The sequence below is a fragment of the Nicotiana tabacum genome, unplaced genomic scaffold (assembly GCF_000715075.1).
Source record: "Nicotiana tabacum cultivar K326 unplaced genomic scaffold, ASM71507v2 Un00159, whole genome shotgun sequence".
Taxonomy (NCBI): Eukaryota; Viridiplantae; Streptophyta; class Magnoliopsida; order Solanales; family Solanaceae; genus Nicotiana; species Nicotiana tabacum.
Window position 1 is genome coordinate 62,023 of NW_027438397.1, and position 72,089 is coordinate 134,111.

Below are 72,089 nucleotides of genomic sequence, written 5' to 3' on the forward strand. Positions count from 1 at the left end.
TTTTGAAAGAAGAATCAAAATATTTTCGGATTTTTCATTATATAGATGGCAAGGCAAAAACAATATATTTAAAACAATTAGAAAGACTTTCTAAAGAAGTGAATAATGGAAAATATTTTTGGATTATTTTAATTTTGGCATTTGCATAAACAAATAAATAAACCTATTTTAAAACAAGACCCCTTTTTTTTTACTTTCATTTTTATGGCAAGGCAAAAACAATGATGATTTTTCTACTTTTCCTTTGCTTTTAATAAAACAAACTAACAAGACATATATTTTTTTTATTTTTTCAAAATTTCGTCAGAGTTTTGATACCTACTCGGACATTGGTTTTTTCCTTCTAAAAATAAGTAGTTATATCTCTACACTGTCACTTTCTCATTTGTTTTTCACTATTTTCTAATTCGTTGAAAATGATGACAACATACAAACTCTTTTTTGAATTTTCATATATATATATATATACATATTTAATTTATTATTATTTTCAAAAATGTGGCATGGGAGACATAAGGACTTCCAAGACATCTTGGACTCCGCGAATGTTCCTTATGCGCTTTTTCCAACATATGAAGCGTGGGGGACATATGGGAATTCCAAGACTTCTTGGATTCCACAAATGTTCCCCATGTGCATTCCCAAAAGCAAGCGTGGGGGACATAGGGAATTCCAAGGCTTCTTGGATTCCACAAATGTTCCCCATGCTTTGATTAAAATAACATCATGCTGGAAATGACCAAATGACTCATTCGCCCTTGACTGAATACAACATGTAGCACATAGGATGCCATAAGATGGTCTATTATTTCAGGTTGCTTGTCCTAGACGGACCCAACCCCTGTGTTGAGTCCCCTAAGTCAAATGCACATGATGCAAATAAACGTTCCTACTAGGGATCCGGCATGTGGCTTCGTTATACTAAGTTCATAACCTGTGTATTTGTTCTAGACCTGGCTTACCCGAGCGGACAGCTCGAGCCGAGGGGGCAGCGTACCGGGAATACAGAAGCTTCACCGGCTTAGCAACTTGTCCGAACCTCGTTCTAAATTGGGATTTGACACTATACAGAAAAGAAGTCGTACGAAGTACACCCTTCTTCATGATTCAGAAGACTCAGAGAGGAGATGGGTTTCAGCACAATTTATATACAGTTCACATAATATCAAAGCGGTAAAAGCAACATTTAGCACATTAAGCTCAAAACATGTAAAAATAAAATAAAGCCAAATATAACAATTTATCTAAGCTCGAATTTCTAACCCTGAACCAGTGGTTCTGGGTTATAGATCCCCAGCAGAGTCGCCAGAGCTGTCACACCTCCTTTTTCCGCACCCGCTAGGGCGCAGGGGTTTTTTTTCCAATTAAAGGACAATCGAAACGGGATTTATTTATTTATTTCAGAGTCGCCACTTGGGAGATTTAGGGTGTCCCAAGTCACCAATTTTAATCCCGAATCGAGGAAATGAATGACTCCATATTACAGTCTGCGTACCAAAAATCCGGATAAGGAATTCTGTTAACCCGGGAGAAGGTGTTAGGCATTCCCGAGTTCCGTGGTTCTAGCACGGTCGCTCAACTGGTATACTCGGCTTATTTATCTGATTTTAAATACAATTATGAGCCATGTGCAAATTTTATCTTTTACCGCTTTATTATCATTATTTTTTAGGAATGTGAACATCGCTTAAAACATATCTTTGGACTGTGTCACATGAAATGCACCCACAATCCGAAACATATTTTATTTGATGTTTTAGGATTTGGACTTGGGTTGCATGAAATACACACCCGAGTTTAAGAAAGTAGATTATTAAACGCGCGCCTAAAGAGACTAGCATGTTATTATTTTGGGAAGGCCGTGAAATTTGCTAAACGGACCTCCTGAATTCTAAGTAATTTTAAAACAAGTATTTACTGAGGGCCCCGCAGTTTGTGTTTTTATTCGGCGAGGCTCATCTCATTCTTATTTTTTTAAAAGGAATTTGCAACGTCATGGACATGCATCTCGGGCCACGTCACAATCAATGTGCCCGTGACTAGAGACATATTTCGACTCCGTTGAGATTTGGATTTGGGTCACATAAATGTGCACCCGAGTTTAGGGAGATAACATTATTAAAGGCGCGCCTAAAGCAACTAGCGCATTATTATTTTGGGTAGGGCCGTGAGATTTGCTAAACGACCCATCCCGGAATCTAAGTATTTAATACATATATTTTGTGAGGGCCCCACAATTTGTCCCTTTTATTTGGCGAGGCTCGTCTCATTTTTTATTTGTTATTATATTTTTTTTTATTTTTTTTATTTTAAAGGGATGCCATTTTTACGCCTTTAACCATACTAAACCTTACAGCTTCTTTACAACTAAAATCTCATAACTTGTTAGAAGTTTAATAAGAAGAGTTTTAGCGAATGAGTATTTCGGGAGTAGTAATAACATGTACTAATAATTTTGTCCGAATGAACTAAGCAAAGGACCCCGAACAAATTAACGTCAACTTGTGTCATAGAACAACCAGTCAAACTTAATTAAATGATATCAAATAAACAAGAATCATATACGCAAAATGAGCAAAAATGCATACAATGAAAACATAAGGAGAAAATTATCATACCAATTTCTATATTGCATTTTCGAACATTTGACGTAACATTTTCTTATCTAATACTTGAGGTTTACTAACCTTTGAACCTCGGCAAACTCAGGGCGACAAACACGATCCCGACGGGACTCAAGCGGGACTTCACTGAACAAGGAACAACAACGAAAACCCCAGAACAAACTCGACGAACCGGACCTCGACTCAACTTTTGGACTTTGGACTGGAACTCGACTTCAAATCGACCTCACTGACGGACTGTTTGGTCGACGACTGTGGGATCAACGGGCAGTGTTTAATGGCCGGAGGCGTCACTGGACATGGGGACGACGAACAGTAGTGGTCGTCGGGGCAGTGGTCGAGGGCTGGATTATGGTGGTTTGGACAGTAGGGTGATGGTGTTTCGACGCGAGGGAGTCGATGGGGGAGCTGGTCGCGACTGGTTTTTTTTGGGTAGGGTTGTTGCTGGTGGTTTGTTGGTTTGGGACGTGAGGTCGAGGAGCTGGGTAGTGATGATGGTGGAGCTGGGAGGATGAGGGTGGTCTGTTGGAGCAGGTGGTCGACGAGCATGTGGGTTTGGACGTGAGGTTGTTGACGGAGTGAGTAGGGCTTGTTTATGGTGGTTTCACGGTGGGAACGAGGGTGATGGTGGTGATGGGAGCTGAAGGTTTGACGACGATGGTTATGGAGGATGAAGAGAGGGTGGTTGTTTGGGGCAGTGGTCGACTGGGCAGTGACGATGCAGCAAGAGCTGGGCGTCGTTTGTGGTGGCGTTCGGACGTAGGCTGAGGGACAGTGGCAACATGGGGGGAAGCTGGACGTGAGGGAGTCGGACGCAGGTGGTTTGTTGGTAGTTTTGGACGTGAGGCTGGTGGTTTTCGACAGTGGGGGTGCCGGCGTTAATGGAGGTGGGCGTTTGGTGATGTTCCGGCGATGGGGATGGTGCGTGGGGGTGCCGGAAGGGATGGAGGGAGATGAGGTTTAGGTGATGTACGCCGGTGGTCGACGAGGGGAAGGTGATGGTGGGTCGTTGATGATGGTGGAGCTGGGAGGAGGAGGGTGGTTCTTTTGCTGGTTTTTTTACCTAGGGTTTTTGTTGCTTCTTCTTTCAAAGAGGAAGAAGATGAACAGTGGTCCCTCCAAAAAATTCCAAAGTCCTCCCTTTTCCAGGTTTGTCCGTGTATTTGACATGGGTTTGTCAAGAAAAATGAGCCCCACGCGTGGTGGGGTTCGAGACTTATGTTCCCCACGCGCGGTGGGGTTCCCCATGTGTCCTGGGCTCGGTTTATTATGGGCTAGGTCCAAAAATTAGGCCTAAAACCGGGTAGTTTGAACCCGAGTATTATTCTTTCGCCCGGACCCGAGAAATAGAAACACTTTGCTTAACTAGTCCTATGTAAGCAAAATAACTACCAAAAATAAGACTAGTATTTAACAAAACTATATCTTTTTAAATATTTTTAAGGATTTAAAATAGCTACAAAATATTAATAAAACTATTTTTGTAATTTTCGTAAATATTAAGATAAAATATGAAGTAATATTTTTGTATTTTTTCAAAGTTAAAATGACTATAAAATATTAATAAAACTATTTTTGTAATTTTCGTAAATATTAAGATAAAATATGAAGTAATATTTTTTTTTGTATTTTTTCAAAGTTAAAATGACTATAAAATATTAATAAAACTATTTTTTGTAATTTTCATTTTTTTTAATAAAGACAAAATATAAAATAATATTTTTTGTATTAAAACGACTACAAAACATTAATAGAACTATATTTTTTGTAATTTTCTAAATTATATAAAGTACAAAAATAAAGTACAATTTTTGATTTTTTCAAGTTTATGAGGGATACATAAACTAAAATTTATATATATATTTTGTAATTTTTCTTTTGCGAGAAAAATAAAGTAAAATTAGTCAAAACAGCTATATTAGTCCTAAATTAAATATTTAAGCTAAGAACGTAAAAATTCCCGGGGAGGGTCAAAAATCACGTGCTTACAGCAAGTCTGAGTAGTCCAAAGGGTTTCGCATGTAAATCTAATCAATGGCAGAGTTTCTCAACAAGAATTAGGCTAAGACAAAGCAATTGGAACGGTCAAGGCCCCAAAACCAACCGCCATTTTCAAACTGACAATGTTTTCTTTGTGTAGGAAATTGAGACATGTGCGACCCAAAGCAGCCATGCATGAAGCTAGTGTAGCCCAAAAGAAATGGAGCACACAAGCATTGAAACAGCCTTGCAGCGGGAAAACGACCAATGGTAAGTTTCCCCATAATTCTTTCGTGCATTTCTGATAAATAAAAGGAAATAAAAAAAAAAGAAAAAAAAAAGAGAGAAAGGGGAGAACCAAAGGAAGGAAAGAAGACAAGGAATAAAAATTGAACATCTCAAAAGAAAAACAAATCATGGTAGCATAGGACCTCGTTCCTCAACTATCCCGGTATAAACCCCGGATCTCTCTAGCATAACCCAAGGAGCTTTTTCTATCCAAATTCCCGGCATAACCCGAGGACTCTTTTCCTTTTCGGCATAACCCGATGACTTCCCCGACATAACTCGAGGACTCTTACCTTTTTCCGGCATAACCCGATGAATCTTCTCGGCATAACCCGATGAATTTTTCGGCATAACCCGATAAACCTTCCCGGTATAACCCGATGAATCCTCCCGGCATAACCCGAAGAATCCCCCCGGCATAACCCGATGAATCTTTTCGGCATAATCCGATAAATCTTCCTGGCATAACCCGATGAATCTTTTCGGCATAACCCGATGAATCTTCCCAGCATAACCCGATGAATCCTCCCGGCATAACCCGATGAATCCCCTCGGCATAGCCCGATGAATCTTTTCGGCATAATCCGATAAATCTTCCTTGCATAACCCGATGAATCTTTTCGGCATAACCCGATGAATCTTCCCGGCATAACCCGATGAATCCCCTCGGCATAACCCGATGAATCTTTTCGGCATAACCCGATGAATCTTCCCGGCATAACCCGATGAATCCCCTCGGCATAACCAGATGAATCTTTTCGGCATAATCCGATAAATCTTCCCGGCATAACCCGATGATTCCTCCCGGCACAACTCGATGAATCTTTTCGGCATAACCCGAGAACTTTTTCCATTCAGCCAGCATTAGGGTTTTAAACCCTAAATTGAGCTTTTCCATGCAATCAGCATTAGGGTTTTAAACCCTAAACTGAACTTTTTCCTTCAGCCAGCATTAGGGAATCACCCAGGAGACCATTCCTTCCGTCCAAAGCGGGTCTGGAGGAATGGCAAGAGGGAAGAAAAAAGAGGAAACATCCATGGCGGTATCAGAGGCGGGAGAATATCATAATCCCGGGCTTTGTTATTCGGAAAGTACCTCGCAACATTATTTCCCCCACCAAAATGCGACCTACGCTCCTCAGCCCTACATGGTCATGAGCACCCAGCCTTATATCCAGCGGTCACAACCAGTCAATCGGGGGCAGGCCCCACATCCTAGGAATCAGCCTTCTCACCAAAATCACTACAATCCTCGACCTCCTCAAAATAATTTCTGTCCTCGGGAATCACCCAGGAGACCCAACTACACACCAATCGGTGAACCCTATTCCACCCTATTCCCTAAGCTTGTCCAAATGAATTTGTTGCAGCCCATACCACCAAACGGGCAGAACCCGGGAACACCATCATATCAGCTAGGTATCAGATGTGCATACCATTCAGGTGTAGAAGGGCACGACACCAACGACTGTTGGACATTGAAACAAGCTGTAGAGAATCTGTTAGACCAAGGGAAGATTGTGTTGAGAGACGAGGATATCCCAAATGTGACCAATAATTCGCTGCCAGCCCACAACAACGGGCCGATAGTTGGGATGATTTGTGAAGATGAGGAAGTTGATCCGGCACTGAAAGCCATAATTGCTATTGCTGATACAGAAAAGGGACCCAGGGTAACTCCGGAGCAATAAAAAGAAATAAGTGATGTATTCAAGCAGGCCTCCATGGTATAGGGGACGATCAGACCACCTCGGCCGAACGAGCCAGTGTTTATCGGACGCATACCACAGAAGCCAAAATACAACAAAGAGGAAGATGATAAGGTATCCCCGCTCGAAGAGAGTGAGGAAATATGTGAGGCTGCAAGGGAAAAGCCATACGAAATACACATGGTCCAGCCAGGAGAGGGCACTAGCACCGCTGAAGTATCGTACATGGGACCAAGCACCAAGCTTCAAAAAAAGAAGGCTACGCCATTCTTGATCAAACGGAAGTCCTAATGAACCTGTCTTGCCACTTTCTCTGCATCACGAGTTACCCCAGGGTGTGACTCAGATGTTTTTCTTTAGTTTCATGTTTTTAATTTCCTGAATGTCAACCTTTTTCCTTATCTTCCCCAAAATGCCAAGAAATGAAATCATGTTTCATTACTCACTTTCTTCTTCTATGTTTTCTTTTGTGTTCTCTTCAATTCTGATAAATGCAGCTTTAAATAACATGACATGTTTGCGGACTTCATGCCCGGATCACGAGAACTCCGATCAGATTTCAAATAATGAGTCAAAATTTGAGATATAAAGAATTTGAAACGTAGGAACAACTAAAGAAAATTGGTTCATGGTTTGGAAAATGTCCGTCACTAAAGCAGAGTTTGAGAGCAGTAAATGGGCTTAGACCCGTACAGAATGATAACCTTAATAACTGCGGTTTGTCTCGAGCAATTATACCAAGAAAGAAGGGTCCATACGTCATCGAAAAACGTTACCAAATGGAGCATTTGTATCTGGGCGACGTCGAAAGAAACGACGTCAGCCTTGCTTGGAAAACAGGTGCAGTGATATGTCTAAATCACTCTGGCGATATCTTTGCACAGTTTGAGATGACGAAGGCTTTCATTCTCGCTACCCAAACACTATTAACCCTTTGCAAACCCATTCGAGCAGGTTACTCTTCTTTGATTACCCTCTTTGGAACCTGAAAATATTATTGAAAAAAAAAATGAAAAAAAAAAGAAGAAGAAAGAATTGGAAGAATGAGGAAATATATATACAAAAAAGGTAAAAAAAAAAAAACAAAAAAAAATCCAAAAACAAAAGAATTTCTCGAACTACATTTGACTTGATTTCGAAAGTATACGTAGGCCACCTCTCCTTGGGGTTCAGTCACACCAACAATAAAATCCAAAGTCCCCCAAAAGTGAAACTGGGGCAGAAGTTATAACGAATCAGCAATAATCCCGCCCAAAAGGTTCCAAAGTTGTAGTTCAATCCAAATTCTTTTCACCCCAAACCCTTTTCAAGTCCTTCTGATCAATCAGCAAAGCATTTCAAAATGGGAAGATGGAATTATTTGGGTCCGATACAACAAAATGAGGAGAATAAAGATGAGAGAGTCTTGTCGGTGAAAACCTTTGGGCACCGTTGAGGCGACGCGAGAAGAGAAATTGAAAATGAGAGAGCTTGTTAAGTAAAAACTCGCAAAGGGTGCTATCAGGCGACGGTAAGAAGAGAAATGAGAGAGGTCGACTAGCGAAAACCCGCAAAGGGCGTTGTCGGCCAAAAAGATGATTCCACCTCAGAAAGTCCTGGCAAGGTTCCCGGGTGTTGAAAACACAGATCTGTTTTGATTCAAGAGGAAATGCAAGTTCTTGGAGGTCGGGCATCCAGTTCAAAAGGCATGTCATGTCAGTTTGAAGCTGGCATACACTCCAGATAAGTCCTTCTTTTCTCCCCGAAAGGGGCGCTTCTCTTTAAACTCATATGTTCTCCTTTACATAGTTTTCTTTGAGTTCTTTTTGATCTAACTCTTAATTCCGTAATAATCTCAAAGAAAGGTGGCAGGACCGGTTTTACAGGGCCCCGTTTGGCAAAAGTCAAAAATGAACGGCCTCAGTGGCGCGTCAGTCCCATCCCGACTGGCCATGGAAGTTGATTTGCTTCCAAAGTAAAGACGTTCGAAGAACCTACGAAGGCAAAATAAAGTTGGAGAGTCCCACGCGATTAGCCACTACGGTTCAGGTTTAAAATCCCCGACACAAAACCGATAAATCCCCATAGGGTCTCCCTTTGTTACAAATCCCCACGGAGTCTCCCCACGTACAATTCCCCAAAGAGGTCCGCCCCAGCACATCCCCAGCAAGTCTGGTTTTTTTTTAAAAAAAAAAAAACAAATCCTCATAGAGTTCGCATTGGACAAATCCCCACGGAGGTTCTCTTGTACAAATCCCCACAGAGTCTCCCTGATAAAATCCCCACCAAAAATCCCAAAGCAGAACGGGACGGAAAAACCAAAGCCTTATAAGGCAAATCATCACAAAATCTGGAAACGCAAGTCTGAGTAGTCCAAAGGGTTTCGCATGTAAATCTAATCAATGGCAGAGTTTCTCAACAAGAATTAGGCTAAGACAAAGCAATTGGAACGGTCAAGGCCCCAAAACCAACCGCCATTTTCAAACTGACAATGTTTTCTTTGTGTAGGAAATTGAGACAGGTGCGACCCAAAGCAGCCATGCATGAAGCTGGTGTAGCCCAAAAGAAATGGAGCACACAAGCATTGAAACAGCCTTGCAGCGGGAAAACGACCAATGGTAAGTTTCCCCATAATTCTTTCGTGCATTTCTGATAAATAAAAGGAAATAAAAAAAAAAAGAGAAAGGGGAGAACCAAAGGAAGGAAAGAAGACAAGGAATAAAAAATAAACATCTCAAAAGAAAAACAAATCATGGTAGCATAGGACCTCGTTCCTCAACTATCCCGGTATAAACCCCGGATCTCCCTGGCATAACCCAAGGAGCTTTTTCTATCCAAATTCCCGGCATAACCCGAGGACTCTTTTCCTTTTCGGCATAACCCGATGACTTCCCCGACATAACTCGAGGACTCTTACCTTTTTCCGGCATAACCCGATGAATCTTCCCGGTATAACCCGATGAATTTTTCGGCATAACCCGATAAACCTTCCCGGTATAACCCGATGAATCCTCCCGGCATAACCCGAAGAATCCCCCCGGCATAACCCGATGAATCTTTTCGGCATAATCCGATAAATCTTCCTGGCATAACCCGATGAATCTTTTCGGCATAACCCGATGAATCTTCCCGGCATAACCCGATGAATCCTCCCGGCATAACCCGATGAATCCCCTCGGCATAGCCCGATGAATCTTTTCGGCATAATCCGATAAATCTTCCTCGCATAACCCGATGAATCTTTTCGGCATAACCCGATGAATCTTCCCGGCATAACCCGATAAATCCCCTCGGCATAACCCGATGAATCTTTTCGGCATAACCCGATGAATCTTCCCGGCATAACCCGATGAATCCCCTCGGCATAACCAGATGAATCTTTTCGGCATAATCCGATAAATCTTCCCGGCATAACCCGATGAATCCTCCCGGCATAACTCGATGAATCTTTTCGGCATAACCCGAGAACTTTTTCCATTCAGCCAACATTAGGGTTTTAAACCCTAAACTGAGCTTTTCCATGCAATCAACATTAGGGTTTTAAACCCTAAACTGAACTTTTTCCTTCAGCCAGCATTAGGGTTTTAAACCCTAAACTGAACTTTTCCTTCAGCCAACATTAGGGTTTTAAACCCTAAACTGAACTTTTCCTTTAGTCAGCATTAGGGCCCCAACCCTAAACTGAACTTTTCCCCAGTTGGTCAGTATTAGAGTTTCAACTCTAGGAACTGAACTTCTCCCCAGCTATTCGTTATTAGGGCTCCAACCCTGAACTGAGCATTTTTATCTTCCTTCATCAATTTTATGAACTTTCTGGCGAATAATTCACGAAATTTTCCTAGTGAAACTGGGGCAGAAAATTTCGCTCGTTTGTTTGTTTTCTCCCGCAGGTCTAACCTCGAACCACACGGATCGAAATGACCCACGAGATGAGTCTCAACTCAGAATCTAAAGAAGAAAAAGACAAAAAGAAGATGTCCCAAGATATCGGAGTAAATGGAAGGCAAATCGACTCCAACATTTGATTAAGGTCCTGAACTCTGCCAGTCACGTCTCACTGAGTATCCCAGAGTGAGTAAGCACCTACAACTCGCAAGCATCAAGATTCAGATCGAAGTCTCCAAGCAAAATCAGCTAAGACCCATGATCAAGTCGCAAAAGAATCATAGATAGGGATCTTGTAACTAGCAGTTGACATGCATATAAGTATTTAGTTCAGTTTCAATTTTTCTTTGGTTGTAATAAGGCGGTCGGTAAAGCAGGTGACAATAGCAACAACAGTAACAACAAGCATCGCAGTCCCATGGTAGTCCCAGCTACTAAAACTTCCCGAACTACATTGACCTGATTCCTATTTAGCCCAGGATATGTAGGAAACCTTTGGAGCAAAGGTTCGGTCAAATCTTTCAAAAAATGCTTCACACGGAGTAGTCCATAGGCAAAAGTCGCTCATATCCGCTCACTTTATCTTTGCACGAAAACCCTTCGTGTTTCCGAACAAAGAGGGGCAGCTGTGAGCACGTGATTTTTGTTTTACGCGACAATCGCTCCAAAAAGAAATAAAAATAATAACAAATGGTCCTATTGTACAATTTTTTTTACATGGCACTTTGTTAATTATTTATAATTTTTGCCCATTTTATTTTTATTAAAGCAAAATACAAAAATACATGTGTCATGCGTAATTTGAACCGGGATCCGGTCGTTAAATAGAAAATCATAAATAGGCATCTTTGTCCGTGATTTTGTTTTTGTTTGATTTTACCTGCTTCAAATATTTTAATATGTGTGTGCAAATAATTGTATTAAATGTCTATTTAATTTTAATTTGATTTACTTGGTTTTTGTTTTAAAAAAATTAAATAAAAATATATATAAAAAATAATAATAATAAAAGATAATGTAGAATTGGGTTAAAAATCAGTTTGGGCTCATTTTTATTTTAAATTCAAGGCCCAAATCAAGCCCAGACCGTGAGCCTGCCCCGGTCCAGACCAGCTGATACCCAGAGCTTCCAAACGACACCGTTTTAGCCTGGTCTGATCTGGGCCGTTGATCTCAGATTGATCAACGGCCTAGATCACATTCCCATACCCATGAACTAACCCGACCCATCTTACCCAAACCAACCCCCAAACCCTGAATGAGAAACGACACCGTTTCCTCATCAGAGGAAAGATCTGAGCCTTCCATTTCGCCTCATCCAACGGCTGAGATCAACCCCACCCATCTCATATATAAGTTCCCAACCATACCCTGTCCCCCTATCCAATACCCCAGCCTTCGTCCTCATCCCTTTCCCCACGAAACTCTAGCCGCCCCCTTATTCCTCGCCATTAATCCCTGCGGCATGAACGCCGGTGACCCCACCCTTAACACCATAGATGCTCCTCACCGTCCTGAACCCAAATCCACCAACCACACACCTCGAATCCCATCCCACCTTCTCGAATCTTCATTTGAAGATTCGAGTCAAAACTCGATCTACACCGATCTGCCCTAAATTCATACCAGACAGTCCCCGGACCCCCCTCGTGACCAAACCATGCTTGGTTTGGTCCGAATCTGACCAGGGAAGCATGAATCCCGGATCTAATTTTTGGAACCTTAGGGTTCCTCGTCACTGGTCCGTATCTTGTTCAAGACGAAGAGATTAAGGTCTAATGGACCTTAATCGAAGTGTTTCTCATCTGAGAAACACTTCGATTAAAGTCCGTTCAGCCTTAAGAAAGGTCTGTTCGAGTCCAAGTTAAGGCTTTTGATTTTTCGGGATTTAAGGTGAGTTTTGCTTTCTTTTCTTTATTCTGTTAGTCCATGTTTGTTTAAAAGGCTGTTCATGTTGTTTTGAAATTTGTGTTTCGAATTTTACCAGCTGTGTCCTGTCCACCTTGCCTGAACCTCTGTTGTTTGATTGAGTCTTTCTATTTGTTCTGATAATGTGTATGTATGTATGTGTTGTGCAATTAGCTGATTTTCAAATTTGAACTGACTAACTGATTCCTCGAGTACAATTTTCGCTTAGTCAGCACAATTCGAATCATGTGTCCTACACTGTTAAATGTCTGATTTTGGTTTCGATTGTATGTGTTATAACTAGTATAGTCGAGTCGACATATGTCGTCAATTAGTTTCAGTTGTCCGAACAATAACAAATCGACTTACTTCTGCTAAGCATTTGCTTGAATCAATTAGGAACTGAGTTTGTTTACTTATAGTTGTTAATTTGAATCAGAAATGCCAAAGGAATGTTTTGTTTAGTTACAGTTCTGAATTGGAGGGCATGTGCACTTGTGCACAACATGTGCATTTGTGCACCACAGGTGCATTTGTGCACAGCCTGGTTCCTGCATAAAGGGCTTTTTGATTTAAAAATAGTTTGACAGCATATGCTGTCAGATATATTCTGCTGCCCATTACCCTGCTTTAGTTTAAGAAGTATTAAACCTCATTTAAAAGAGTAAGTCTGCCAGGGAATGTGATGGGGGGGTTAATACTTAAATAGCTAAGTGGAAACTGAAAAGAGATAGCACATGGGAGGGGTGTGCTTTTTGTCTAACAGGCTGTTAAAGGACTAATGTTAAGGCTTATAAAAGGGAAGGACTTCCATCAGTTTTTTTTAAAAAAAAGAACCAGAGATTAGGGAGAACTCAGACTGAATTTTGAGAACTGGAAGTTCTGGAAAAAACACCAAAAATTGGAAAAGGTTTCTTTCTGAGAACTCAAGTATAATCTCAGAATTGAAGACTGATATTGGATTTTGAAAAGAAAGGAGACAGGGAGAGGGATATACAGAAAGCAGAAACTGCTATCTTCTTCCTGCTGTTTGTTCGATTCCCAGTTTTTTCAACCTGTTCAGTCAGTTCTATTTTCTTTTAAATGTCAGCTGAGTTTATTGGTTGGTTGGCATTGTTTTGATTCTCTTGGAGTTGGTTTGTCTAAATCTTGACCCTGAATCTTGACCCTACTCCCCTACTGGCTGTTGTCATTTCGCTGCCTCTTTCCCTCGTCTATAATTGCATCTTGCATTGGAATTTATCCTGTTGTTGTTCATCTATTACTGCTGCTGTTTCGCTTGCACTGTTGCTCAACTGACTCTCTTGCCTTCTTCATTGTAAGCATCTCCTCAGGTACACACTTCGAATCTGTCTGATGTAATTGATGCCGCAATGAAAAATTGAATCGAAAGATCTGAAGATTTTTTTTTATCTGTTGCCTTACTTACAACTTTGGCGAATGTTGTTAAAGTTGTATAAATCCTTTAATTTGTAGCCTAATAGAGAATACATTAGTAAGTTTGTACTTAATTAATGTTTATGTTGATCTAAAACTGTGGTACTTAATTCGTTTAGAAGCATACAGGATGTAAGTACAGTTCATGGGATGTGAAACTATTTAATATGATTGTTAAAATTGAACTCATTCCTTCAAGCATGCTTTGAATAGGTAGGGGGCAAATAGCTTTTAAATCTAGCCAAACATGATACAGTTTTGAGTCACCCAGTTTCGATTTCTTTAGGCAGTTTGTAGGACTAGTTTTAAACATCATCGGTAACATCCTCTAATAAGGAATTCAATTAATCCTGTTTAAGCAAGTTAATTCAAATCCGACTTAAAGATGTTGTTCGGATTAAGTGTTGTATTTCGTCAATCTCGCATGTAACTTCTTCATCTAATTAAAGCATGTTCCACAAGGTATGACGCCTCTCCATTTTGTAAATAATTAATCAGAAGTTGATAAGAATCCAGATTAGGCCAAAGCATATAATTAAATTAGCATGTACCTTTTCCTTCTAGTTTTTAGAGACAAACACATTAGAAATGTAGCCACTTTAGGATATCCTTTCTAAAATGGAGACGAGCCTCGCCAAATAAAAAAAATGCAAAATTGCGGGGCCCTCAATAAGTAACCATAATAATTATTTAGAATTCAGGATAGGCCGTTTTAGTGAATTTCATGGCCTCCTACAAAAATGAAAACGCGCTAGACTCTTTAGGCGCGGCTTAATTAAATTACATTCTTAAACTCGGGTGCACATTGATGTGACCCGAATCCAAATCTCAATGGAGTCGAAATGGTCAACAACTACGGGTGCATTGATTGTGACGTGGTTCGAGATGCATTTTCACGACGTTGCAATTCTATAAAAAATAAATGATAATAATAAAAGCGGTTTAAACTTAATAAAATCACGTAAGTCACAACATGTATTTAAATCAGATAATTAGCCATTATAACAATTTAAGCGACCGTGCTAGAACCACGGGATTCGAGGGTTCCTAACACCTTCCCTCGGGTCAACAGAATTCCTTACTTAGAATTTCTGGTTCGCAGACTTCATTTGGAAAAGTCGAAAATTTCCTCGATTTGGGATTCAAGATAAACCGGTGACTTGGGACACCAAAATCCAAACCTTTCCCAAGTGGCGACTCTGAATTAAATAAATAATCCCATTTCGAATATTGTCACTTAAATTGGAAAAACTCCCCTCGCGCATTTATCCTTCGGGGTCGGGCGCGCAAAAAGGAGGTGTGACAGTCCTTACCATGAAAATCAATATAATCGGCGCAGAATTCTACATCGTGCGGCACGACATCACCCTTCGTGCTTTAACACTCTCTTACCAAAACAATACACAGCATCACCCTTCGTGCTTTAACGCTCTTCCTTACCCAAACAACAATCACAAGCAATAAGGGTAAGGAAGTAAATAAAATTACAATAAAATTCCGGTAAGGGAATAATAGTCCAATAATCAAATCCCGGCAAGGGAACAATATCAAAAGCATCAACATCCTGGCAAGGAAAATAGCATTAAAAGCAACAACATCCCGGCAAGGGACACAATATATTAATCCTCTTCTCTTTTTCACATTTACCTTACAACTCACCTTACAACTTGAGCCAATGCTCTATAGGATTCAATTACCAATTTTACTTCCACAATTTATTTTACAACTTGAGCTAACACTCCTCAATATTCAATTACCAATACTACTTCCAAAAGCTTTGCTCAACAATAGAAGTCATCACAAAAGGCATGAACAATATAAACGGAGTCATAATAATCATAATATAAGACTCACGGCATGCTTGACACCAACGTATAGATACTCGTCACCATGCATATACATCATACTCAACAAATAACACATAGCAAATATGACACAACTCCTAATCCCTCAAGCTAAGGTTAGACCAAACACTTACCTCGATGCCACGAACACAATTCAAGCCTCAACTACCGCTTTACCTCTTGATTCAACCACCAATCCGCTCGTATATAGCCACAAGTTACTTAACTATATCAATAAATGCTTAATGAATCAATTCTAATGCATGAAAATAGGTTTTCTAAAGTTTTTCCCAAAAAGTCTTAAATCGCCGCCAGGACAACATGGTCAAAACCCGAGGTTCGAACCAAAACACGATTACCTATTCCCCCACTAACCCAAATATATAATTTGTTTTAAAATGGGACCTCAAATCGAGGTCCAAATCCCCAAATTTTGAAAAACCTAGGTTCTACCTAAAACACCCAATTTCCCCCATGAAAACCCTTGATTTTGAGTTGAAATCATGTGAAACGATGTTAAATATTGAAGAAAACGAGTTAGAAATGACTTACAATCGATTTGGAGAAGAACGTTTCTTTGGAAAATCGCCCAAGAAAGTTTATGTTTTGAAAGGGTTTGAAAAATAAAAGATTTTCGGCTAAGTCATGAATTTGCAGGTCGCAGATGTCGCAATTGCGACCAGGGTTCACAATTGCGAACCCTTTAGGACCTACTACACTCACATTTGCGACTACTATTCACAATTGCAAACTCGCTTTTGCGACGGGGGAGTCGCATTTCCGACCAAGGGGGATTTCTGGGGCTCTTCGCGTTTGCGAAGAAATGATCGCATTTGCGATCAGCCCTGCCCAAGCCTTCTCTCGCATTTTCAATCTCGCATTTGCGAGCCAGGCTTAGAAAATGCAAAGCCTGCACACCTGCAACATACTAGATAAAAAAACCTGCAACTTCCTATGTCCAAATTTCACTCTGAGGCCTATCCGAAACTCACCCGAGCCTTCGGGGTTCCAAACCAAATATGTAGACTAATCCAAAAACATCATACGGACTTGCTCGTGCAATAAAATCTTGAAAATAACATGAAAAACTATGAATTAAACCTCAAAACTCATCATTTTCATCAAGAACACTTGAAGTTCATAACTCTTCATCCTAAGGTCCAAATCACGTCAAATAAACTCTATTTTTCACCAAATTTCAAAGTTAGCATTTAAGTACTTTAACAAGTTTGTATCGGGCTCCCGAACCAAAATACGGGCCCGATACCAATGGTTTCAAACATTAATTCTTTCTTTATTTCATAAATAATTCAACAAAACAATTTCTTTCAAAAATTGATTTCTAATTCTTGGGACCTCAGAATTCATTTCCGGGCATACGCCCAAGTCTCATATTTTACTGCGGACCTCCTGGGATATTCGGAACACAGATCCGGGTCCGTTTGCTTAAAATATTGACCAAAGTAAACCATAATCAAATTTTAACTCTAGAAATTTCTATTTCTCATATTTTCACATAAAAGCTTTCCGGATATACGTCCAGACCATGCACACAAATTGAGGTAAGGTATAAAGGATGTTTCAAGGTCTCAGAACACAAAATTTATTTCTAAAACAAGTGATGACCTTTCGGGTCATCACACGCCCCTAAAAAAACCACCCGCTCCAACTTGTAAACAAATAAAATATGGATTTCACCCACTCTAACCTTTATTCTACTTATCCATCTTCTTCTCTCATGTTTGGGCAATTTAATAATCCTAAAAATGTCTGCACTTTACAGAGATTGAGTAGTAAAATATTCATCAAAGTTGAAGCACTGAAGTTAAAATACAAGATTTTCCCTCATTCACGTAAGATTCTACTGCTTTTGTGAATAAAATTGTCACGACCCAAAATCTCTTCGAAGGAGCCGTGATGGCACCTAATCGCTAAACTAGGTAAGCCTAACATTAACTGAGATAACATTGATATTTACTAACTTCAAATTTAAATAACTCTGAATAAATCACTATTTCCCAAAACCGGTGGTACAAGTCATAAGCCTTTCTAAGAGTAGTTATACAAAATAAATACAACATTATTCCAGAACGAGAAGGAATCAATGGAACATAATTACAAACGAAGGTGACTCCGAGGCCTGAGAACGCAACAACAGGTTGCCTTGAATCTCCACCGCGACGATCCGCACAACTACTATCGATTAATACCTGGATCTGTATACAAAAATGTACAGAAGTGTAGTATGAGCACACCACGGCGGTTCCCAACACAAATACATGATTCAAACTAAATCAACAAATCAAAAACATAAACTCACATTAAATCACTGGATTAAAAATGAACTTCAAACAAAGATGAACATGAACTAAATCTATTTTTAAATAACAAAACATGACGGATTAAGTGACTCAAACAACATTAATAATTTCTGGAAAATACATAACATCATGAAACAAATTGAAGAAATAATCAGTTAAATTTCAATTTGAATCTAACAAGCATTAAACTAACAAATTTTTACCTAAACAATAAAACAAACATGAAAAACAACTAATTAAATTTCCATTTGAAATCTGAAAATTAATTCAACAAAACACATGAACAAACTAAAAAATTATTTCAACGACGGACAAACAAAAAAAGAATTGAATCATTTATCGATTTTGGATCCGAAAAACAACGAACAAAAATATGGACGAAATTTGAAACATAAACCAACTAACCGATTCAAAACAACGACGAAGAAACGAAGAAGATGGAGCAGCATGAAGCAGTAGGGGGGGTCGACGGACAGTGGCGGATGCAGCTGAAGCGGCTATGGTCGTCGACATATTGAAGGACAGTGGCGGACACAACAGCAGCTGGTCGTTGGCGAGGCAGCGATGGGAACAGTAGCAGCAGCAGTGGTTCAGCTTGGCCGTGACGAAGTAGCGGCGACGGGGGCTTCGAACAATAGAAGGAGCAAGCAGTGGGCTGGTCGATGCAGCAAGCAGAAGCAACTAGTGGTGGCGGGTTGGTCGATGGTTAGGTGGTCATGGTTGACGAGGCTATTGTAGCGTCGTGGAGGAGGGTGACGGGATTTCGTGGTTGTTCATGGACGAAGAGGCAGCAAGTGATCAACGAGGCTTGAAGAAGGAGAAGAACGCAGCGAAGGGGGGAGCTGCTTGGTTCGAAGGGGGGGGGGGTGCTGAGGGTGGCGGCTTAGAGAAGAAGAGAAGGAGTTGGGGTCTTTAGGGTTTTTCTTTTGTTTCTTTTTGTTTTGTGTTTTGTATTTTGAAAAAAATGAAGAAGGGTGTTGGTTATTTGGGGTTAATGGGGCGGACCGTGTCGACCCGGTTTGAATTGGACCGAGTCATGGGGAAGGTTGGGCAATTATTTGGGCCTGTGGTTTGAAAATTGAAGAAGTGACCCAATCCGATTTTTCTTTATTTTTTGCTCTCTTTTCTTCTTTTATTTTTCTAAAACTAAATTATAAAAATACTTAAATTATTATTAAGAACTAAATTAAGTTATAAAAGTGCAAATTAACTCCCAACAACGATTAACGGACAATTAAGTAATAATTAAGCATAAAATTGTATATTTGGACATTAAATGCTAAAAATGCAAAAGATGCCTATTTTTGTAATTTTTATTTTTTTGTGAACAAACTTAATTACTAACAAATTGTAGAATTAAATCCTACATGCAAAATGCGACATATTTTTGTATTTTTATTAATTTAACAAATAAACATGCACAGACAAATACAAATAATTATCCAAAAATATCACAAAATCTCACAAAATTGCACACCAAGGAAAATCATTTGATTTTGAATTTTTTTGGGAGTAATTCTCATATAGGGCAAAAATCACGTGCTTACAGTTGCCCCTCTTTGCCCGAAGACACAAAGGGTTTTCGCGCAAAGATAAAGCGAGCGATTTTTGCCCATCCGAGTACTCCGTGTGAAGCATTTTTTGAAAAAGATTTAACCGAACCTTTGCTTCAAAGGTTTCCTACATATCCCTGGCTAAAGGGGAATCAGGTTAATGTAGTTCGGGAAGTTTTGGTAGCTGGGACTACCGTGGGACTGCAATGTTACTGCTGTTGCATGCTGTTATCACTGCTTACCGATCTCCTTGTTACACCGTGCTTAAAAGAAAACAAGAAGCTAGGCTAGACTAAAATTTGTTCTTGTTGCCTTGCTTTCTTGTCGGCTTGTGTTTCCTCCGGTGCTTTTCTTCCGTGAATTTGGGAATGATACTGGCCCTTTGCTTTTCTGAATACCAGTTTTCATCATTTTGCTTGGTCCGTTGGGGACATGGCTTTCTTCATTAAGCTTTTCGGCGGTTCCTCTGGGGGTACGACTCTCTTCATCAGATTTGTTATGCTGGGCATGATTTAATGTTCACAAGCCGCTTCTTTCAAGACGCGTCTTTTCTTCCTTTTGACTCATGCGCCTGAATTTGTGCTGGGACCTCTTGTTGCAACCTTTCGCTTCCCGGTGTTGGGGATCTTTATTGTTTCCTGCTGGGGATTCCTGTTGTAACCTTCTGCCTTCCGGTGGGGTTACTGATTTCAAAATTTGCAGTATAAGACTAAAAAGTATTCCTTTTGTTATACAGGTGGGCGCCTGAAACATGAAATGTAAAGACTGAAATGTATTCCTCTCGTTATACAGGTGGGTGCCTGGCAAGAAATGTAAAGACTGAAAAGTATTCCTCTCGTTATACAGGTGGGCGCCTGGCTTTAGGAAAACTAAACATTGATAATCTTAAGAAAACTAAAAATGACTCCCTTTTTTCCAAATTCAAACGTTTTTTTTCAAATTATCCTAGGAGAAAATTGGTCAAACTAGGTTTTCTATCTTAGGAGAAAGATTCATCCGACTAAGACGCCGATCCTAGGAGAAAGTTCATCAGACTAGGTTTCGTTTTTATTATCTTAGGAGAAAGATTCATCCGACTAAGATTTTGATCCTAGGAGAAAATTCATCAAACTAGGTTTTCTATCTTAGGAGAAACATTCATCAGACTAAGATTCTGATCCTTGGAGAAAGTTCATCAGACTAGGTTTCGCTTTTATTATCTCAGGAGAAAGATTCATCCGACTAAGATTTTGATCCTAGGAGAAAATTCATCAAACTAGGTTTTATATCTTAGGAGAAACATTCATCAGACAAAGACTTCGATCCTAGGAGAAAATTCATCAGACTAGGTTTTCTATCTTAGGAGAAACATTCATCAGACTAAGACTTCAATCCTAGGAGAAAATTCATCAGACTAGGTTTCTTTTTTATTATCTTAGGAGAAAGATTCATCCGACTAAGATTTTGATCCTAGAAGAAAATTCATCAGACTAAGATTTATATTGGGAGGAAAATCCATCAAACTAGGACTGTTATCCTAGGAGAAAAATGTGAAGATCAATGACAAGATTTTATGCACAATAACAAGACAAATAAAGACAAAGATTTGAGAAACTTCCCTTTGTCGGCTCTTCTTTTCTTTTTCTTCTCTTGCACTGCTTTATTTCCTGTTCCACACAAAGAAAGAAAAATTTGTCAATTTTTTAAAACGGTGGTCAGATTGTGGCCTTGAGTCTTGGGCAGCTTGGCTTCTGCTCAATCAGCTTGAGTCGGTCTCAAAAAACTTTTGTTCTGCACCAACTCTGATTGTTTCACACCACTACCATTTGTATTTGCAGCTCAAACAGCCTTATCCCAATTGGAGATCTTTGCTTAGGTGACCTTTTCCGATATCTTGAATGACTTCCTGTTTTTGAGCATCTTGTTGGTTAGAGAGAATCACCAGTTATTTTTGTTTGCACCAACCGGGCTGACAAGAGTCTTTTGGGGAAGCCTTTGTATGAATCCTCAAGGCATGTTGACATTAACAACTGAGTTTGATGGCCAAATTTACTTTGTACAACTGAAAAGTTGGTAGCAGATTTTGAAATCCTTTCTTGCTTGTTTTGAGAAGGACTGACTTAGGGTGAACGACACAATAACGCAAAGAAACAAATATTAACAAGAAATGCCCCTGTCGGAAGGACAGAAGGAGGAATTGTTTTTTTTCAATAACTAGCCTTAATAATCATGACATGCATTTTGGACTTAACGGCCTGATCTATCAAACTAATCCAATCCTCCCTTTTACCATTCTTATGATCCCTGAAGTCGGGCTTATCTGTGCCAATTCTTTGTATCAGCTTCATGACTCACTTTCGACTAGTAGCGCCCGAGGGGCTTTCACTAACAAGTCTCTCTCATCTATTCATCTCTGCTTACTGTCGCCTTACAGTGCCCGTGAGGGTTTTCACTAATAAGACTCTCTCACTTCTTTTTCTTTTTCTTTCGCTTTCTCTTTTCTTGTGCGAGCATCCTGACAGTGTTCTATGTCGCGTGACGCCGTTGCTCATTGCATACTTCTCTTGGCATTCTTGAAGGTGTATCAGGAGGTCTTTATTTGGAAGGTTTTTGGATAGGGTTGGACAAAAAGGTCGGCATGAAGGCTCAAAGTAGACTCAAAATGAGGGGTTATGGACTTACAACTCTTGGAACCGACTCTTTTACAAGTGAAATAAAAATCTCTGCCCCAGTTTCAGCTATTGGGGATTTTGTTTTGGGGTTTTTTTTTTTTTATTTTTTTTTATTTTTAAGGAATCAGGTCGAACGTAGTTCAAACATCTGACCTAAACTATTTTCATCATTCTTTCTATTTTTCTTTTCCTCTTTTTTCTTCTTTTTTTTTCTTTTTTCTTTTCTTTTTTTTTGTTTGCCCCAGCTTCTAGTTTTGAGGGAATGGACCTTTGACAAAACACTTTTTTTTTTAACTTTCTAAGAATTGCTCTATTTTGTACTCTTGGGACATGGATTTTTCCTTTCTTCTTTTTTTTTCTTCTTTTTTTTTCTAATCTTGATTCCAAAAGAGGGTAGTCAAAGAAAAATAACACAGGCTCAAAAGGGGTAGCAAATGGTATAAAGTGTTTGGGTAGCAGAAAAAGGGCCTCCTAGCCTCGAGAATGCCAATCATGCTATCTTCTTGGTGTGTCGTGGTCACAAGACACTTTCCATCCCTTAATGTCAAACTTTCCAACAAAGTTCAATTGATCCTTCCTCAAGCCCGATCTTCACAATGATTTGAAGGTGAATTTTACTCGAACTTAGTTCCAAAGTACTTCGATTATTTATTCATCCTAAAAAGTGTTTTTTTTATCCAATTCCAAATTAATCAGTTTCTAAGATCTGGCCAAAATTTCCGCATGCACGTCATGTCATTAGAACTAGAATTACACAATAGGACAAACTGTATTTTATTGAATAAGGATGGAAGGGTTTGACAACTAAACAAGCAACCTAAAATCCGAGTACAACCCTAAAATAACCCGGCTAATGAAAATAGCAACAGAACAGACAGACAAGACTCATACAAACAGAATGGAGGGATAGAAGGGTTTGACTCAATAAAACAAATAAAATCTGGATCACAAAACAAGCTATCAAGATTCCTTCCTAAGAGGAGGGAATGACTTTTCAATTGCTAGGTTTGACATTTAGCCACAAATTTGTTCATCAAAATCAGTAGAGCCTTCTCCAATTTCGGCATCATTATCTTCAGTTAGCAAGCTCCCGAGAGGATTCTCAAACTCCATGTCACCAGGCATCTTTCCCACAAAGTGTGCATCATGATGTGCAGGTAAAGGATTCTACGTGATATTCTGGGTGTCACTATCTTGGATCACAATCAGATTTTCCTGGATCATCCTTTCTATTTCTCTTTTAAAATCCCGACAACTTTCAACATTGTGCCCCTGGGCATTGGAATGGTATTCACACCTTTTAGAAGGGTCAAAACTTCTTGCACGTGGGTCCACATGATTTGGAGGAATAGGTGCAATCATGTCATGATACTTTAACTTCTCAAATAAGCTTTCATAGGACTCTCCTATTGGTGTAAAATTATCTTTCAACCTTTGTTCCCCTTTATACCACTGGCTTGGATGTGGGTTATAGGGCACCTGAAAATTTTGTGGAGACTTTTGGAGATTTTGTAATGCTCGTGCTCGCCTCCTGGGGTATTTTGGTGGCTGGACAACATACTGAGGTGGAGCGACAGAGTATTGAGGGTTCTGAGGTAGATAATACTGCTCAGGGGAGCCATGGAAAACCTGAGGAGGCTGCTCATACCTTCGAGATGTTCTCCTAGGACCTCTTCTCGACCCTAATGTCATTATGATTTCTTCAATCTTCTCATTTGTATCGCTAAAATTATCAGACTCAGCCCGGACAGCCTGAGTTGCGGCTTTAAAAACTGCTTGACTTATAATTTTGCCTGTCTTAAGACCATTCTCTACCATTTCTCCCATTTTGATTGCTTCCGAGAAGGATTTGCCAACTGCGGACACCATGTTTTGAAAGTAATCTGGCTCTTGCGCTTGAAGGAAGACAGTTATTAGCTCGTGGTCATCCATGGGTGGCTTAACTCGAGCTGCTTGTTCTCTCCATTTAATGGCATAATCCCTGAAACTTTCACTTGGTTTCTTCTTCAGGTTTGAAAGGGAAATGCGGTCTGGGGCAATGTCGATGCTGTACTGGAACTGTTTGACAAAGGCCTGTTCCATGTCATCCCAGACATACCAGCGAGACGTGTCTTGATCCATAAACCATTCGGAGGCTACTCCCGTAAGGCTTTCCACAAAATAAGCCATCAACAATTTTTCATTTCTTCCCGCACCTCTCAGTTGATTGCAATACCTTTTCAGGTGGGCTATGGGATCTCCATGTCCATCGTACTTTTCAAATTTGGGTGTCTTGAAACCAGGCGGCAAGTGGACATCGGGGAACATACATAGATCTTTGAAGGCAACACTCTTTTGACCTGCCAACCCTTGCATGTTTTTCAACCATTGTTCTAAGCTTTTCACTCTTTGGGTCATTTCTTCCTGTACCATCTTTCGGGCAGGCTTCTCAATCTTTGCAGGAAGATCAAACGAGTACGAGTGGTACTCAGGAGAGTGGTACTGCTCTTGTTGTGTCGCAAATTGTGACTCATGACGAGGCTGTCCTTGACCACCGGCCCATGCTTGACACATTTCGGTCATTTGCTGTTTCAATATTCTATTTTCCTCAACCATAGTAGACTCTTGTTGAACCCTCCGACCCTGAGTCTCTTGAGCGCTTGTAACAGCTTCGACGTCAATTATCATTTTTCCTTGGATCTTGTGTTGGCCGCTTACCACAAACCGACCACCTCAACTTTCTTCACAATTCAAAACAAAACATGTTAGAATGGACTCAGTCGGTCCTTATTATTATCAATATTTTTTTTTTATTTTTTTTCTACCTTTGTTTTTCTTTTCTTTTTTTTTCATCATTTTTTTTGTTTTCTCTTTGTCATTTTTTTTCTTTTTGTCGTGGTCGAATCTTATGGAGATTGCCTACGTATCATGACCCTGCATGAATCAGACCTTGCGTAGTTCGGACCAATAAAAGATAAACAATAATAAATATTTTTTCAATTTTCATATTAAAACAAATTGGGTTTCGAAGGTTCGAAGATGACCTACAAACTCGAAAATCAAACAACCCACATATTCTAATCAAAAGATTTACAAACGGCCAGTTTCTTTCCCCGTTTGACAAAGGCAACCAAACGGTTATTTTTCAAATGTGGCCCCTTCCCAATTTCATATGAATTTTGAGGCCGGGGAGGATTATTTTATGACACTTTACAAAATTACCCATTCTTTTACGAAAATAGTCTTTCGACAACGGAAAGATACTCTGAGGCTATTTTGGCAAGAACGGTTTAAGACGCGGCCGAAGCTGGCTCGGCTTATTTTTGACTAAAAATCCAAACGGTATTCACCTGACCGCTGACTCTTTGTTTTTTTCTTTTCAAATTACAATAAAAACCTGGTGTTGCAAACACGGCCCTTCAGCGCCTCGGGGACGAAGATTTTTAAGGCTGTGTGGGTCAACTGGACCAAAAATCCTAAAAAATGACCCAAAAGTGGCTGTTTATGCAAAGTCAGCCTTCCGGCGTCCCTTTCGGGAACATTCGGCTATTTATGACAAAACAGCATCACCTGACTTATTTATGACTCTTTTTATAGTTTTTCAAATTAGAAAAGTCAATATTGCAAACACGGCCTTTCAACGTCTCCGGGACGAAGATTTTTAAGGCTGTGGGGGTCAACTGGACCAAATCTTAAACATGACCCAAACAGTGGTTGTTCATGTAGAGTCAGCCTTCTGGCGTCCCTTTCGGGAACATTCGGCTATGTTCTGACAGAACAACGTCACCCGATTTCTTCATGACAGAATTAAAATTTTGACATGTTTTTTTTATTATTATTTATTTGTTTTTGACTATTTTAGCAAAAAGGGGGTTGGACCGATGAGGGTTGCCTACGTATCTCACATCCGATGAGAATCAAACCCGCGTAGTTCGGGCGATCACGGATAAAGTAAATAAACTGTTTTAAAAGAAGAAAGGAAGTTTTTTTTTTTTTTTGGATTTTGATTGATTTTCTTTTTAAAAGAGAGACTTCCAAGAATTCCTTTTCATTTTGATTTGAACTTTGAGAATTTCAAAAGTAAAAGGAAGATATTTTTTTTTTGTCTGAATTTTCATTTGTTTTTTTTCTTATTCTAAAGAAAAAAAAATATTTTTTGGAATTTTACCTTTAATAAAAGAAATGCTTCTAAAAAAAATATTTTTTGAATTTTGAATTTTCTTTTCAATTTTTAACGAAGAATCAAAATATTTTCGGATTTTTTAAAAGAAAATATTTTTATTTTTATTTTTTTTTTCTTTTTTTTTTCTTTTTTATTTTATATTTTATATTTTGTTTGTTTTTTTAAAAACAATTAAAAAGACTTTCTAAAGAAATCAACAATGGAAAATAAAGATATTTATATATATTTTTGCAAGACATATCTTTTTGGAATTTACTTTGAATTTCTTGGCAAGACAAATACTCTTTGCAATATATATATATATATATATATATATATATATTGGAACAAATAATAAAACCACGTTCAACGCACGACTCTTTTTATTTTTATTTTTGGTATTTTCATAGACAAACAAAATAAAAATAAAAAAAAACCATTTTAAAAACAAGACTCTTTTTCATTTTCATTTTCATGGCAAAACAAACTATTTTCTTTTCTATTTTTTTTTTTAAAATATAAGACAGAACAATGATGATTTTTTTTCTATTTTTCCTTTGCTTTTAATAAAACAAACTAATAAGACATTTTTTTTTCTCATTTTCTCAAAATTTCGGCAGAGTTTTGACAGTATTTGGGCATTGATTTTTTTTCAAAAATAAACAATCAATTCCTTAACCGCTATTTTTCGATTTCACAATATTCATAATATTCAAACACCGGTCAGCGAGACAGAATAAATGCACGGAAAACAAATAGGATGCATCAGGATGGTTTTTTCATATCAGGTTGCTAGTCCTAGACGGACCCAACCCCTGTGTTGAGTCCCCTAAGTCAAATGCAACGTGATGCAAATAAGCGTTCCTACTAGGGATCCGGCATGAAGTCACGTTATTCTATGTTCAAAACCTGGGTCGGTGTTCTAGACAGTGTACCCGAGCGGACAACTCGAGTTGAGGAAGGAGCTCCTTTCCGGGAACCAAAAGGCCAGCCGACTTAGAAACTTTCCGAGCCTCTTTTATTTAGGGTATGACACTAACAGAATAGGGAGTCTCAACCAGTGAGCTTCTCCCCAAAGGTAAAGAGAGAAGGGTGTCGACACAATTTATATACAGTTCAGATAATATCAAAGCGGTAAAAGCAGCATTTAGCACATTAGGCTCATACATGTAAAAATCAGATAAATCCAGATATAACAATTTATCTAAGCTCGAATTTCTAACCCTGAACCAGTGGTTCTGGGTCTAATTTCCCCAGCGGAGTCGCCAGAGCTGTCACACCTCCTTTTTCCGCCCCCGCGAGGGGTGAAGGAGTTTTTCCCAATTAAAGGACAATCGAAAGGGGATTTGCTTATTTATTTCAGAGTCGCCACTTGGGAGATTTAGGGTGTCCCAAGTCACCAATGTTAATCCCGAATCGAGGAAAAGAATGACTCCATATTACAGTCTGCGAACCAGAAATCTGGATAAGGAATTCTGTTAACCCGGGAGAAGGTGTTAGGCATTCCCGAGTTCCGTGGTTCTAGCACGGTCGCTCAACTGTCATATTCGGCTTGATTATCTGATTTAATACATGTTGAACCTATGTGCAAATTTAACTTTTAACCGCTTTTATCATTTTACTGTTATTTTTATCAAGAATTGCAACATCGTGGAAACACATCTCGAACAACGTCACATGAATGCACCCGTGGTTGTTGGCATATTTCAACTCTGTTGAGATTTGGATTTGGATCACATAAATGTGCACCCGAGTTTAAGAAAATTAAATTATTAAAGGCGCGCCTAAAGCGACTAGCGTATCATTTATTTTGGGTAGGGCCGTGGAATTTTGCTAAACGGTCCATCCCGAAGTCTAAGCAATTTTAAAGCAAATATTTACTGAGGGCCCCGCAATTTTGTATTTCTATTCGGCAATGCTCATCTCATTCTTATTTTTAAAAGGAATTTGCAACGTCATGGACACGCATCTCGAACCACGTCACAATCAATGTACCCGTGATTAGAAACACATTTTGACTCCGTTGAGATTTGGATTTGGGTCACATAAAGGCGCACCCGAGTTTAAGAAGGTAAGATTTATTAATGTGCGTCCTAAAGAGACTAACGTATTGTTATTTTAGGAAGAGGCCGTGAAGGTTCATTAAAAGACCAAATCCAAAGTCTAGTCAATGGTTATGTATTTAGTGAGGGCCCCAGTGATGTGTGATTTATTTGGCGAGGCTCGTCTCATTTTTTATTTTTAAGGATAAACCTACCGTGACTACATTTCTTCTATTAAGTTTGTCTCTAAAAATAAAAGAAAATTTCTCAATTAATTACATGCTGAAAAACATAACTTATTGGTTATTAGTTTACGGCTAAGGTGAATGGAAAATTGCGATCGAGTTTGTACAAAGAAAAACTGCTTTCATTCTATATTCTATTATTCAATAATACTAGAACATGAGATTGACGCACAATAATATCAAAACAGATTAACTATTCTTCGATTAATTTAAACTAACATTATTAGATGAAGAAATTATACATATGCAACTTCATTACTCATTAATCAGTCAATTACATTTTTATACAAAGAAAAGAAAATTACATTCAAACACAAATCTGAACAGGAGGAATTCAATAGGAACAAAGCCTGATTAATATTTCATTTCGCTTCAAGCCGAGAGTGTACAAATGTGTACCTGGAAATGGCAGTACAATAACAAAAGAAGGAGAAGTCAGCAGCAATAATAACACAGCAACAGCAGGTTCAGCAACACCGCAAACCAGTAACAACCAGTAGAATGACCCAGTAACGGATTGAAAAATCAGCAATACCAAAGTGTAATCGCAGTCAAAGCAGAAGAGAGACGGATACAAGATGCAGTAGTTTACTGATTTTCAATAACACTCGAGAAAAGACAAACGGAATTTATTCAAGTAGAAGTTCAAGTTGTCTTTCTCTTTTTTGGTTTCAAAAGCTCTCCCTCAAGTCTTAGCTCTAAGTCTTTTTATATTCAAGTCCTAAAACTCTCTCTCCAATCTTAATCCTTTTTTTTTTGTTTTTCCTTCCCTTTTATGTCAAGAATGACTCTATATATAGCAAGACCCTTGTCTTGAATTCCCAACCCGAAATTATTCCCCCAAGGGCATGCTTTGTCCCCACTACTTAATGTTTTCTTTATTTTAAACCTTGTCCCCATGCCTACATTAAATAAATACATCAACCCCAACCCATTATAATTTGTCCCCCAGGCCTAACATAAATAAATACAATATTCCCCTCCACTATATTATGTCTTGTCCCCCATTATGTTAAACAATTATATCAAACCCCAACCCATTATATTTTGTCCCCCATGTTTAACATAAAGAATTATTCAAAATGTTCAATTACCAAACTACCCCTCTGACCTTATTGCAATTACCATTTTACCCCATCAGCTCTAAACAATCAATTAATCGTAACTTAACCAAAATATAGCCAAGATGACCAATTTCTCAACAATCTTCAACAAATCATATGAACACGATGAACAACACAACTCCAAATAAATGGAAGTAAATTAACCATATCGGGAACCAATCCTGGTTAACTTAGACCAAAAAAAATGGATGGGCAGGGAAACAACAATATTAACAACACAAATACATGATTCAAACTAAATCAACAAATCAAAAACATAAACTCACATTAATCACTGGATTAAAAATGAACTTCAAACAAAGATGAACATGAATTAAATCTATTTTTAAACAACAAAACATGACGGATTAAATGACTCAAACAACATTAATAATTTCTGGAAAATACATAACATCATGAAACAAATTGAAGAAATAATCAGTTAAATTTCAATTTGAATCTAACAAACATTAAACTAACAAATTTTTACCTAAACAATAAAACAAACATGAAAAACAACTAATTAAATTTCCATTTAAAATCTGAAAATTAATTCAACAAAACACATGAACAAACTAAAAATTATTTCAACGACGGACAAACAAAAAAAGAATTGAATCATTTATCGATTTTGGATCCGAAAAACAACGAACAAAAATATGGACGAAATTTGAAACATAAACCAACTAACCGATTCAAAACAACGACGAAGAAACGAAGAAGATGGAGCAGCATGAAGCAGTAGGGGGGTCGACGGACAGTGGCGGACGCAGCTGAAGCGGCTATGGTCGTCGACATGTTGAAGGACAGTGGCGGACACAACAGCAGCTGGTCGTTGGCGAGGCAGCGATGGGAACAGTAGCAGCAGCAGAGGTTCAGCTTGGCCGTGACGAAGCAACGACGACGGGGGCTTCGAACAACAGAAGGAGCAAGCAGTGGGCTGGTCGACGCAGCAAGCAGAAGCAACTGGTGGTGGCGGGTTGGTCGATGGTTAGGTGGTCATGGTTGACGAGGCTGTTGTAGCGTCGTGGAGGAGGGTGACGGGATTTCGTGGTTGTTCATGGACGAAGAGGCAGCAAGTGGTCAACGAGGCTTGAAGAAGAAGAAGAACGCAGCGAAGGGGGGAGCTGCTTGGTTCGAAGGGGGGGGGGTGCTGAGGGTGGCGGCTTAGAGAAGAAGAAAAGGAGTTGGGGTCTTTATGGTTTTTCTTTTGTTTCTTTTTGTTTTGTGTTTTGTGTTTTTAAAAAAATGAAGAAGGGTGTTGGTTATTTGGGGTTAATGGGGCGGACCGGGTCGACCCGGTTTGAAGTGGACTGGGTCATGGGGAAGGTTGGACAATTATTTGGGCCTGTGGTTTGAAAATTGAAGAAGTGGCCCAATCCGATTTTTCTTTATTTTTTGCTCTCTTTTCTTCTTTTATTTTTCTAAAACTAAATTATAAAAATACTTAAAATATTATTAAGAACTAAATTAAGTTATAAAAGCGCAAATTAACTCCCAACAACGATTAACGCACAATTAAGTAATAATTAAGCATAAAATTGTATATTTGGACATTAAATGCTAAAAATGCAAAAGATGCCTATTTTTGTAATTTTATTTTTTGTAAACAAACTTAATTACTAACAAATTGTAGAATTAAATCCTACATGCAAAATGCGACATATTTTTGTGTTTTTATTAATTTAACAAATAAACATGCACAGACAAATACAAATAATTATCCAAAAATATCACAAAATCTCACAAAATTGCACACCAAGGAAAATCATTTGATTTTGAATTTTTTTGGGAGTAATTCTCATATAGGGCAAAAATCACGTGCTTACAGTAACGACCCGGAATTCCCATCTTTGGGATCGTGATGGCACCTAACATTTCACTTGTAAGACAAGCTAACGCTAGAATAGTTTTAAGATATTTTCAACAAATCAAATTAACTGATGCCAATTAAACTGAAATGACTGAAATAAAGTGTGAAAAGTCATAACAACTGAAATGTCAAAATACAACTCCAGATCTGGTGTCACAAGTGCATGAGCTACTAGAGTAATACAGATAATGGTCTGAATGAATGTAAAACTATATAAAAAGAATACACATCTAGGATAAGGTAGAAGGGGACTTCATGGCTGCAAATGCCGAGCAATTGTACCTCAAGTCTCCGTCCGATGGTCAACCCGAGCAATCTACTAACCGCCGTTGGAACCGACTCCAAAATCTACACAAGAAGTGCAGAGTGTAATATGAGTACAACTGACCTCATGTACTCTATAAGCGTCGAGGCTAACCTCAACGAAGTAGTGACGAGGCTAAGGCGGGTCACTTACAATAACCTGTCCACAATATAATAATAATGACAAGAAAGGGAAAACAGAAAAATAAGGCAATTAACTCATGATAATAACTCAATCCTTGAAAACCAGTAAAACTAGAAATACCAATCCTCAAGGTCTCGTACAAAAACATCGAAACCAACACAATACAATAAGGAATATAAAACACATAAACCGTTGCGGCGCGAAACCCTATCCCACTGTACAAATACGATCCTCCCTTATTCAACCATGTAAATATCAATAACAAGCAAAATATGTTGCGGCACGCAACCGAATCCCACCATATAATCAGAGTCAATATCATAATTCTCCCTTATTTAACCATGTCAATCCTCCCTTATTCCACCTGTTGTGTCATGCAACCCGATCCATAAGTAAAAATCGGTAAATGTAATAAATTTCGCAACACAATTCATAAGAAGATCTACGAATGGGGAATAGGAAAGCAAAGCCATAAAGGAAATCTCGTACCCAACCAAGAAGTGCTACAATTTGCAATAAGCCACAAGACAGTCCCAATATATGACAGTTAAAGTGTACAAGTAAGGAAAGTAACAATTAAATCATGAAAGCATGGGAGAAACTATTATTATAATACCAGAATAATAAATGACAAGTAGCAAGTGAAGGCATATGAAGCAATTAAAGCATGTGATAGCTAAGAATAGAATAACAAAATTAATGAAAATAGAAAAGCATGAAAGCAAGTATTTTGACGGCATATATACACTTGTCACCTCGCATATACATCGATATACATATAAGTCACATAGCACATAGCTCAAGGGTTCCTAATTCCCTCAAATCAAGGTTAGACCTAACAATTACCTTGCTCTGCATGCAAATCAAAGCTCTACCAGAGCTTTTCCTAAAAAATCCACGTCCAAACCAATCAAATCTAACCAAAATCCACTCAATAACATCAAATAATGACAGGGAAATCAATTATAATACATAACTTTAAGATCTTTACACATTTCCCAAAATAAACTTGTAACTCTATTTTTGTTCTTGCTTTTAGACTTCATCAAGACAATTAATATTATTCTTTTACGATCAAATAGAAAGAAAAGAATAAATACCAAAACATATATGGAAAAGGGCCAGAACTGAACTATAGTTTCAGGGTTAAAAATACCCTTCGTCCACTTATTGGGCCATTGGTATTCCTAACGTTATTTTCCTGGACCTTACATGCCACTCCAACTAACGGCTCATATTTTTTTAAAAAAGACAGGTTATTACTAATTACGTGCAATATCCCATTCGCCTATTTTAAAACAAAAGACCCATTTTACATACCCGATCTGGAGAACCTTACCCGCCCTGTCACGGCCAGGATTTTCCACCCTTGGGAGTCGTGATGGCGCTTACTAGTGAAAGCTAGGCAAGATCAACCGTTTAAACAATTTACCTTTTTCCCATTTTTAATCCTTTAATAATTATGAACCAACAGTTTGTAAACAGCGGAATTTAAACAAGCGGAAAAAACAAATGAAACTGTTTAAATATTTCCAATACAATTTCTTATATAAAGACTACCCAGAACAGGTGTCGCAACTTCATAGACGGTCTAGGAATACTACAAACAAGGTCCGAAAAATAAATGCAACACTGTTTCTGAAATACATAAATGAAACAGGATAAGAGGATAGAGGGAGACGCCAGGGCCTACGGACGCCTACAGGACTGCCTTGGATCTCCGAATGGACTGAAGGCAGCAACCCAAAGCTACGGTCCGTATGTGCTGCACCGGGATCTACACACAGTGCAGAGTGTAGTATCAGCACAACCGACCCCATGTGCTGGTAAGTGCCTAGCCTAACCTCGGCGAAGTAGTGACGAGGCTAGGACAAGACTACCAAATAAAACTGTACAGTTAAATCATATACAGTGGAAAATAAAAATAGGAATTTACAGTTAAGGATGGGAGGGGGAACAAGTTGTGGGGAAACATCAATTGATAACAGAAAGGCAACAAGTAAATATAAGGATCATCGTAACTCAATTATCAACAAGAATCAGAAGTCAAACAAGTGTACGGCATCACCCTTCGTGCTTTTACTCTCGTCCTCACCATAAGAATCAATATAATATGCACGACATCAACCTTCGTGATTTTACTCTCGTCCTTACCATGAAAATCAATATAATCGGCGCAGAATTCTACATCGTGCAGCACGACATCACCCTTCGTGCTTTAACACTCTCTTACCAAAACAATACACAGCATCACCATTCGTGCTTTAACGCTCTTCCTTACCCAAACAACAATCACAAGCAATAAGGGTAAGAAAGTAAATAAAATTACAATAAAATTTCGGTAAGGGAATAATAGTCCAATAATCAAATCCCGGCAAGGGAACAATATCAAAAGCATCAATATCCTGGCAAGGAAAATAGCATTAAAAGCAACAACATCCCGGCAAGGGAGACAATATATTAATCCTCTTCTCTTTTTCACATTTACCTTACAACTCACCTTACAACTCACCTTACAACTTGAGCCACTGCTCTATAGGATTCAATTACCAATTTTACTTCCACAATTTATTTTACAACTTGAGCTAACACTCCTCAATATTCAATTACCAATACTACTTCCAAAAGCTTTGCTCAACAATAGAAGTCATCACAAAAGGCATGAACAATATAAATGGAGTCATAATAATCATAATATAAGACTCACGGCATGCTTGACACCAACGTATAGATACTCGTCACCATGCATATACATCATACTCAACAAATAACACATAGCAAATATGACACAACTCCTAATCCCTCAAGCTAAGGTTAGACCAAACACTTACCTCGATGCCACGAACACAATTCAAGCCTCAACTACCGCTTTACCTCTTGATTCAACCACCAATCCGCTCGTATATAGCCACAAGTTACTTAACTATATCAATAAATGCTTAATGAATCAATTCTAATGCATGAAAATAGGTTTTCTAAAGTTTTTCCCAAAAAGTCAAAAATTGCCGCCAGGACAACATGGTCAAAACCCGAGGTTCGAACCAAAACCCGATTACCTATTCCCCCACTAACCCAAATATATAATTTGTTTTAAAATGGGACCTCAAATCGAGGTCCAAATCCCCAAATTTTGAAAAACCTAGGTTCTACCTAAAACACCCAATTTCCCCCATGAAAACCCTTGATTTTGAGTTGAAATCACGTGAAACGATGTTAAATATTGAAGAAAACGAGTTAGAAATGACTTACAATTGATTTGGAGAAGAACGTTTCTTTGGAAAATCGCCCAAGAGAGTTTATGTTTTGAAAGGGTTTGAAAAATAAAAGATTTTCGGCTAAGTCATGAATTTGCAGGTCGCAGATGTCGCAATTGCGACCAGGGTTCGCAATTGCGAACCCTTTAGGACCTACTACACTCACATTTGCGACTACTATTCGCAATTGCAAACTCGCTTTTGCGACGGGGGAGTCGCATTTCCGACCAAGGGGGATTTCTGGGCCTCTTCGCATTTGCGAAGAAATGATCGCATTTGCGATCAGCCCTGCCCAAGCCTTCTCTCGCATTTTCGATCTCGCATTTGCGAGCCAGGCTTTGCAAATGCGAAGTCTGCACACCTGCAACATACTAGATAAAAAAACCTGCAACTTCCTAAGTCCAAATTTCACTCTGAGGCCTATCCGAAACTCACCCGAGCCTTCGGGGTTCCAAACCAAATATGTAGACTAATCCAAAAACATCATACGGACTTGCTCGTGCAATAAAATCTTGAAAATAACATGAAAAACTATGAATTAAACCTCAAAACTCATCATTTTCATCAAGAACACTTGAAGTTCATAACTCTTCATCCTAAGGTCCAAATCACGTCAAATAAACTCTATTTTTCACCAAATTTCAAAGTTATCATTTAAATACTTTAACAAGTTTGTATCGGGCTCCCGAAACAAAATACGGGCCCGATACCAATGGTTTCAAACATTAATTCTTTCTTTATTTCATAAATAATTCAGCAAAACAATTTCTTTCAAAAATTGATTTCTAATGCTTGGGACCTCAGAATTCATTTCCGGGCATACGCCCAAGTCTCATATTTTACTGCGGACCTCCCGGGATATTCGGAACACAGATCCGGGTCCGTTTGCTTAAAATATTGACCAAAGTAAACCATAATCAAATTTTAACTCTAGAAATTTCTATTTCTCATATTTTCACATAAAAGCTTTCCGGATATACGTCCAGACCATGCACACAAATTTAGGTAAGGTATAAAGGAAGTTTCAAGGTCTCAGAACACAAGATTTATTTCTAAAACAAGTGATGACCTTTCGGGTCATCACACGCCCCTAAAAAAACCACCCGCTCCAACTTGTAAACAAATAAAATATGGATTTCACCCACTCTAACCTTTATTCTACTTATCCATCTTCTTCTCTCATGTTTGGGCAATTTAATAATCCCAAAAATGTCTGCACTTTACAGAGATTGAGTAGTAAAATATTCATCAAAGTTGAAGCACTGAAGTTAAAATACAAGATATTCTCTCATTCACGTAAGATTCTACTGCTTTTGTGAATAAAATTGTCACGACCCAAAATCTCTTCGAAGGAGCCGTGATGGCACCTAGTCGCTAAACTAGGTAAGCCTAACATTAACTGAGATAACATTGATATTTACTAACTTCAAATTTAAATAACTCTGAATAAATCACTATTTCCCAAAACCGGTGGTACAAGTCATAAGCCTTTCTAAGAGTAGTTATACAAAATAAATACAACATTATTCCAGAACGAGAAGGAATCAATGGAACATAATTACAAACGAAGGTGACTCCGAGGCCTGAGAACGCAACAACAGGTTGCCTTGAATCTCCACCGCGACGATCCGCACAACTACTATCGATTAATACCTGGATCTGTATACAAAAATGTACAGAAGTGTAGTATGAGCACACCACTGCGGTGCCCAGTAAGTATCAAGACTAACCTCTATGGGGTAGTGATGAGGAACAATCAAGACACATACTGGTCAGACAGATTAAACAAGATATGATATCAAATATCGAGATAAAGGTAATGAGGTAATATCAATAACATGGATAAATAAATCTACAAACAGTCAAAATAATGAGAGGAAACTCGGATGGAAGTGAAAGATAACCAAATAAATCAACACAAACATAGCTGGAACATAGAGAAGTAAAATGAACTCAAGTAAGGAAGACAATGTCAACTCAATCAATCATATCGTTTCTGGAGCACAAGCCTAGACATCTCAGAACTCGATGTCTCATATCATAATCTCAACTTCCAAACCTTTAGCACACCCGGCACCTTGTGCCCACATATTTTGTCTAACTTTGTACAATAATGTTCTCATGTTACTCAGTACATAGGACCCATAACTAACGCAATTAAGATGTACCAGGAGTCTCATTTACATAACATAAATTAGAGTACAACTTATAAACCAATTAGGAACTCAACAAGAAAAGATGAAGTTATTTTTAGAAATCATTTGAATGAAGAAAGTACCATTCTTAATTTAAGATACAACATCGAATGGATTATTACCTTTAACATGGGATTTAATAAATTAACTTAGTAGAAATTCCTTTTTAAGTAAAATTCAACCTCAGACGGCTTAAGGGAATTCAATTGAGTAACTATTTGAATTAAAAATGAACAATTATTGAAACTTAAAGTATTGAAATATGTATATAAATATGGCGAAGTAATGAAAACACTATGGGGTTCCATCATAAAGATCACAACAGTAAAGGTGAGAAATCACCCTTCATGTTTTATCACTCTTCCATAGTGTTTATGATGAAGGGTGATGCCTTGGGTGAGGAAAGAGTGATAAATATGAAGGGTGATGCCGTGCACATTCATACTTATGCATATGGTGAGGAAGAGTGATAAAACATGAAGGATGATATCTTTGGAGAAGTTTTGGTCTTTGGAAAATCGCCCATGGAGGTTTAGGGTTTGAGAAAATTGAAAAATGGGTGAAAATCCAGTCAAAAATCTCACTTAACAGGCCTCAGATCGCAAATTGCGAACAAGGCAGGGCTTGCATAAGTCGCATATGCGACAAAAAGTTCGCATTTGCGAACTAGGCATCGCAATTGCGATGAAAAAGTTCGCATTTGCGACCACACCAGAAACCAGCAATTTCCTTGATAGTTTAAATATGTTTGCTTGATTACTGATGATTAAACCATGATTGCACTTGCAGTTGCCCCAGTGGCCATGAGTACTTATTAAAATCTGGGACTCACACTTTGTATGCAACTTTTCGATGATGCCAAAAAGGGGAAGAGATGTTGTGCTTTACACATTCTGAATAAGTGATATTTATAACCTAATTAACCTGGTCCTTGATGATAGGTAAATTTTCTATACTTTGTATTGATGGTTAAGCTGAGTTCTTACAGGATCTGAGTAAGTAAAAAGCACAGAGTTTGTCATTATCAAAAAGGGAGAATTTGTTGGCACAAGAACATGTGAAGTTTTGAAGACTGACAAAAGAACTCAGACATGGACCAGGTCCATCTTGTGAAGCATAGTCGTGATCAACTTGTACATATGAGATGCACGTGAAGGCGATAAATCTAACTTATCAAAAAGCAATATCTCCTGATCTGATCGAAAAGGTTTCATATTGGATAAGGAGAGAAATACTCCTTACATGAAGAGAACATAATCTAGGAAAAAGATAGTGTTAGAGTTTGAGATCACCTTGAACTCTTCTATGATAGAAGAGTAGCATTTGAATCCCAGTCACTCTCTAATTACTAACCCATTAAATATCAGTGTTGTTCTCTTTTACATGTAATGCACATAAGTAGAAGGTAAACCTAATTTGAGAGCAAAAGAGCAAGGCGGTTTTGCAAGCAATTTATGTGCGATTCAAGTGTACAATCCTGAAGCTACTTGAACGAGATAGAAGAACCAGTTCTAAGTGTCTATCTTTTATTCTAGTTCAATTGTAATAGGTGATTTTACATTGTACCTTTCAGGTTTCATAGAAGCAATTGTATTAGGTACCCAGAGTGTTCAAGTTAGAGTTAACTTGAAGTTGTCGCAGCAGTTGAGGTTGTGTGCCACAACGGGATTAGAGTTAATCCTTAGGTTTACAAAGAGTTTTGTAAATGCTGTTTTGGCTCAGTGATTTAAGTGGAAGTTTGGGAAAATCCTAACGAGTAGTAGGTCGTGATTTTTTTACCTTCTGAGCCAGGTGTTTTCCACGTTAAAATATCTATGTTCTTTATTTTCTTTACTTATCATTCCGCAAACAGTAGTAGTTGGAACACATAGAAGAACCAGGTCCTTCTATAGTTCAGTTAAGCAAAAATTGGGTACCACACAAATCACTCCCCCCTCTTGTGTGGTATTGAAGTCTAAATCATCAAATACCCTCATTCTTCTTTATTTTCCCCCAAAAAGCCAATCATTCTCTCTCAAATCTCTTACATTCTATCTATATTCTTCTCTTAATTTTCTCATAATCAACTACTTTTCAAGTTTTTGCGCAAAATTTCGGAACAAGTTTTTCAAGCTTCAAATTAATTCGTCAAGTATTTGGAGTGTTTTTTTGGGAAATTTATTCAAATTTTAACATTTAATCACAGTGCACTCGTTCCATCTATTAATTTTTATATTTAATATTTGCATATCTTTTAGTGCTTCAATTTTGTGTTTACGTGTTTTATTTTCGTGTTTAATTAATGTGTTTACTTTTTGCGTTAACTTTTTGTATTATTTTAATGTTTAAACTACGGCTCCTAAATAAGTATTTGGTATAACCAATCCATTTGAAAAAAGTAGTAAAGGTGCTAGTTGTAATCCTAATCCTCCTCCCAGAGTTAGAAGATATATAAATGAAATGACTCATTTTGATGAAACTTCATTTACCCAACTCCTGTATTTTATGCTCTTAATCTAGGAGAACAACTAGATCATGAAACTTTACAAAGATAATTTGCCAGATATTAATTTTAGTGAGGAAGAAGAAAATGAGGAAGAAGAATTAGATGAAATATCCACTAGTCCAGCAACACAAGCTCCAATTCAGAAACAATATTGGTCTGGAGCTTTACCCCTTATACCTCCTGTAAGGGGTGAGGAGAAGGCTGAATATACGAAAACATCACTTGTATTTGAACATGATAAAGTTTATTTAGTTGCAACTTGAGTAAAATATAAAGCACAATTTGCACATCGTAGAGGTGGAAAATAATGATGATCCAATAGGTCATTTTGAGTTCTAACCTTTATTTTTATGTTCCGAGATCTTGATTAGCTCTGTTTAGTATTTTTTGATTTGTGTGTGCAATCTATATCTTTTTACGGAATGTTTTATGTGAAAATTGAAGAAAATATGAATTTTAGCTTTAAAAATAAGTTGAGTTGACTACAATCACATTTTGTATAAACGACCCCGGATCAGTATTTTGACGATCCCGGTGGTTCCGTATCGTAATTTTGGACTTGGCGTATTCCTGTAATCGAATTTGGATGTCCCTAACTTGATTTGACGTGATTTGTTAAAAACTAATAATTTGAAGTTTTAAAAATTTTCAAAGTTTGAGCGTAGGTTGACTTTATGGCTACCGGGTTCGGAATTTGGTATAAGTTCATTTTACTATTTAAAACTTGTCTGCAAAATTTGGTGCAAAACGAAGTTGATTTTATAGGATTAAGATGCTCGGTTGTGAATTTGGAAGATCTTGAGTTTTCTTTTAAAAAAAATTTCATGCATTTTGATGTCTGATTCGTAGTTCTAGGTATTATTTTGGTATTTTGATCGCGTGAGCGAGTTCGTATGATGTTATTATACTGTTATGTATGTTTGTTTTGGATCCTGAGGGGCTCGGATGAGTTTCGGATAGGCTACAAACCAATTTGAACATAGAAAGTTGTTGGTTTTTGCCTGTTGCTGATGTCTGGTGCATTATGCTTCGCGATTGCGAAGGGGAACTTGGGACTGGGGTGGATTTCTTAATCCTGAATGCGAGGGTGTGGCTGCGAATGCGAAGCATTAGAGGGCTTACCCTTCATGAACATAACCGTCCTCACGCGAACGCGAAGGTATATGGGATTCTGGGGGGAGGCAGTCTTGTACTCTATGCGAACGTGAGCCCTGGCTCGCGAACGCGAATGCCAGGGGGGTGAAGCCTTTGCGAACGCATAGGCCATTCGGTCCGCTATGCATTGCGAACACGTAAGGTGCTTCGCGAACGCGAAAAGCACCTGACGCCCAGTGATTTAAACATCAGAAAGTCGGGAATTACGTCATTTTCACCATTTTCAAGTTTAAGCTCGGCCTAGAGGCAATTTTGAAGAGATTTTTCATCCCAACTTCTTAGGTTAGTAGATTTTAACGTGTTTCTTTATATTTTCATAAACACCTATTGATTATTAACCTTTAATCTATACTTTTTCATGGTAGAAATTATGGATTTGGGTAGAAATTGGGAGTTTTAAGAATTTGAGATTTAGACCTTAAATCGGGGGTGAATGGGTAATTGGGTTTAGGTTTGAATCTCGTATTTTGACCAAGCGGACCCGGGGTTATCGTACCATTACATTCATGATATTACATGGTGAGGAAGATAGTAAAAGCATGAAGGGTGATGCTATGCCATTACATTCATATTATAGCATGGTGAGGACGAGAGTAAATACACGAAGGGTGATGCCATGCCATTATATTCATGATATTGCATGGTAAAGAAGAGAGTAAAAGCACGAATGGTGATGCCATGCCATTTTCATACCATGTATTTAATTGATTTGCAGTTTTTGTGATTTACTTAGTTATATTGTTGCTTAATTCAGAAAATGTTATTTCGTGATTTCATACTAGCCGTATTTATTATATCTTTCCCTTTTCGCATGTCCCCTCCCGATTGGTATTTTATCATTCTTCTTGTTATTTTGCTGCTTTATACACACTTGTACAGATTTATTTCATGTAGGTATCTTGTGCGCCGGAACGCGCTCGGGTTGCCCAAGACCTCAACCAAACATGCATACAAGTCCAAATACATTAAACGAACCTACAAGAATCGTCAAAATAACGATTCGAGGTTGTTTATTAAGAACATTGACTGTGGTCAACCCAAACCTCATTTTAAGTCAACAATTACTTTTTCTTTTAAATTTGACATGTAACTTTCTAGAAAAGGACACAGACCATGCACGCAAGTCATAAATCATCAAATTAAGCTATGCGAGGTCTCAGAACACATAAAAAGGAGCTAGTACTCAAAACGACATATCGGGCCATCACAAGATAAGACATGGTTAAGGATACATCAAGTAAATTTAATCATTAAAGGTTCAAGATGTTATCCACGACCACCATTGTAACAATTCTTAAATTATGCTCATGTTGTGCAGTCTGTCCCTGCTATGATCAATAAAGTCATGGGGTCCTCATGCCGCTCACCTCCAAAGGCAGGAGGATGTAGCCTAGTCCATCTATTCAATAGCTTTTGCGACTCACCGGTCGCGACAGGTCTGGCTCTAGTATAGCCGCTGCAACTGGCTGAGCTCCGCCCATGGGTACTACACCCGGAGTCTGATATACGATAGCTACAAGCCTTGGAGCCTGAGCGGTAGGGGTCTGTTCCCCCTTTCCCGCCTAAGATATGGCCGGATCTGCTAGAAATAAACCAGCGTGCCTTATAGAATCCATGAATCGCAACATACAACCCATGACCTTCTAGTATCTTGGTGCGGACATAAAATCTGCTGGGGCCGGCTCTGCTGTAGGTACCTCGCCCTGCTCCTCAATTATAGGGTCCTCCACTGAATTCACTGGTGGCACAATTGGAGCAACTCTAGGATTCCCTCGTCCTCTAGCACGAGCTGGAGCCCTCCCTCGACCTCTGCCTCGGCCTCTAGCAACAGGAGGAGCAGCTCCTCCACGGTCGGATACATTTTCCGTGCATGTTCTCAAAATCTGTGAGAGAATAAGAGAAAGATACTTAGCACAACATCAACTGCACGATAGGAGATGAAGAACGAGAAGTTTCCTAACACCCTATAGCCTCTCGAAGATAAATACGAACGTCTCCGCACTGATCTGCAAGACTCTATTAGGCCTGCTCATGACTTGTGAGACCTATGTGAACCTGGCTTAAGTACCAAGTTGTCATGACCCAATTTCTCCTACAGGCCGTGATGGCGCTCAACATTGTCGATAGGCAAGCCAACGGTGAACTAGTCATGTACTTGTTCCTTTTGAATAATTTAAAAGTAGTTGATTTTTATTTATTAAGTAAATGAATAGTGAGAAATTATAGTAAGGTAAAGCATAAACTAATGAGATAGTAAATACAGTGAAATAAATACTCAAAACCATTAAGTGTCTACTAGCATGTTCCTAAAATTCGGTGTCACAAGTGTATGAGCAACTAGTAGAATATACAAAACACATATGCTACTGTCTAAAATAAGATAGATAGAAATTAAATACAAAAGAGGGACTACGGGTACTGCACAATGGACTCATAGAGCAGCTCACCACTAGGCCTCGGGGTAACGGGGGTACGTGCCTGAATGATTGTCAGATGCACCTGCCTCAGATCTTGCACAATTAGTGCAGAAGTATAGCGTGCGTATATTAAAAACATGTATCCAGTAAGTATCTAGTCTAACCTCGAAGAAGCAGTAATGATGGGTCGACATCAACACTTACTATGGGCCAATAAATAAACTACGAAAATTCTAAATAGGCATGGAATACATCAATAATAATAATAATAATAATAATAATAATAATAATAATAATAATAATAATAATAATAATAATAATAATAATAATAATAATAACACAATAACAAACAATAAATAAGTGATTCTTTAACTAAAAGTCAATTTAAAATCTCCAATTGACACATACTAACTTGAACAAATACGGGGCATCAAGTAAATTATAATTTTTTAAGTCACGAAAATAATATCAAGTGTAATCGGACTCCGAGCATTATCACGCATGATTTATGTCGAGGTCGTACGGCCCAATCCAGAATAATATGTACACTACCAAGGGTTGACCGACACGAACCATGGACGCATATATTATACTGCCGAAGCGTTCGACCCGCTCTACAAGAAGAGAGGATACTCTACGAATATTCGATTTAACGATTATCACAAGACCAATACACACAAGAGGCACAATTTCTATCAACAATCAAGTAACTCGCCAAAACATAAAGTAAGTGAAGTTCGGTCTTACGAATCCTTTATCAAGTCTCAATATAATTTAAGCACTTAAATTAACAAGTAGAGTATAAACAATACAAGTAATTTCCTGATAGGGTCTAAAACTACCCGGACATAAGCATGATTTGTGGCTACGCACGGACTCTCGTCACTTCGTGCGTACGTAGTACCCACAGTTAGGATCAAATAATAATTTAAAATACCTATGGGGTAAGTTCCCTCTTACAAGGTTAGGCAAGAGACTTACCTTGTCCCAAAGCTCACTTTCCAACCCACAAGTTCACTCTAAAGCCTCAACTTGGAGCCGAACAATCTGAAGCTAGCCAAATATTATATAAATTATCAGTAGACGCTCTCACAAGTTCATAATTTAGATATTCAAGTAATTATCCAATCCAAATTTGAATATTCTTAAAACTCACCCCCGAGCCCACGTGCTTGGATTCCGGAAATTTTCGAAGATAAATGCTACCCATAACCTCACGAACTCAAATATATAATTTTTACCTAATTCCATAACTATTTTCGTGGTTTAATCTCACTTTTATCAAAACCTAAGTTTTTCAACTAAACCCATAATTTCTACAATTTATATGTTAAGAATCTACCCAAAATATATGTATTAAACTCATATTGTATAGAAAGTACTCACCTTAAAGTGCTAGGTGAAAATCCCTCCTCAAAGAGCTCTAAAATCGACCAACAAGTGAGAGAAATGGACCAAAAAGCCTAAGTCCTGACTTTTAAAACATTCTGCCCAGGTTTGTGCCTTCATCACGATAGCTAACAAGCCCTCGCAATCGCGAAGGCAAAACTGATGAACCTAGGAAAAATTCCTCTTCGCGATCGCGAGAGAACACTCGCGAACGCGATGCACTGAGCCGAATCCTCATCACGAACACATGCCCTCACCCGCAAACACGTAACACAACATGGTTGCCTAGACCCTTGACTCTATGCGAACACGATAGATCTCCGGCAAACGCGAAGGCCACTAGCCCCAAGCCTTTGTGAACGTGGCTAAGACTTCACGAACGCGAAGCACAAACCACTTAGCTCCGAGCGGTCTGAAACGCACCCGAGCCCTTCGGGACCTCGTCAAAATCCACCAACAAGTCTATAACCATAATATGAACCTGCTCGAACTCTCGAAACACGTAAAATAACACCAAAACTAAGAATCGCACCCCAAAACTAAGTTGAATCAAGTTATCAACTTCAAGCTTTTCAACTTACTCCGAATGCGCCAAATCATACTTAGACTACTCGGAATGATACCAAATTTTGCATGCAAGTCTTAAATCAATATACGGAATTATTCCCTGGCTCGGAATCCTAAATGGACCTCGATAAGACCAAAACCTACTCAAAACCAAACTTAAAGAACTTAAAAACCTTCAATGTGCCAACTTTCAATATTGAGCGCCGAAACGCTCCCGAATCATCCGAAACCCGATTCGAACACACGTCCAAGTCTAAAATTATTATACAACTTATTGGTACCGTCAAATATCAGTTCCGATGTCGTTTACTCAAAACGTTGACTAAAGTCAAATTTAACCATTTTAAGCCACTATTAAGGAACTAAGTATTGCGATTTCAAGCCGAACCTTTTCAACCCGAACTACCATCCCCGCAAGTCATAATATAGTAAGATTACATATGGAGAGTCTTAATTAGGGGAATGGGGATATAGAAGGCAAAATGACCAGTCGAATTATTACACAACCAATTATAATATACTACAAAAACGACATTGTACTTCCTCAAGATGCCTAGGTTGATAAGATCAAGGTTGAGATAAGAGATGGTTAAAGATGCATCAAGTAAATTTAATTATTAAAGGTTCAAGATGTTATCCACGATCAGCATTGTAGCAATTCTAAAATTATGCGCTTTTTGTTTTTCATTTCAATAGAAAATAAACTTGTAACTCTGTTTTTGTTCTTGTTTTTAACACATGAGATTCTGGTAAACTGAACTATGTAGTCAAATCGTTCAGTAATTTTGTGTACAAAAATGAGATTATGTTTAAAAGAAGGTAGATAAAAGACATTGTGAAAAATAATGGACTTAGTTAAGACAAAAGATCAGGTACATGTAACCTTAACTTTGTATCCATTTGGAAGGGAAACAAGAAAAAGGAATGAGTAAGGGTGTGATACTAATGAGATATTCTTTATTGGAAGTCATATGGTCAGATGCACCTGAATCTACTATCCAAGTTAAGGAATATGATTTACTCAGCAAAGTAGAATTAAAACTATATACAACAATCTTAGGCAGTAAAGTACCAACAAAATTGGCAGAACTTAAAGTGTTGAGAGAAGGTCTAGAATCATAAATGTGAGTCTGTTGAAGCAAGGATATCAATTGAGCATATTGCTTCTGAGTCAATCCATGTACCATAGATCCTTGTTCTTCCTGATTCTGAGTAGAAGTTGAAACAGAATTGGCAGAAACATTTTGTGGAGTAGCAAGTTCAGAATCTACCATGTTTGCAGATGGTTTTTTGCCTTTGGTGAACTTAATATTTTGAGGAAATCCATTAAGTTTGTAACATTTGTCAATCAGGTGCCCTGTCTTCTTACAATACTTATAGAAGAGGCCAGACTTAGATTGATCAAACCTTTGACTGTACTGTTTTTGTTGTGGTTGTGGTTGAGTAAATTTGGTATTGTTGGAACTAGCATTGAAAGAGGCAGATTCTGGATGAAACTGAGAATTTATAGTAATTTGTCTTTGTTTTTCATCGTGTAGAAGAATGTTATAGACAGAATCAAGAGAAGGTAAAGGATGCATCATCAATAGATTGCTTCTAACACCTACATAAACCTCGTTTAATCCCATGAGGAACTGATGTACTTTGTCCTCTTCTCTTTCCTTTTGTAAACCCTCTTTAGCATCACAATTACAAGAGTTTGCATGGCTACTACGTATAACCTCCAATTCATCCCATATTTTCTTAAGTTTATTGAAATAAGAAGGAATATCAAAAGATCCGTGATATGTGGATGCTAGTTCTCTTTTTAATTCAAACACCTTAGTTCCATTTACTGTCCCATATCTATTATTAAGTTGTTTTCATATGCTCTCAGCAGTATCTAAGTACTGTACACTCTCAGCTATGTCTGGTGAAAGTGAGTTGGTCAGCCACGATATAACCATATTATTGCAACGGTCCCATTGCCTAAACTGAGGGGAATTTTCAGGAGGCCTAACATAGGTCCCGTCAATAAAACCAATTTTATTTCTAGTAGATAACAAAACAATCATACTACGCTTCCAACCTCCAAATCCATTCCCCGAGAACGGTATCGCAACAAGAGAAACCCCAGGTACATCGGAAGGGAGAAGGAATAACGGTGAAGATGGTTCAGGTGTGTAAACATATGAAGAAGATGAAGAGTTCACAGGAGGATCAAGACTACCTATATCAACCAGGTAATATCAATTACCAAATGTTCAAAAGAAAGAAACTCAATACTTTTCACACAATAAAGAAATCAAACAACTGAGGAACGAAAATACCAGACTTCTTCGCGACCTGAAGAAGCAAAGGCCTTTAGCAGCATAAACCCTAGGTCTGACAGAGAAACCCTAGGTTCTTTGATCGAGTTTGAAAATCTGAGGAAAATGCCATAGAATCTTCAAATCAAAAGACTTCGTTGATAGAAAAGATAAAATCCACACCAAAACACCTCGAAATTTTCTCAAATCCCTGAAGACACAGATCTTTGACGAAAGCAGAAAAACACCACGAAATCGAACAAGTGTAACACCGGACGATGCAGGAGAATGAGAGCTAGCAAAATCCCTGCTCTGATGCCATGTTAACTAGCAAAATCAGGGGTAACGAAGGTTTCCATCAATGGAAGCCAGGGTTCGAGAAGGTTCTTCCGAGAGAGAACTTTGATTAACAGAAGATGCAAAATGAAAAATATGTCGGACCCTTCATTGAGTTGGGCCCATCGCTTTATATATAAACCCGGATTGGGTCCATTACAAATTCAGTCCAACAAGTCAAAAGTAAGAAAGAGCTAACTGAGCTAACTAAAACAAAGTTATATACATAAATACACATTTGGGCCTATCAGTATTATTCTTTCAGCTTTGGGCCTGAAGCCAAATATGCAGATAGTCCAACAGATGCATCAAGTAAATTTAATTATTAAAGGTTCAAGATGTTATCCACGATCAGCATTGTAGCAATTCTAAAATTATGCGCTTTTTGTTTTTCATTTCAATAGAAAATACACTTGTAACTCTGTTTTTGTTCTTGCTTTTAGACTTCATCAAGACGATTAATATTATTCTTTTATGATCAAATAGAGGAAAAGAATAAATACCAAAATATATATATTTAATAAGCTACACTTAGAGAATCATGTATTAAAACTATGTATATTCGTATATCTATAAATAAAAAATTTACTTTAACACTCTTTTCTTTTTCATCATTTTAAAATAAAATCTTATAATTCATCTAAGCTGTAATTCAATTAAAACTGTTTTTACTTGTAATGTAGCCAAGATAGAATCATTTTGTATATTGGAAATACATAAAAAAGTTAATAACTCTTCCATCTCTATTAAATTATATAAACAATTATTTCAAAATTCACTAATATGTGTCACAATACTATACTGATCGGCTCAGTCTTAACAGTTTAGTGTCTTTTAGCACATGATCAGATAAAAAATCAAGACGCCATCCAATCAAGACGCTTCATAGTGAAGCTGAAATTCACACCCTACTCTATCAATGCAGTGGTTTTGTTGACAGTTGGTGCTGTTTTATTAGGTGTTCGATCTAATGGTGATCGGCCAGAGGGTGTGACAAGTAAAGCCTATATTCTTGGTTTTATGATGACACTTTTGGCAGCAGCTTTATATGGAGTCATTTTGCCTTGTATTGAGTTGATTTACTTGAAGGCAAAGCAAGCTATTACTGCTACATTGGTATTGAAGATTCAAATGGTCATGTGTTTTGCTGCTACAGTTTTTTGCACTATTGGAATGATCGCCAATAACGATTTTCAGGTATCCTCCCTTAAACTCATCACTACCTATGCATCTTACTCCCTGTTGCAGTTATCTTATAGTATTCTTTTGTGGGTTTAAATTCTATGCATTCTCAAATTAAATTTTTTTAATCAAGTCATTACAAGAAAATTACACGTAAATTTTATCATATATTAGTAATTATTTTTAAAAAAAAAATCCAACGACCCGGGCTTTCATCTCCAGTGGTAATGGGGGATTTGGCATTGACCCCTACCTTATTTATTATAAAACCAAGAAAAGATACAATAGGAGGGGGACAGAAAACCAAAACCTCCTGATAAATTACATAATTGAAAAACAACAAATAAGACATATCTAATACATATAGTAGATCCAACAAATGGAGCAATATGATCATAGATCTGTTAAATGTGCTTTATATGTCCACAAAGAAAAAAAAGAACTCTTTTCGCCTCATTGTGGACATAAAAGCACTTTAAAGGCATACAAATATAGTTAGCTACCATACATTAAAAAGCAGAACTATCATCTCGCAAAAAATGGTTGTTGACAACTTTATGTCTTAGATTAGGCAATTATTTCTTGTCGAGTTTATAATATCCGAAAGCCTGCCTAGGTAGATTAATGTCATTGAAGATCATAATCTCATGTATCTCATGGCTCCATTTTGCGAGTATGTCTCCCACATTATTAGATTCTCTGCAGCAATGCCTAATAACACTATTGTGAGTTTGTATGAGTTGTTGTGCCTCTTTGATGATACTGTCAATATGCCAGGGTGGTTTCAAAGTATTGTTCAACATATCGATAACCAGTTTGGAGTCACATTCAAGCATAATTCTATCATATCCATTTGAATGACACCATTGCAGGCCTAACAAAGCAGCCTTAGCTTCTGCCATATTACTAGTACCACGCCCTAAACTTTGTGAGAAGGCCATACGCATATTGCCTCTATGATCTCTTAATATACCTCCGGCACCAATCGATTCATTATCTTGTTTGCTACCATCTGTATTAAGCTTAGCCCAACCAAATAAAGGCCTTTCCCATCTTACAGGAATACAAATTATTTTAGCAGTTAAATTTCTTAAATTGTCACAGATCAAATACCATGGAACAAAAGAAAAAAACAAAATACCATGGAACAAAACCTTCTATGGAGATGTTATTCTTAGAGACCACCCACCTCAAGTGAGAAAGTACATGAATTATACTCTAGCAAAAGAAATTTTAGTACCTCCATACTTTGATGCACATCTAGCTTTCCACAACTCCCAGCATATGACTATAGGGGTGATCTTGATGATGATCTGAGTAATTGTGTTATTAGAATTTGAGTTCCACCAGCTGCTAAGTATGTTAAGAATAGGCATGTCTTCCCAACGAATTCCCAGTGGAGCACCAAAGTGCTTCCAGGTAGTTTGAGCCATCTCGCTAGTGACAAATGTGTGTTGCATAGTTTCTATCTGTGGAGTCCTGCAGCAGTTACACCTAGAGATAATTTGCTGACCAAAAAAAGTTATTACATCATCAAAAGGTAATTTTCTTTTAAGCAATCTCCACGTCAAAAGGACATCTTATAGGGAAGATAATTTGAATTTTCGGTATTAGTCCATTTTAGATAAAATGACACAATTCTGCATTTGAAAGTATTTAACTTTAAACTTCCCATTTTACCCTTAATAAGAAATTTTTTAATAACTATACAATATTATGCAACTTTAAAATCACAGGTTTGAAAAGTCTTAAAGACACAAATATTTTAAAATATGTTGAAGACAGAAGATTCATAAATTTATTTTTCTTAAATTTCGAGTCAAGACGCAAATTACGTCCCTCTTTCATCTATTTTTCCTCATTTCATTTCCCATAAATTTTCTGATCTTAATGACAAGAGGGAACAAAAGCCTGTAATAGGACAGTAATGAAGGAACTAGGTCGAAACCCTAAATTATTCATATCCCACATATACGGATGAAGACTCATTTGTCATGGAATTCATTTTTTAAATTTGCAATACATCAATATCGTGGGTTTAGACTGATTAAGATATTTTGCGTACATGATGCGTTGTATCAAAATTTGAATACGTCAAAAATGTATGAAAACTGGAACTGTATTGGATTCGAACATATTTGCCTAAAAGATGATATATCATAGATATACTTTCTCGGTTTTAATTTTGTTTTAGCTATACACTATCTTATTAAAGAGCAAGGATTAAGATAATGATCAAAATTTGCAGGCAATATCAAGGGAGGCAAAACAATTTAACCTCGGAGAAGCTAGATATTATACAGTGATAGTATGGACTACCATTATTTGGCAATGCTTCTTTGTGGGTGTCATTGGAGTCATTTACTGCTCTTCTTCTCTGATGTCTGGGGTTATGATCGCAGTTCTACTTCCTGTTACTGAGGTATTAGCTATAGTTTTCTTTAGGGAAAATTTTTCAGGTGAAAAGGGCCTTGCTCTTTTTCTTTCTCTTTGGGGTTTCATCTCATACTTTTACGGAGAGTTTAGACAAACAAAGAAGCAGAAGAACAAAAGTCCAAAAACTGAGATGACAATGATGTATACTGAGTCTGTTTAAATTATTGAGTCTGTTTGATTTATTATTAACGGCTATACGGATAAAGAGTTTGTATATTTTGTGTAGAAAATAATATACGTTATTTTTCTACAATTGGTACTTTTCATTATGTTTGTGAAAGGATCTCTTTGTTTAAAATTTCTGACGTTCCTTCTATATGCAATACAACACTTTGAAAGACTTGCATTTGCCAGTAAATGATCATTTTTCATGACTTATTCAGTTTTACATTTATTTGACACCACAATAAAATACGGATTAAGTAAAAAGAGATTGATGGATACTGTTTCGACCCGGAATTCTCATTCTCGGGATCGTGATAGCGCCTGACATTTCACTTGCTAGACAAGTCAACGCTAGAATAGTTGTAAGACATTTTCAACAAATCAAATTAACTGATGCCAATTAAACTGAAATGACTGAAATAAAGTGCGAAAAGTCATAACAACTGAAATATCTAAATACAACTCCAGATCTGGTGTCACAAGTGCACGATCTACTAGAATAATACAGATAATGGTCTGAATGAATGTAAAACTGTCTGAAAAAAATACACATCTAGGATAAGGTAGAAGGGGACTTCAGGGCTTCAAATACCGAGCAATTGTACCTCAAGTCTCCATCTGATAGTCAAGCCGAGTAATCTACTGACCGCCGTTGGGACCGACTCCAAAATCTGCACAATAAGTGCAGGGTGTAATATGAGTACAACTGACCTCATGTACTCTGTAAGCATTGAGGCTAACCTCGATGAAGTAGTGACGAGGCTAAGGCGGGTCACTTACAATAACTTGTCCCCAATATAATAATAATGACAAGAAAGGGAAAAATAGAAAAATAAGGCAGTTAACTCACAAAAATAACTCAATCTTTGAAAACAAGTAAAACCAGAAATACCAATCCTCAAGGGCTCGTACAAAAACACCGAAACCAATACAACACAATAAGGAATATAAAACACATAAACCATTGCGGCGTGCAACCCGATCCCACCGTACAAACACGATCCTCCCTTATTCCACCATGTAAATATCAATAATAACAAACAAAATATGTTGTGACACGCAACCGAATTCCACCATATAATCAGAATAAATATCATAATTCTCCCTTATTTAACCATGTCAATCCTCCCTTATTCCACCTGTTGCGGCATGCAACCCGATCCATAGGTAAAAGTCAGTAAATGTAATAAATTTCGCAACTCATTTCACAAGAAGATCTACGAATGAGGAATATGAAAGCAAAGACATAAAGTAAATCTCGTACCGAACCAATAAGTGCTACAATTTACAATAAGAAACAAGACAATCCGAATATATGACAGTTAAAGTGTACAAGTAAGGCAAGTAACAATTAAATCATGAAAGCATGGGAGAAACTATTATTATAATACCAGAATAATAAATGACAAGTAGCAAATTAAGGCATATGAAGCAATTAAAGCATGTGACAGCTAAGAATAAAATAAAATAAATAATGAAAACAGAAAAGTATGAAAGCAAGTATTTTGACGGCATATATACATTTGTCACCTCGCATATACGCCGCTATATATGTAATTCACATAGCACATTGCTCAAGGGTTCCTAATTCTCTAAAATCAAGGTTAGACCCAACACTTACCTCGCGCCGCATGCAAATCAAAGCTCTACCGGAGCTTTTCCTCTAAAATCCGAGTCCAAACCAATCGAATCTAACAAAAATCCGCTCAATAACATCAAATATTGATAGGGAAATCAAGTATAATACATAACATTAAGATCTTAACACCTTTCCCAAAATAAAATTGTGACTCCTCCGATGAAGAGGATGCTAGTGAAACTGATTCTAGTGACTATGATCGTGAGCAGTTGGAAGTCTTCTGGAAGGAAATGACTAAAGAAGTAACTAATAAACTAGAAAAATACAAAGAAATAGAAAAGGGAATGAGTTTTAAAAGCTTGGATGAAGCTAAAAGAGTTGCGGGATTTTATGCAGTTGCTACTAGCAAGAGCCTTAAAGTAAAGAAGAGTGACACTACTAGGGTGAGATATAAATATGACATAGGATATCCTTTTGGGTGCCATATATCCAAGGATCGAAAAGATCAGGGATTTAAAATCAACACCTTAAACTGGGAACATAACTGTGACCCAACTTATAAAAATAGAAGAGCTACTGCCAATATTTTAGCACACTATTTCAAGGACATGGTCCAAAATAATCCAAAGTATAAATTGGAAGACATGAGAGTGGATCTGGAGGATCAATTCAAACTTAACAAGCTATTCCACAATGAAGAGGGTTAAAAGACTTGTGTTAGAGAAATTAGAGGGTAGCTACATTGATGATTACAACAAATTAGAGGCTTATGCTCAAGAGTTGAGGGATAGCAATCCTGGATCTGATGTGGTGATAAACATATCCAAAGATGCTTTGGAACAAGGAAAAAGAAAATTTCTTAGAATGTATATTTGCTTCTATACTTTGAAAATGGCCGGAAAGGAGGATTGAGACCTTTAATAGGTCTGGATGACACTTTTCTAAATGGAAAGTGTAAGGGAATATTACTTGTTGCTATGACACAAGATTCAGTGAAACACATTTATCCGCTAGCTTGGGCAGTGGTTGATAAAGAAACTGGTAGGACTTGAAAGTGGTTTCTAGAGTTGCTAAGAAGTTCCTTGGATTTACAAGAGGGTGAAGGAGTGACATTTATGTCCGATATGCAAAAGGTAATATCTAACTATTTTTATCCACATATTTCTTTGTACTAGTTTGATTATATGTTTAACTGCTTATTTTCATTTTTGTAGGATCTGTTTGATGTTTCTACTGTGCTTCCCAGTGCAAATCATAGATGGTGTGTTAGGCATACAGAAGCTAATTGGAGCAAGAAGTGGAGGGGTTTGGTGTTAAAGAAGTTGTTGTGGTGGTGTGCTTGGAGCATATATGAAGAAGAATTTAAAGATCATTTGAAGTCGAAGCTACTAAGACCTTAGTAGGATATCCACCCCAAAACTGGTGTAGAGCATACTTTGACACCATTTTGCAAGAAAAACATGGTAGACAATAACTTTACAGAATCTTTCAACAAATGGATTTTAGAGGCAAGACAAAAACCTATAATCAAGATGCTGGAAGAGATTAGAGTTAAGGTAAAAATTTGATGTTTAGCTATTTCTTTCATATGTTAACTATTTTCCACTTCTTATCTGTTTCTTTCATTTGCTTAACAGTTTCTTTCATTTGTTAAATATTTGTTTCACCTGTTAACTGTTTTTATTTTACTTCTTAACTACTTTTTTCATCTGAACTTCTTACTGAAAGGTGATGAACTTGTTAAAAAATCGTGAAGAAGAGTGTAGAAACTGGAAAGGAGACATCAACACATATGCCATGGAACTATATAGTGATTATAGAGCTATTGCTACAGAATGTGAAGTTGACTCTAATGGAGACTTTGGATATGAAGTGATTGAAGGTCCAGACATGTCATGACCCCAAATACCCCGATCGTGATGGCGCCTATCACAGCACTAGGCAAGCCAATCCAACCTTTAAAATATCGAATTCTTATTAGAAAATCATTTTTCTAAAATCGATTAAGTTTCAATTCTTTATATGCAATATATAAATCAACAGAAATATGCAAAAAAACCAGTACAAAATATACTACACAACTCGAAACCAGTTTCACTAGTCATAAGTCTCTAAGTTCAACCAAAACACTGTATGAATAATACAAAATAGTCTGAAATAATAAAATACTAAGATAGAAAGGAGGAAGCCAGGGCTGCGAACGTCGTGCAGCTACCTTGCGATCTCCAGATAGACTCTGAGAGTGCTGGAAGCTCTCACTCTGATGCTCGGGCACCAAGATCTGCACACAAGGTACAGAGAGTAACGTGAGTATGCCAACTCAGTAAGTAACTAAAGTAAATAAAGTCCGAGTACAGTGACGAGCATTTAAAATCATGTATGAAATATCAACAGAAATATCAAGTCAAAATCAGTAGTTCGACAGCCAGTTATCTCTTATAATCCAGTCTCAATTCAAAACCTTTGAAGATGTTTATTCAATATTTTTCAATAGAGGTTCAGTATAAAAGTGGAGTGAAAGCAGCTAAATATCATAAACAAGCCCTTCGGGCAAGGTATCACTCATAAGTATAGCCTCTCAGGCATGCCTCTTAGTCACTCGTGACGTAGCTCTCGCTAATTAGTACTCACAATAATAATAATAATAATAATAATAATCTCGCCAATTACTACTCACAATCAGCACTCCGACTCAATAGATATCTCATAATGATAATAATAATAATCGCTGCAGCGTGCAGCCCGATCCATAGTTTATAGTCGACTACGCTCACTTGGGGTGTGCTGACTCCGGAGGGGCTCCGACAGCCCAAGCGTCATATTGCTGCGGCGTGCAACCCGATCCAATATATATTACTGCGACGTGCAGTCCGATCTATATGTATATCGCTGCGGTGTGCAGCCCGATCCATATGTATATAATATCGCTGCAGCGTGCAACCTAATACATAATCACCATTAGGTCCTTAACCTCTCTCAGTCATCAACCTCACCACCACTCGGGTATATCAATGAAATATCAGGCAAACTCAGCCCAAACAATTTTTATTTATTAAATAGTAGGGTAATGAAACCCGATTTAAATAATAAATAGATAAAACATGACTGAGGATATGCTTTCAAATCAAATAGAGTGAGAAAAGTAGTAAGAACACCCTTAAGGGTCTAAACAGGTCAGCACAAGGCCCCAAACACGGCGTACAACCCAAAATATAGTATCAATCTCTAAAATGGGGGATATCATAAGATTTCAATTCAAATACGCGGCTTAATAGTCGCTACGGGACGTACCAAGTCACAATCTCTATCGGTGCACGCACACATGCTCGTCACCTAGCATGTGCGTCACCTCATTTATCAAAACAATATAAAATACCGTGGTTTCACACCCTCAGGTCCAGATTTACAATGGTTACTTACCTCAAACCTGATGAAATACTACTCCGCGATGCCCTTGCCTCTCGACTCGGCCTAAACTCGCGTCGAATCTAACCAAAATCAGAATTATAGTATCAATATATGCTAAGGGAACGAAGCCCATGCAAAAAATAATCAAATTACATCAAAAATCCCGAAGTTAGTCCAACTCGACCTCCGGGACCACGTCTCGAAATATGATAAACACTAAATCAATAGAATTCTTATCCTCCCACGAGTCTATTCATACCAAAAGCATCAAAATCGGACCTCAAATGAACCCTCAAATCCCCACTCAAAGATCTCCAATATAAAGCCCTAATCCTTCAATTTTCTTCCTTAATTTCCACTAACACCATGATTAAACAATGGAAAAATGGTCATAAACATAAGTAATGAAGCTTAGGTAGCTTACCCAACTGATAATCCTCGATTTCCCCTTGAAAATCACTACCCTATCTCACTTCCCGTCTTCAAAAATAGAGAACTTAGCAAAAATTCGCGAAGGAAACCTTATATACTTTCTGACCCAGGGATTTCGCACATGCGGTCCTCTTTATGATCCTGCGGTACCGCTTCTGCGGTTTTCACTTTAAGTTCCAGGGACCGCATTTACGCCTCTCCTTCCGCACCTGCGGTATCGCAGGTGCGTTAAAACTCTAGCACCTTCGACTTCTGGTCCTCTAGCCGCTGGACGCTTCTACGGCTTCCCCAATGATTCTGCGATCACGCACCAATGGTCCCCTATCCGCAGGTGCGATTATGACAGGGGTAGCAACTTCGGCTGCTCCTTTCCCAAGCCAACTTTTCTGAAAATCTTCTGAATTCATTCCGAATTCATCCCGAGGCCCCCCCGGACGTCCACCAAAAGTACGAACAAGTCATATAACACTATTCAAACTTATACCTACTTTCGGAACACTCAAAACAACATCGAATCATCAAAATACCCTCGGATTCAAGCATAAGGTTTCTAAAACCTCCAAATTCTGCTTTCGATCAAAAAGTCTACCAAACCTTGTCTGAATAACCTGAAATTTTGCACACACGTCACAAATGACACAACAGACCTACTTAAACTTTCGGAATTCCATTCCGACCTTTATATCAAAATCTCTGCTACCAACCGGAAAATGCCAAAATTCCAATTTCGTCAATTCAAGCGTAAATCTACTTCGGACCTCCAAAATATATTCTGATCACGCTCATAAGTCCCAAATCACCTCACAAAGCTATCTGAATCATAAAAACCAAATTCTGAGATTGTTTTCTTACAAGTCAACTTCCGGTTGACTTTTCCAACTAAAAGGCCATCTTAATAGACTAAGTGTCTCATTTCTCTACAAAACCACTCCAAACCCGATCCAACCAACCCGATACCACATAATACAGCTGAACAAGGCATAAAGAAGCGAAAATGGGGGAAACAGAGCGGTAATTCATGAAACGATCGGTCGGGTCATTACATCCTCCCCCTCTTAAACAAACGTTCGTCCTCGAACGAGTCAAGAAACATACCTGAAGCCTCAAATAGGTAAGGATATCGGCTCCGCATCTCCTGCTCGGTCTCCCAGGTAGCCTCCTCCACGGGCTGACCTCTCTACTGCACTTTCACTGAAGCTACATCCTTTGATCTCAACTTTTGAACCTGACGCTCCAAAATAGCTACTAGCTCCACATTATAAGTCAAATCTCCCTTTAACTGAACCATGCTGAAATCGAAAACATGAGACAGATCGCCAATTTACTTCCGGAGCATAGAAACATGAAATACCGGATGCACACTCAACAAGCTAGGTGGCAAAGCAAGCTCATAAGCCACCTCCCCTATCCTCCGAAGCACCTCAAAAAACCCAATGAACCGACGACTCAATTTACCCTTCTTCCCAAATCTCATAACACCCTTCATGGGTGAAACCTTCAGTAGAACCTTCTCCCCAATCATGTAAGACACATCACGAACCTTCCTATCAGCATAACTCTTTTGTCTCGACCGCGTTGTACGAAGCCGCTCCTGAATCACCTTCACCTTGTCTAAAACAAACTACACCAAGTCTGTAGCCAAAAGCCTAGCCTCACCTGGCTCAAATCAACCAATGGGAGATCTACACCGCCTCCCATACAAAGCCTCATATGGAGCCATCTGAATACTCGAATGATAATTGTTGTTGTAAGCAAACTTCGCGAGCGGTAGAAACTGATCCTATGACCCTCCAAAATCAATGATACAAGTGCGCAACATATCCTCCAATATCTAAATAGTGCGCTCAGATTGTTCGTCCATCTGAGGGTGAAAAGTTGTGCTCAACTCAATCTGAGTACCCAACTCTCGCTGTACGGCCCTCCAGAATTGTGAAGTAAACTGAGTACCTCTATCTGAAATGATGGAAGCTGGAACACCATGCAAACGAACAACCTCTTGGATATAGATCTCTGCCAACCACTTTGAAAAGTAGGTAGTAAACACATGAATGAAGTGCGCGGACTTGGTCAGCCGATCCAGAATCACCCAAATAGCATCGAACTTCTTCAAAGTCCATGGGAGACCAACTACAAAGTCCATGGTGATCCGCTCCCACTTCCACTCTGGAATATTTATCTGCTGAAGCAAGCCACCCAGTCTCCGATGCTCATATTTCACCTGCTAACAGTTGAGACAGCGAGCTACATATCCCATAATACCCTTCTTCATTCTTCCCCACCAATAATGTTGTCTCAAATTCTGATACATCTTCGCGGCACCTGGATGGATGGAATACCGCGAGCTATGGGCCTCTTCTAAGATCAACTCCCGAAGCCCATCTACATTGGCAACACATATCTGGCCCTGGATCCTCAATACCCCATCACCACGAATAGTCACATCTCTGGCATCGTCGTGCTGAACTCTATCCTTAAGGACAAGCAAATGAGGATCATCATACTGGCGCTCTCTGATGCGATCAAATAAAGAAGACCAAGAAATCACACAAGCCAATACCCGACTGGGATCCGAAATTTCCAACCTCACGAACCGATTGGCCAAGTCCTGAACATCAACTGCAAGAGGTCTCTCCCCAACAGGAATATACACCAAACTCCCCATACTCACCATCTTCCTGCTCAAGGCATCGTCCACCACATTGGCCTTTTCCGGATGGTACAAGATAGTAATATCATAATTCTTTAGCAGCTCCAACCATCTCCGCTGCCTCAAATTAAGATCCTTTTGCTTGAACAATTTCTGGAGGCTACGATGATCAGTAAAAACCTCACAAGACACACCATACAAATAATGCCTCCAAATCTTCAATGCATGAACAATGGTAGCCAACTAGATCATGAACATGGTAGTTCTTCTCATAGGGCTTCAACTGACGAGAAGCATAAGCAATCACTCTACCCTCCTGCATTAACACACACCTAATACCAACTATCGAAGCATCACAATACACTATATATGAACCTGAAGCTGATGACAAAACTAACACTAGAGCTCTAGTCATGACAATCTTGAGCTTCTGAAAGCTCTCCTCACACTCATCCGACCACCTGAATAAAGCACCCTTTTGAGTCAATTTGGTCAAGGGTGATGCAATAGATGAAAATCCCTGAATGAACCGACGGTAATATCCTGCCAAACTAAGAAAGTTGTGAATCGCTGTGGCTAAGGACGGTTTGGGCCAACTCTAAACCACCTCTATATTCTTTGGATCAACCTGAATACCCTCACCAGATGTGCCCCAAGAAAGCCACTGAACTGAGCCAAAACTCACATTTAGAGGACTTTGCATAAAGCTTCTCCTCCCTCAACCTCTGCAAAACAACTCTCAAATGCTCCACGTGCTCATCCTGCTTATGCGAGTATACCAGAATATCATTAATGAATACAATCATGAACGAGTTGAGATAAGGCCGAAACACGCTGTTCATCAAATGCATGAACGTTGCTGGGGCATTGGTCAGCCCAAAAAACATCACAAGGAACTTGTAATGACCATATCTGGTCTTGAAAGCTGTCTTAAGAATATCCAAGTCCCTGATCTTCAACTAGTGATAACCCGAACGGAGATCAATCTTGGAGAACACCCTCGCTCCCTGAAGCTGGTAAAATAAATCATCAATACGAGGCAAAGGATACTTGTTCTTGATTGTAACTTTGTTCAACTTCCTATAGTCAATGCACATCTTCATCGTGCCATCTTTCTTCTTCACAAATAGAAAAGGAGCACTCCAAGGCGACACACTAGGCCGAATGAACCCCTTATCAAGGAGTTCGTGAAGTTACTCCTTCAACTCTTTCAACTCCGCCGGTGTCATACGATACGGTGGAATAGAAATGGGCTGAGTACCCGGCACCAAATTAATACCAAAGTCAATATCCCTATTTGGTGGCATGCCCGACAGGTATGTAGGAAAAATATAGGGAAAATCCCTTACAACATGAACAGAATCAATATTAGGAGTCTCTGCACTGACATCCATCACAAAGGCTAAGTATGAAAGACAACCTTTCCCAACCATCTACTGGGCCTTCAAGAACGAAATCACTCTACTGGGGACAAAATCAGTCGAATCTGGCCACTCAACCTGTGACACCCCTAGCATAGCCAATGTCACTGTCTTAGCATGACAGTCCAATATAGCACGATAAGGAGATAGCGAATCCATGCATAATATCACATCAAAGTCCACCATACAAAGCAACAAAAGGTCCACTCGAGTCTCCAGACCCCTAATAGTCACCATACACGACCGGTATACATGGTCAACAACAATAGTATCGCCCACCAAAGTAGATATACGAACAGATGAAACAAGAGACTCACAGGGCGTATCCAAATAACGAGCAAAATATGATGACACATATGAAAAAGTGGAATCGGGATCAAATAATACAGAGGCATCTCTGTGGTAGACTGAGACAATACTTGTAATCACAGCATCTGAAGCAATATCATCTTATCTGGCTGGGAGTACATAGAAACGTGCCTGACCACCACCTGATCGACCTCCCTCTCTGGGGTGACCCCTAGCTGACTGCCTCCACCCTTAGCTGCCTGAGCGGGTGGTGAAGTAACTGGAGCTGAAGTCGAGGGCTGAATCCTCTATTGAGATGGGCCCTCAAGAATATGAGGACACTACCTCCTCATATACCCAAACTCTCCACACTTATAACAACTCCCCGGTGTGGGGAACGGGGACTGAAGGGAACCCCTAGCATCGAAGTGACTAGTAAAAGGACCTGGCATGGAAAAACCCTGAACCTATAGAGTGCGGGACGAACTCTGGGCTGGTAGGGCACTGAGTGATTAATGGACCAGATGTGAGCTGTGAGAACTATGGCCTGATGATGCCCCACAATGAACTGGGCGAGATAACTGAGCATGTTTGAATGGACGACTTCTGCTATGCTGAAACAAACCTCTCGAAGGAGCACCACCAAATCTACCAGATCCCCTAGGCCTCTTGGCCCCCCTCTCATCTCTCTCCTGGCGATGAACTGACTCAATCTCATGAGCAATGTCAACAACCTCCTCAAAAGTAGCACCCGACACCCTCTCCCTGGTCTTGAGAATCCGAAGCTGATATGTGAGGTCATCAACGAACCTCAGAATCCTCTCCCTATCCGTAGGAACCAACCAAAAGCATGATGAGCTAACTCTGAAAACCTCATCTCATACTGCATCATAGTCATATATCCTTGACACAACTGCTCGAACTGCCTATGCAGCTCCTCTCTACGAGATTGTGGCATATACTTATCCAGAAAGAGAACGGAGAATTGCTGCCAGGTAAGGGGCACTGCATCAACAGGCCTACGCCTCTCATAAGCCTCCCACCAAGTAAAGGCAGCTCCAGAAAACTGAAAAGTAGTAAATGCTACAGAGATAGTCTCCAGAATACCCATTGTATGAAGAATCCTCGGACACTTGTCTAAGAAACCCTGGGCATCCTCGCCCTCTGTACCACTGAAAGTCGGAGGTTGAAGTCCACCAAATCTCTCCAATCGACACTGCTCGTAGTCAAGCATAACTAGTACCACATAATCCTGAGCTGGTGCAACCAGCTGGGCTGGAGGTGCCCTCGGTGTCTGAAGTCCCTGTACAACCTACTCAAGTGTGCGAGAAATGGGAGTCTGAATGCCTCCCCTGGCCTGAGAAGTAGTTGCGGTCGTAGTTACTAAGACTGCCTGAGCCAAGCTAGTGCACACTGAGAGAATTTGAGCTAGAGCCTCCTGAAGATCTGGAATCACAATAGGCACAGTCGGTGCCTGAGCTGGTGCTGCTGGAGCGTTTGCAACTGGGACCTGATCCTGAACTAGGGTGGCTGGTGGATCTGTAGGTGTTGTTATAGCTGTTGTGCGGGATACACCCCTACCTCTACCACAACCTCGACCGCGACCTCGACCTCTAGTGGCCCCAACTGGTGGTCATCCGTCCTGACCAGTAGCATGTGTCCTCGCCATCTCTTAGAGAATAGAATAACAAAAGTTTAGTACTAGAATCAATAGATTCGCACGATAGGAATTTCAAGAATTTGAAGTTTTTCCTAAAAGTTCTTCAGCCTCCCGAGGATAAGTACAAACGTCTCCATATCGATCCACGAGACTCTACTAAATCGGCTCATGACCCGTGAGACCTATGTAACATAGGCTCTGATACCAACTTGTCACGATCCCAAATACCCCAGTCATGATGGCGCCTATCACAGTACTAGGCAAGCTAATACAACCTTTACAATATCAAATTCTTCTTATAAAATCATTTTTCTAAAACCGATTAAGTTTCAATTCTAGATATGCAATATATAAATCAATAGAAATATGCGGAAAAACCAATACAAAATATACTACACAGGCCGAATCCGGTGTCACTAGTCATGAGCCTCTAAGTACAACCAAAACACTGTCTAAATAATTCAAAATAGTATGAAATAACAAAATACTAAGATAGGAAGGAGGAAGGCAGGGCTGTGAATGCCATGCAGCTACCTTGCGATCTCCGGATAGACTCTGAGAGTGATAGAAGCTCTCACTTTGATGCTCGGGCACCTGGATCTGCACACAAGGTATAGGGAGTAATGTGAGTACGTCAACTCAGTAAGTAAATAAAGTTTGAGTGCAGTGACGAGTATTTAAAATCATGGAATAAATCTCAACAGAAATATCAAGTCAAAATCAGTAGTTCAATAGCCAGTTATCTCTTAAAACTCCAGTCTCAATTTAAAACCTTTGAAAACGTTTATTCAATATTTTTCAATAGTGGCTCAATATAACAGAGGAGTAAAAGCAGCAAAATGTCACAAACAAACCCTCGGGCAAGGTATCACTCATAAGTATAGCCTCTCGGGCATGCCTCTCAGTCACTCGTGACTCATCTCTCGCCAATTAGTACTCACACTCAGCACTCCGGCTCAATAGATATCTCATAATGATAATAATAATAACCATTACGATGCGCATCCCGATCCATAGTTTATATTCGACTACGCTCACTAAGGGCGTGCAGACTCCGGAGGGGCTCCTACAACCCAAGCGTCATATTGCTGCGGCACGCAGCCCAATCCAATATATATTACTTCGGCGTGCAGTCCGATCCATATGTATATAATATCATTGCGGCATGCAGCCTGATCCATAATATATACATATAAATATATATATTCCTCACCATTAGGTTCTCAACCTCTCTCAGTCATCAACCTCACGGCCACTCGGGTACTTAGTGAAAAATCAGGGAAACTCAGCCCAAACAATTTTCATGTATTAAGAAGTAGGGTAATGAAACCAGATTTAAACAATAAACCAGTAAAACATGACTGGGGATATGCTTTCAAATCAAATAGAGTGAGGAAAGTAAAGAACACCCTTAAGGGTCTAAACAGGTCGGCACAAGGCCCCAAACATGGCGTACAACCCAAAATATAGTATCAATCTCTAAAATGTGGGATATCATAAGATTTCAATTCAAATACGCGGCTTAATAGTTGCTACGGGACGAATCAAGTCACAATCCCTACCGGTGCACGTCCACATGCTCGTCACCTAGCATGTGCGTCACCTCATTTATCAAAACAATACAAAACGGGCTTTCATACCCTCAAGCCCATATTTACAATGGTTGCTTACCTCAAACCAGATGAAATACTACTCCACAATGCCCTTGCCTCTGACTCGCATCGAATCTATCTAAAATCAGAATTATAATATCAATATATGCTATGGGAATGAAGCCTATGCGAAAATAATCAAATTACATCAAAAATCCCAAAATTGGTCCAACTCGACCCCCGGGCCCACGTCTCGAAATCTGATAAAAACCAAATCAATAGAATCCTTATCCTCCCTCGAGTTTATTCATATCAAAGGCATCGAAATCGGACTTCAAATGACCCCTCAAATCTCCACTGAAAGCTCTCCAAATCAAGACCTAATCCCTCAATTTTCTTCTTTAACTTCCCCTAACACCATGATTAAATAACGGAAAAATGGTCATAAACATAAGTAATGAAGCTTAGGTAGCTTACCCAACTGATAATCCTCGATTTCCCCTTGAAAATCACTACCCTATCTCACTTCCCGTCTTCAAAAATAGAGAACTTAGCAAAAATTCGCGAAGGAAACCTTATATACTTTCTGACCCAGGGATTTCGCACATGCGGTCCTCTTTATGATCCTGCGGTACCGCTTCTGCGGTTTTCACTTAAGTTCCAGGGACCGCATTTACGCCTCTCCTTCCGCACCTGCGGTATCGCAGGTGCGTTCAAGTTCTAGCACCTGCGACTTCTGGTCCTCTAGCCGCTGGACGCTTCTACGGCTTCCCCAATGATTCTGCGATCACGCACCAATGGTCCCCTATCCGCAGGTGCGATTATGACAGGGGTAGCAACTTCGGCTGCTCCTTTCCCAAGCCAACTTTTCTGAAAATCTTCTGAATTCATTCCGAATTCATCCCGAGGCCCCCCCGGACGTCCACCAAAAGTACGAACAAGTCATATAACACTATTCAAACTTATACCTACTTTCGGAACACTCAAAACAACATCGAATCATCAAAATACCCTCGGATTCAAGCATAAGGTTTCTAAAACCTCCAAATTCTGCTTTCGATCAAAAAGTCTACCAAACCTTGTCTGAATAACCTGAAATTTTGCACACACGTCACAAATGACACAACAGACCTACTTAAACTTTCGGAATTCCATTCCGACCTTTATATCAAAATCTCTGCTACCAACCGGAAAATGCCAAAATTCCAATTTCGTCAATTCAAGCGTAAATCTCCTTCGGACCTCCAAAATATATTCTGATCACGCTCATAAGTCCCAAATCACCTCACAAAGCTATCTGAATCATAAAAACCAAATTCCGAGATTGTTTTCTTACAAGTCAACTTCCGGTTGACTTTTCCAACTAAAAGGCCATCTTAATAGACTAAGTGTCTCATTTCTCTACAAAACCACTCCAAACCCGATCCAACCAACCTGATACCACATAATACAGCTGAACAAGGCATAAAGAAGCAAAAATGGGGGAAACGGAGCGGTAATTCATGAAACGATCGGTCGGGTCATTACATCCTCCCCCTCTTAAACAAACGTTCGTCCTCGAACGAGTCAAGAAACATACCTGAAGCCTCAAATAGGTAAGGATATCGGCTCCGCATCTCCTGCTCGGTCTCCCAGGTAGCCTCCTCCACGGGCTGACCTCTCTACTGCACTTTCACTGAAGCTACATCCTTTGATCTCAACTTTTGAACCTGACGCTCCAAAATAGCTACTGGCTCCACATTATAAGTCAAATCTCCCTTTAACTGAACCATGCTGAAATCGAAAACATGAGACAGATCGCTAATTTACTTCCGGAGCATAGAAACATGAAATATCAGATGCACACTCAACAAGCTAGGTGGCAAAGCAAGCTCATAAGCCACCTCCCCTATCCTCCGAAGCACCTCAAAAAACCCAATGAACCGAGGACTCAATTTACCCTTCTTCCCAAATCTCATAACACCCTTCATGGGTGAAACCTTCAGTAGAACCTTCTCCCCAAGCTCATAGCTCACTTCCCGTCTTCAAAAATGGATAACTTAGCAAAAATTGGCGAAGGAAACCTTATATACTTTTTGACCTAGGGATTTCACACCTGCGTTTCTCTTTACGCTCCTGCGGTACCGCTTCTGCGATCAAACCAACTGCTTTTGCGGTTTTCACTTAAGTTCGAGGGACCGCATCTACGCCTCTCCTTCCACACCTGCGGTCTCGCATGTGCGCTCAAGCTCTCGCTCCTACGACTTCTGGTCCTCTAGCTGATGGCCGCTTCTGCAGCTTCCCCAATGCTTCTGCGATCTTGCACTTGCGATCCCCTATTCGCAGGTGCAGTTATGACAGGGGCAGCAACTTCAACTACTCCCTTCCAAAGCCAACTTTTTCGAAAATCTTCTGAATTCATGCCAAGGCCCCCTAGACCTCCACCAAAACTACGAAAAAGTCACATAATACTATTAAAACTTATACCAACCTTCGGGACACTCAAAACAACATCGAATCATAAAAACACCCTCGGATTCAAGCCTAAGGTTTCCAAAACCTCCAAATTCTGCTTTCGATCACAAAGTCTTCCAAACCTTGTCCGAATGACCTGAAATTTTGCATACACGTCACAAATGATTTGACGGACCTACTCCAACTTCCGGAATTCCATTTTGACCCCTATATTAAAATCTCCGCTACCAACCGGAAAATGCCAAAATTCCAATTTCGCCAATTCAAGCCTAAATTTACTCCGGACCTCCAAAACATATTCCGATCACGCTCCTAAATCCCAAATCACCTCATAAAGCTATCTGAATCATAAAAACAAAATTCCGAGATTGTTTTCTCAAAAGTCAACTTCTGGTTGACTTTTCCAACTAAAATACCAACTTAAGAGACTAAATGTCTCATTTCTCTACAAAACCACTTCAAACCAGAACCAACTAACCCGATAACACATAATACAGCTAAACAATGTATAAAGAAGTATAAATGGGAGAAATAGAGTGGTAATTCATAAAACAACCAGCCGGGTCGTTACAAGACAAGCATGTAGTGAACCTGGAATTGAAGAGATGTACATGCAGGGCATGTGATATAACTGGAATACCATGCCCTCATGCCATCAAAGCTTTACTCCACAAAAATCTTGATCGTTTGAGTGAGGTGCATTTGTGGTATTCCAAAGAAGCTTACATGATGGTGTATATGCATAAGATACAACTTGTTAGAGGTGATTAATTCTGGAAAATTGAACCAGAGCATGTTATGGAGCCACCAGATGTGCATATAATGGTTGGTAGACCAAAGGTCATGAGAACAAGAGAAAAGTATGAGGCTAGGAAGAGAGAGGGGTTATGTTCTGCTTCAAGGAAAAGGCTTCTTTCATGTGGGTACTGTAGTGAACCTGGTCACAATATCAGAGCTTGTCCATTGGTAATCTTTTATTCCTTACTGAAATTTGTTTGTGGTTGCACAATTTTAGTTCCATAGTAAATACATTTTTTATGTCTTGTAGGTTCATGGTAAACACAAGTATTTGTTCCAAGGAGAATGTTCTCAAACAATGGAAGATGTGCCATAGACAACACCCCAACACAGTCAAAATTCAGATTTTGCCTTCATGCCTAATCTTGGATACAATGTTTCTTTGAGTGAACACCAGCTTGTGAACCACTTGCTTAACTGCCCATTCAAGCAAGGAAATCTGCTCAACAGACCAGTCAAGCAAACAAATCTGCTCAACACAAACCTGCTGCAACTATGAAGACAAGTAAACAAGCTGCTACACCTTCAAACATGCTAGTAGATGAAGATGATATTGATGATGTTACTGGAGATGGAGATGATGATGAAGATCCGGATTTGAGGCCAGTGGTGATATCTGAAGCTTGGACTATGCTTCAACAAAGAAAGTTGCACCAAATACCTATTGATACCAGGAAGATTAGTTTTAAGGGAGATGAAACTAGTGTAAATTTACCTACTAATCTGCCCTATTCACCCAAATAGGTGACTTGGAAAGGCAAAGCAGTTGTGACTTCTAACCAATTGATAGACGAAAAGGAAGCAAGAGTTGGGAAGCTAAAGGCTAAGAGAGCCAAAACTTCCTCTAAGTAGCAGCCACTTCATTTAGATCCTTGAATGTTTTGTAATGACTGATTCAAACTTCATCTTTTTTTTTTGTTATTTTTGTAGTGAATCAGTTATGAATGGTGCTGTGTTGATCCACCCCAAATTATTTTTTATGGGCTTAATTTGTGGTGAAACAGTGTAACAGCATTTATAAGTCTTTATGGTTGTTAATTATCATGTCTTATATCCTCTAATTATCTATCTTTGATGAATCTCTTATGTGATTGTTGCATTGTGTTTTTAGTAAACTTCACGCATGTTTGAAGTGCAATTCCAATGACCTTATAATGTTTCCTATCTATTCATATGTCTTAGTGTATCACTAACCAAAAACAGATGATCCCAAAAAAAAGAGACAGAGAGATTATAATGGACAATAGTCAAATTTGCTTGATTGAACACAAACTACAAAAACTACATATTTGTTCATTGACAAACAAAATACTAACTGAGTTGAGTACATCTTAACTAACATTTAAGATACCAACTAACATTTAATACCCACACAACTTCATTTGACCAAGCCATTAACGTAATATGACAAAAGAAATATGCAACTTCTACTTCAACACATGGTCTTCATGGCTGCATAACAAACAAAAAATGCCCATGACAACAACAAAAGTTTTTCCATCATTCAAATTTGATTCCAAATTCGACACTTTCTTCTCCAAGCAAATCATTTTCTTCAAATCTGTAGCATTACTACCTAAGAATTCATCCAAGGTCTTCTTCAAATTGTTCCTTTCTTTACGAAAGGCATTCAATAAAATCTTTTGAGTATGGATAAACATTGACACATGGGGCGGAAGTTCTTCATCATACTATTCACAATAACGACAACCAATGTCTTCAGGACGAGGACATTTGAAGAATGTACGACCACCATTCATAGGTGTCGTAGCAGTAAACTGGTTAGCAGTCAATCCGCAAAAACTTGTGCGGGACTGACCTAATTCATGAGAAGAAGTAGAAGATTTCGACATTATAGAGGATTCCAACTTGATTTTGTTGAATTTGAGAATTCAATTTGAGAGGTGGGAGATGGGGAATTTTGGCCTGCAAAGAGGAGAGAAGAATGATGGCTAACAAATAAGATACAATCTGTATTTTATTTAGGTTATTTGTTTACGGGTCGAAGTGGGTGGGTTTTTTTCGGGCGGGTAAGGTTCACCAGATCGGGTATGTGAAAGGGGTCTTTTGTTTTAAAATAGGCCAAAGAGAAATTGCCACGTAATTAGTAATTAAACTTTTTTTAAAATATGAGCCGTTCGTTGGAGTGACATGTAAAGGCCAGGAAAATAACGTTAGGGATACCAATGGCCCAATAGGTGGATGGAGGGTATTTTTAAGGAATTTTTACCTCCTATAGCAAAGGTTAACACCTTATTTATTCTAAATAAATACCATTTAACAAAAATATATTCTATAGATACATTTTAATATTTATAGCAAAATATCTCGCTATATGCCCTGAATATATTCATATTTTTTTAATTAATATAATTTATGTATTCAGATGTATTATATAATTTCATTCTCTTCCCTCATTCTTTGAAAATATGATGCTCAATCTCAATCCAACGAGAAACCCTAGCAAGCATTTCCGAATAGAAGCTCCAGAAAGGACAAGTTGATCAAAAAAAGATTGAATCTTTTCAATCAAATTAATCGAGATGAAGAAGAAGAATGAGGTAAATTTATCAGATACTTCTACTCCAAAGATACAAAAGGCGATGAAGAAATCCGTTACAAATACAAAAAAGACTAATCTTTTCGATCAAATTAGAAGCCCTAGTATTCTATTAACGTCGCTGATGCCTCACTTACCCAATTCGATCTCTCCATAAAAAAACAATAGTCGTAACTACGATCGCCCTCAATGTCTCCATCAGAAATCCCAACAAACGAATTGGGATTTACTATGATTCCATTGAAGCTAGGGCTTTGTTTCATGGCCAGAATTTTTCCAGTACAAATCTTGAACCGTTTTATCAGGGTCACAAGAATACTACATATCTGAAAATAGTGTTCAAGGGTCAGAATTTGATTATGCTAGGGGATAAAGAGAAATTTTTTTTGTTAATATATTTCAATGTATTTTTCAACGTATCATGCTGTATTTTCATGTATTCATTGTCTTTTTTTTCATTGTAATTCAATGTATCTCGCTGTATTCCATGTATTTCGTTGTATTCACTGTCTCTTTTTTCCCATTGTATTTCAATGTATCCCGCTGTATTCTATATATTTCATTGTATTCACTATCTCGCTATATGCCATGAATATATTCATATTTTTTAATTAATATAATTTATGTATTCAGATGTATTATATAATTTCTTTGAAGACTGCTATGCTTTGGGGGTATTTTTCGGTTGAGAATTTTTTTTATAACTGAAAATACAAAATTTGTGTGTTATAATTGAGTTTGTTGAGTTATATTAGGAGTCTATTATGTTAATTGATTCACTTTCCGTTTAAAAATAATGTAATCCCCTGTTTCACGCCGTGAATACAGTTGAATTACAATAATATGTCCAGCTATAATCCCATGTTTCACGCCGTGAATACAGTAATACAACAACTGATTAGCTTGACTTCCCTGATTCACGCCTATTTTTGCTACTGTATTCATGAATACAATAGCTTAAATACCTCTAATACATCTTATAACAACAGAAAACGCATCTACAATCCATAATATAACAAATGGTATCTATAGATAGTTAATTACCACTAAAAGATAGTGCTTTATGAAAATTTCTCTATTTTTAACCCTGAAACTATAGTTCAGGATCAGTTCTGGCCCTTTTCCGAAATGTATATATTTAGTATATGCTACACTTAGAGAATCATGTATTAAAACTATGTATATTCGTATATCTATAGATAATTTTTTTTTTACTTTAACACTCTTTTCTTTTTCATTATTTTAAAAGAAAATCTTATAACCATCTAAGCTCTAATTCAATTAAAACTGTTTTTATTTGTAATGTAGCCAAGATAGAATCATTTTGTATGGAAATACATAAAAAAATTA

At 38.6% G+C, this 72,089-nt stretch overlaps 2 protein-coding genes across 2 annotated transcripts; one reads left to right on the top strand and one right to left on the bottom strand.

The window, feature by feature from the left end:
* Window positions 1-46,377: 46,377 nt before the first annotated feature.
* On the bottom strand, window positions 46,378-47,914 carry LOC142179010 (uncharacterized). Its single transcript, XM_075248818.1, has 3 exons — window positions 47,863-47,914; window positions 47,384-47,702; window positions 46,378-47,338 (listed from the first exon to the last, which is right to left on the bottom strand). Exons 1-3 carry the CDS (start codon window positions 47,912-47,914, stop codon window positions 46,378-46,380), a joined length of 1,332 nt encoding a protein of 443 aa, XP_075104919.1.
* Window positions 47,915-48,101: 187 nt separating this feature from the next.
* On the top strand, window positions 48,102-51,922 carry LOC142179011 (purine permease 1-like). The gene is made up of 3 exons (XM_075248819.1): window positions 48,102-48,164; window positions 48,967-49,314; window positions 51,548-51,922. The coding sequence occupies exons 1-3, from the start codon at window positions 48,102-48,104 to the stop codon at window positions 51,893-51,895; spliced, it is 759 nt and encodes a 252-aa protein (XP_075104920.1). The 3' UTR covers window positions 51,896-51,922.
* Window positions 51,923-72,089: the final 20,167 nt, after the last annotated feature.

Excerpts from the sequence above, each read along its gene's own strand:
- LOC142179010 (XM_075248818.1), bottom strand. The coding sequence starts at position 47,914 with ATGGCATTTTCCTCAGATTTTCAAACTCGATCAAAGAACCTAGGGTTT. Across the intron at positions 47,703-47,862 it reads AAAGAACCTAGGGTTTCTCT|GTAGTCTTGATCCTCCTGTG; the intron begins GTCAGACCTAGG and ends TGGTTGATATAG. Across the intron at positions 47,339-47,383 it reads GACATAGCTGAGAGTGTACA|ATATGGGACAGTAAATGGAA; the intron begins GTACTTAGATAC and ends ACTTAATAATAG.
- LOC142179011 (XM_075248819.1), top strand. The coding sequence starts at position 48,102 with ATGTTAACTAGCAAAATCAGGGGTAACGAAGGTTTCCATCAATGGAAG. Across the intron at positions 48,165-48,966 it reads GGAAGCCAGGGTTCGAGAAG|ATAAAAAATCAAGACGCCAT; the intron begins GTTCTTCCGAGA and ends GCACATGATCAG. Across the intron at positions 49,315-51,547 it reads TCGCCAATAACGATTTTCAG|GCAATATCAAGGGAGGCAAA; the intron begins GTATCCTCCCTT and ends CAAAATTTGCAG.